The sequence below is a fragment of the Dermochelys coriacea genome, chromosome 1 (genome assembly GCF_009764565.3).
Source record: "Dermochelys coriacea isolate rDerCor1 chromosome 1, rDerCor1.pri.v4, whole genome shotgun sequence".
NCBI classification, from domain to species: domain Eukaryota; kingdom Metazoa; phylum Chordata; order Testudines; family Dermochelyidae; genus Dermochelys; species Dermochelys coriacea.
Genome location: NC_050068.2, coordinates 236,147,194 through 236,219,282, shown reverse-complemented (window position 1 = coordinate 236,219,282; position 72,089 = coordinate 236,147,194). Strand labels below are relative to the sequence as shown.

The 72,089-nt window shown below is 43.7% G+C and overlaps 1 long non-coding RNA gene across 1 annotated transcript; it reads right to left on the bottom strand.

The window, feature by feature from the left end:
* Positions 1-15,902: 15,902 nt before the first annotated feature.
* On the bottom strand, positions 15,903-41,626 carry LOC122460705. The gene is made up of 3 exons (XR_006282164.1): positions 41,616-41,626; positions 36,583-36,591; positions 15,903-15,981 (listed from the first exon to the last, which is right to left on the bottom strand). It is a non-coding gene; the product is annotated as an uncharacterized LOC122460705 (long non-coding RNA).
* Positions 41,627-72,089: the final 30,463 nt, after the last annotated feature.

Sequence of the window (72,089 nt, the reverse complement as noted above, 5' to 3'; positions counted from 1 at the left end):
TAAGATCATAAAACTGCATAAGATGTCTTTTAGGCACTTAAACTGCCATCTTAACCAACTCACATGTCTGTAAATTCTGGCCCAAATGTTTCACAACACTGATAATTACCTCTGTGGAACTAATTCTCTATATCATTCAAAATATGGCAACAAACCTGGAATTCACTTATACTGACATTCCTAAGAGCAGCAGTGTGAACACCACTGTCATAGCAATGTCAACAAAAATGCATTATAAAATAATACAATTCATAGCCAAAAGGTTTCATGTTCTGGCCAAAAATGTAAACAGAAAAACCAGGAAATTCAATTATAATGTCCCATAGAAAAGATAACTGGGTTCTGTTCCACTTATGTTCTAAGGTATTTTTTATTGTTTGTGTGTTTTGTTAATTCAGACTTTAATATATGCAAACAATGTAGGGCTTTGTCATTGCTGTGGGACCAGTAAGCTTGAATTTCTTGATTTTTGTGCATTGGAATTCTCAGTCATAAACATATGTCGCAATAAGACAAGGATCAGCAAAGACCTGAAATGAAAGGGACACAAATTATTTATACAAGACTTAAACTGTGGCAGGGGTTCACTTCTTTAGTGTGAATAATGTTCCAAACTCTGTTCCAGAATACTTTATTTGTGATGTGAATAATTTTCAAAACTACAAGCAAGACGACACCAAATTTGTGGGACACACAGGTATGATCATAAGGGCTTCTGTGAAATTTTTTTGTATTACATTTCCTCTTTTCCTTAGAGGTTTTTAAAATAGAGAACAAAAAGATCTGAAAAAGTGAGTGATTTGTATATTATGCAATTTTAGATTCAGATAAATACAGCTTGGTATGTCATTAAAAATTGGTGGAAAGTTCATTCTTGAAAACAAGTTTTGGTATAATATGCTCCAGTTAGCCTGAAGATTGTCATCACCAAGCCAAAATCAACTCTCAGCTTCTGTTTCCAGGGCTCTCGGTGTTAGCTCAAAAGCTTGTCTTTCTCACCAATAGAAGCTGGTCCAATCAAAGATACTATCTCATTCACCTTGTCTCTCCAGTTTCCAGGGCTGACAGTTTGGGACTTTTTTAGAAAAACTAAACTCACTTTCATTTAACAAGAATAACAAAAAGTGCCAAATGACTAGTTCTGTATTCTGAGAAGCAAAAAGTCCCCAGAGAACAGAGAGAGTGTGAGAACCTAATGGCTTATCCTCATTTTGATGTGTACTGTACAGTAGTTTGTCTTCAAACTGAAATGGGAAGACATGCAGATTTATGATGAATTAATCTAAAATAGTTATACGTACATCTTATCAGATAAGTGTTGTATCATTCACATTCTAAGTGCCAGAACTGCTTTGCTGAGCAGTTCTAACACCTGAAATGGCAACAAGATAACACTTCTATCAGATAAGATGTACCAACATGCATTCATAGTATTGAATAAAAAGAGGAGTTCAGGTCTTTAGCGTAACTATATCACCTTCATATTTATAAATTTTACCCCTTCCTATCTAGCCTTTGAAAACATGGTCATATAATTCTGACAGGATCCAAAATAACATTTTCTTCCTCTTCACATAATTTATGGAAGGCCAGTGTTAATGTTTTCAGGTTGCATCACTCTCAATTGACAATTTAAATAAAGCAAGGATGTAAGAATCTACCAAGTCCTAAATTAAGTTAGACATGTCCATGAAATCCTCTCTGCTATGACATATGAGCAATGGAGTTTGTCACATTTTTTCCCCTTCATCACCCACAAAACACCAGAGATGACAGCTAGGCTGCATTCTGTATCAGACAGATATGGATTCAACTCAAAATCCTAGATCCATACACAGGGGCAAGGGGATTGTCTCCTCACTGTACCAGACATTAGCCCCAACCCAGGTTCCCTGGTTCCTTTAAGGGATACCTTCCTCCTAAGTCCACTTTCAGCTCTGGTATATCTGGGAACCAGATCCCCTATGGAATGAGTACTTGCACTGGACACCTGCCCCAAGGAGACTCCTGCAGTTAGCTCGGCTCCCTCACACCCAGCCAGGTTTCCAGATACTTAACAATTCCCACCCTAATGTCAGCCAAAAATAATCCACTGCTTGGTCAGACAGGTCTACCCCCTTGTCCCTGAATGAGGGTGTGAGGCAGCGCCCTCTCATGCCTTCTGCTGTAGCATTTCAGACCAGTTTACAGTCACCTGCTGGAAAAGGTCCTGGTTCTGCCCTACATCTCTCTATGCCCTCATGATTAAATCAACCCCGTTACAAAATCCAACAGTTTTCACCCAGGTGTACAATAATCATTTCAGGTGGCTGGTTCCTGGCTGCCAAAGAGCACGAGAGAAGCATTAGCTGACTTGAGAGCACACACCTGTTTCCATGCCGTTCACCTCACCACTGAGGCCTAGCTGTGAACCACCAGAGGAACTATCTGCTTGCCTTTGGGCCCAGTACTTACATATCCAAGCTCTGGTCTCATGATCCATTCTCTTGTTCCCCTCCATCCATGTCAAGTCAAAACTGCCTCACCACTGAGTTCCAGCAGTGCATTCCCAGGGGAACTGGCTGGGTGCCTGTGGGCCTAATGCACAATATTTTGTCCACACATCCAGTCACCCACTTCAGTGATCCTCTTTTGTGATCCTGAAGTAGGGGATATAGACCTCTGAATTATCCTCCCCAACAGAGTGTGTATGTGTTCAGAAGCCATCATTGATAGGCATAACCCTCTGGGCTCTTATTCCAAGCTGTGGTGTGGATGTAACCAATCTAATCCCAAATAAATAGGATCCCACTTCACAAGGGAATCCTGAACAATAAGCACTCACTCAAGTGAAATTTCCTTTTCCAGAATAACTCTTCCTCATGAAGAAAGAGTGGACCAGCACCAACAGCCTCAGCACTAAACAAATCTGCATTGCTTTGACTGGGAAATCCCAGCATCCCCACAGTATTATGACTCACCTTGTCACCCCTAATTGGTTTGTACCCTCTGTGGGAGTCAGAGGATCAGATTTCTCCCTTCCTGTCTGCAGATCCCTAAATTCCAGAGCCCTATCTGAACACCTTGTTAAACCTGATAGAGAATGCCCCTCCCATAGCTGTGACACCACTGACTGTTATGTCAAATTTGTAGGTGGCTCGCCCCTGTCCACACATGGGAACAAAATCCTTCATCCCCTCAATAGTCACCTGAATGTTCCAGGTGTCAACTGTTTTGCAATAAAACAAAACTGGTTGAGGACAAAGGTTCCAGATATCTAGCTGAATGCCTGAATAGGCTGCTTGCTGGCTCCCAGCACCAACTCTCAAATTCTACCTACCTCATACTTTGAGGGATTTGAAGACCTGTCAGTTACCACTCTGGACTACTGCCTGATTTTTCACTTCAGACTTGTCTCTTGCTCTTGACTTCATTCTTGCTAGTAGTCACTTCCACTAAGACAAGAAAGAGCTCCTACTGGGTTATACCCCTTTCTCCTCCCAGAGCCAATGAGCACCCCGGCCCTGCTGGACACACAAGATCCAATGCTGTAACTCCTGGTTTCAGTCACCCAGTGTCAGGTGGGAAAGGGATTCATGGCATACCCTCTACAGGGGTCTGTGTCTACCCTGGGGCTGTGTCTACATGAGTAAACCATCTTCCTTCTTTGGGATAACCGTATGTTCCTTCCCAAGAGACCAATTCCTTTCCCTGCCCGGCCTTTATGTGGGCTGCAAATTAGGGTCACTTGACTGAAGTTTCTTCCATTATCCATGGCTACCCTCTGAAAAGGAGTCCATTATAGGGAGCCACCTCATCACTGCTGTACATATACTTTGGACTTTTCCTAACCTGAGTAGGAATCACATATTCTGCAATACTCCTTAATTGCTTCTGTTCCCCCACTTTCAGCGGGGGTCTTGGCCACAGCAAAAAAAAAATGAGCTGTGCCTCAGTTTCCTCAATCTTGGTTCCCCAGTTTCAGCTGGGATCTTACCTGCAGTCGCACAGAATGGTGCCTCCAGTTGAAACTACAGGGAGATCTTTGGGCAGCGCAGGACATCAAAGATGGTGTTAGGGTGGCAGTTTTAGCCTGGTGTATTTTTAGGAAAAGTCACCAAGTTCTTGTAGAGAGAGGGTCATGAGGCATCTAAAAATAAATATAACAATGTCTGACACATGACTTTATATATATGAGGTGTCAGAGACACCTCATATATATACTGTATTTGTACAGTGTGTATATATATATAATGTATATTGTACTCCAAGTAAGCTACTCCCATCCCCCTTTTAATGCAAAAAAATGTGTGGTGAGCTTGGGTAGCTCTGAACCCGGCAGTTGCCTTAGAACCAAACTTGTCAAACCTAGCCTAGGTCATCAATTGTTTTTTTGTTTTGTTTTTTTAAATGTAGTCTTAGGAGAAACCTAGTCACATTTAGTGACACTAAAACTCTGAGGGCCTGCTCCTGCTCCTGTTCCTGCTCCTGTTGAACTCAAAATGGCCATTGACTTCAATGGGTATATAATCTGACCCTTCTGCACAGCGGCTTATTTTTATATGTTTCACTGTATTTTTTTCCCTGAGTTCCTGCTCCCTCAGAGACTCCTGTGCAACGCCAAGGTTTAACTTGACAGCCATCAAAGATCTAATTGAAAATGGTTTAGCTATTTAACTACACGCCCCACGTGCAGGGAAAAATCTCAGCAGGTCAAAAGCCAGGGATATTTTAAAACAAAACAAAATAAAGAGCTAGGAACTATAACATCCATGGCTTAAAAAAATCCAGCCTTATACATAATTGTAGTTTTGGTGAACTTCTAGCTTGTGAGGAGTGGGAAGATGCAGTAAGAGCTGCATGATTATGAGTTTGCTGGTGCTTCTGTGCCACCAAAGACCCAGTGAGATTTCACTATGGAGTGATTTCTGACCAGGATGTGGTCAATTTTCTTCCACTGTTTGAAATTTTCTTCCACTGTTTCTGTCCACTGTTTGAAATCCAGGTCCAGCAATCATTGCTAAGGTGCCTAAATCAGGAGCCCATAACAGATGAGTCCTTGGTGCCATACGTCAAAAGCCGAGTGCTGATGTCATTTGGGGAACCCAAACCAAAGGGACCTATCATGGTTTCATATCCAGTTCGGTCATAGCCAGTCATGGCACTGAAATCTCTGAGCACTAGCAATGTGTCACAGGGCAGACTTGACTGCATTTTTAATGCTAACTCATAGTAGAATGCATCCCTTCCCACAGATGAGGCCTCTTCTGTTGGGATGTAAGTGAAAACAACAAATAAGTGTCCATGATGATGTTGGAGCTGAGCACAGGGTAAGCATGTAGAGATGGGGTTCAACGTGGTTAAAGTCTCTGCTAGAGGTTTTCTGATAACATGTGACACACCTTGAGTTTGGTGTGACCATCAGAAAGCGTCTTCCACAATCCCTTGTTTGGTGAGTGGCAGGCGGGCCTTTGTAAAGGATGAGTTCTTTGATGAGAGGTATCTTGTACTCAGTGCCATCCAGTGTTAACAGATTCCATCTGGATACACGGAATGTAACTCAGAAGTCTCGTTTGGACCTCCAGGAAGCTATGGTCATTGGACCTATACTTTCCTTAAGTGGTGTTTGAGTCGTGGCTGTCCTAAGTGTGAAGAACACCTGGAGTTGGTAATAGCAGGGGCTTTAACTCGGGTGCTCTTGTCATGGTTTGTCATGGCTGGTCCCCCTTTGTTTCACTCTTCCCCCTGAGGAGTGGGGAGATGTAGAGAGGTTTTATTTTTGGGGATACCCTCTCCCTTCCCAGGAACTGTTCCACCAGATGCCATTGGTTCCTGATGGTTTGGATGAGTGCTATGAAGATCTAGCTCTTCTTCCTCCCTGTGTGGTCCATGCATCCACAGTCACGGTTTCCTTCAATTGTTCATTATAGCCAAAAGCTGCATTGCACCTTTTGGTCATATCTCTGGGATGGACAAAAACACCCCTGGCACACCATGCTCAGATGCATGCTCTGGCCCTACCTGACACAACCCATGGGCTGTCCCAGTCATTCATGGATTGCAGGATTGATCCAGTTCTGGGAACTTCACTACACAATGCCTGGTGCAACGCCACCATCCATGGTCACCCTGACATGTGCAGTAGTCCCCAGTAGACGACCTGTGTTTGATGATGCTTATGCATAATCATTATTACAAACAGTGTACAGGATTAATGTTTGACTAAAAATTCTAACAAAGAGGGAGAGAGCAGGTATATTATGTTGCTCAGAGTTGCATGCTGTACATTATGTCAGCTTACTTAAAGATGGGTTTGAAAGTTTCATTTAATTAAGTAAAAGGGCCATAAGAGACACTATGCTATAACAGAACTGAGGCAAATTGTGATTAGCAAGTTTGAATTTGGGCAAAATTTGGGAATTTCAGATTTGGATACGCTTTTACAAATAAGAAAATAAAAAGAGTCAATCAAAACAGCATAATCTCTATTAGGGTTCCTATTAGAGGAATACAGTTAAGACCTACCTAAATTTTGGATGTATCTGAAATTCAGATACCACAGGCACAATAAAATAATTTAAAATTCTAAAATGTTATCCAAAGTGTAGTTCTAGTCCATTCTTCACCTGCCTCTTAAATGCCTAAGTACTCTCATTTTGTATGTGGCATGACAATTTTGTAATCTTATATGTCAGGAAACCTTGTTACTGCTGTTCAAATGATATTCAGACCAACAAAAGTGACTTTGGTTTTCAAATTCAGAGACAATAGGATTAAAACACCAAGAGGTTCCACAGGATAAAAGGCAGAAACAAAGGAAACACATCAGAGATTCTCAAAAGGCTGGAGCTAATGTAACTGTCAAACCACAGCCTGAGCGCAAAACTAAGTTATATGTCTTTCGATGCTCTTGTTTCTGTAAGAGTCTTTAACTGTCTTCAGTTGCTTCTGGGTTCCAGCCAGTTGAGATGCACATTTCAGTTAGCTGAAAGACATTGTTCCTTTTCTGAGATGTACCTTCATAGCTTTTTTTTAATGGACTCTTTTAGGGGCGTGAAGGTAGAAATCTCAAGAGATGTTGAGAAAATTAATACTTGAGAAAGGGCTGCAAATATACCAAACAAAACTTTATGGAGGGAAAAAAAACATAAAAGGAGCCATAAATGGGAGAAGTGGTTAATACGACCAGCCACAGAAATGGTGACAGTAACACTTAGCAATGAGGAAAAAAAACTGATACATTTGACCACATGTCTGCAGAAAATGGCGTTTATAAAACATGGTGCAAGCAGGATTAGTCATTTTTACAACTATAGCAGAATGTGTTGTTTTAGGAAGAAGGCAGAAAGATTCCCCTGTTTGATTTGGGAAATTGTTACTGTTAGAGATGGAATGCTTCCTCAAGTTGTACTTTGGGTGAGAAGGAGAGAGAGCCATCTAGTGAGGATGGTTTTGCTGTAAAGGAACTGAGTTGGGACTTATGAGATCTGGGCCCAGTTCCCAGCTCTGCAATAGACTTCCTGGGTGACTTTGGACAATTTGCTTTCTCTTGGTTCTCCATTTATAAATTGAGGATAATACTTCCTTGCTTCATAGAGGTGTTGAAATGATAAATTAATGTTTGTAAGGTGCTCAGATATGATGATTCAGGCTGATAATTAGATAGATAGATAGAAGCTGGTCCACAGAGAGAAGCCACTTCTAGTGCCCACAATAAGAGTTCTCCTTTAGCTCAAGTAATTGGTGGAAACCTGTGGTTTTGGATGTCATAATGGGGGTTTTAGTCACTTTGTGTATATGATTTATTTGATAATTGTGTTGGTATGGAGCACATGTGATATCGCCATAATCGTAGAGCTGAAGGACAAATGGGAGCTACAGCCTTCTGGGTCAATTGCTTTGAGCATTTCCCAAGGGAATTTTTCTTACCTTCCAGTTGTCATGGTTGCTACAGAAAGACATTGCCAAGAGGAGCAATGTTGTGCAAGTGTTGGAGGAAAATTGGGAAGGAAGCATAGAAATCATTGAAATGTAGGACAGGAAGGTATCTCAATAGTTCATCTACACCAATTCCCTGCACTGAGGCAGGACTGAGTATTATCTAGACCATCCCTGACAGGTGTTTGTCTAACCTGCTCTTAAAAACCTCCAATGACAGAGATTCAACAACCTCCCTAGGTAATTGTTCCAGTGTTTAAGTACCCGGACAGTTAGGAAGATTTTCCTAATGCTTATCCTAAATCTCCCTTGCTGCAATTTAAGTCCATTGCTTCTTGTCTTTTCCTCAGTAATTAAGGGGAACAATTTGTCACCCTCCTCTTTATAACAACTGTGATGGGGCCAGGCTATAGAAAAGTAGTGGGAGATAGATATATTAGCTCCAGGGTAAACAAATCCCTGGTACCAGGTTAAGTGAAATGGAAGCTGCTCCAGGTCAATTAAGACACCTGGGGCCAATTAAGACACCTGGGGCCCAGCCAGGGGAGCAGCTGGAGCAGCAGGGAGAGCTTAGGGCCTAGCAGCAGGAGTAGCAGCTTCCCACCTCCCTCCAAGCTAGAAGGCGATGGGAGAGCAGTGGGAGAGAGAGAGAGAGAGAGATTTGCTCCAGGCTAAACAAATCCCTGGTACCAGGATAAGTGAAATGGAAGCTGCTCCAGGTCAATTAAGACACCTGGGGCCAATTAAGAACTTTCCAGAAGGCAGGGAGAATGCCATGTTGATTGGGACACCTGAAGCCAATCAGGGGCTGGCTGAAACTAGTTAAAAGCCTCCCAGTCAGTCAGGTGGGTGAGCATGTCAGGAGCTGTGGGAAGAAGTTGCGCTGTTGGAGAGGCTGAGTAGTACACACCATATCAGGTACAAGGAAGGAGGCCCTGAGGTAAAGGTGAAGTGGATCTTGAGGAAGTGAGGGCTGCTGTGGGGGAATTAGCCCAGGGAATTGTACATGTTTCTAAAAGGTCAGCTACCATAGCTGATACTGTTAGGGTCCCTGGGCTGGAGCCCGGAGTAGAGGGTGGGCCCGGGATCCCCCTCACCTTTGCCCCCTACTTATTCACTGAGACTGAGAGACAACAGAGACTGTGCAAGGAAGGACAACTTCTCCTCACCTCCCTTGCTGGCTTATGATGAAAATGGCTTAGTAGACTGTGACCCTTAACTCTAGAGAAAGAAGGGTTACATGGAGGGTCACAGTGAGCCTCTGAGGCTAGCGAAATCCACCAGGAAATGCGGGACCCATGGAGGCAAGGACAGAGCTTTGTCATACAGCATTTTATATACTTGGATGACCGCCCCCATCCCCCCAGTCTTCTCTTCTCCATATTAAACAAACCCAATTTTTTTTCAATCTTACCTTGTAGGTCATGTTTTCTAGATCTTTAAACAATTCTGTTGCTCTCCTCTAGACTTTCTCCAATTTGTCCATATCTTTCCCAAAGTGTGATGTCCAGAACTGGACATGAACTCCAGCTTAAGCTTTATCAGGGCTGAGTAGAGTGGAAGAATTATTTCTCATGTCTTGCTTACAACACTCCAGCTAATACATCCCAGAATGATGTTCACTTTGTTTGCAACAACATTACATTGTTGACTCTCATTTAGTTTGTGATCCACCATAACCTCTAGATCCTTTTCTGCAGTACATCTACCTAGGCAGTCATTTCCCATTTTGTATTTGTGCAATTGATTTTTCCTTACTAAGTATTGTACTCTGCATTTGTCCTTATTGAATTTTATCCCAATTATTTCAGACCATTTCTCCAGTTTATCAAGTTCATTTTGAATTCTAATCCTGTCCTCCAAAGCACTTGCAACTCTTTCCAGCTTGGTATTAGCTGCAAACATTATAAGGGTACTCTCTATGCCATTATATGAACCATTTATGATGATATTGAACAGAACCAGAACCAGGACAGATCCTTGTGGGACCCCATTTGATAAGCCCTTCCAGCTTGACTATGAACCATTGATAACTACCCTCTGAGTACAGTTTGCTAACCAGTTGTTCACCCACTTTATAGTATGTTTATGTAGGCTATATTTCCATGGATTGCTTATAAGACAGTCATCTGAGACAGTAACAAACTAACAAAAGTCGAGATACATCACATCTACTATCCCACATCTATCCTATCTACAAGGCTTGTTACCCAGTCAAAGAAGACTATTAGGTTAGTTTGACATTATTTGTTCTTGCCAAGTCCTTGTTGTTTACTTATCACCCTCTTATCTTGTAGGTGCCTACAAATTGATGTTTGATTATTTGCTCCATTATCTTTCTGGATACCAAAGTTAAGCTGACTGGTCTATATTTCCCTGGGTTTTCCTTATTCCCCTTTTTTATAGATAGGTTTTATATTTGCTCTTTTCCAGTTCTTTCGTATCTCTCCAATACTCCACAAGGTCTCAAAGATCATTGCAAATGGCTCAAAGATTTCTTCAGCCAGTTCCTTAAGTATTCGTGGGTATATTTTGTCAGGCCCTGCCAACTTCAAGACATCTAACTTGTCTGAGTAATTCTTAGTTTCTTCTTTCCCTATTCTGTCCTCATATCCTACCTCACTTTCACTGGTATTCACTGTGTTAGTTGCCCAGTCACTGCTAACCTTTTTGGTGAAAACTGAAATTTAAAAAAAGGCACTTAACACTTCAGCCATTCCTGCATTTTCTGTTATTTTCTTCCAACTCCTCATTGAGTAATGGGCCTACCCTGTCCTTGGTGTTCCTCTTGATTCTATTGTATTTGTAAAAATTTTACTTCTTACCCTTTAGATCCCTAGCTAGTTTAATCTTGTTTTGTGCCTTGGCCTTTCTAATTTTGTCCCTACAAGTTTGTGGGTTTTTTTAAATAACATGAAACAACTCAGTCAAAAGTGCCACCTCTAAAATGGACTATTTGTGTTTCTTAAAGTTCTTCTCTTTGTTTTATGTATTTTATTGTTGCTGGAGAAAATGAAGGTAGGAGAGAACAGTGGGCGCGTGTAGAGAACACAAAGACACTGGAATCTCAACTTTTCTTCAGTGATTTTTACTTAGGTTCAGTGTGAAACAAAGTGTATACGGGCAGGTGTTTTCCCCTACTGTATCACTTAGCACTTCCCTAGACACAGAACAAGCTTTCCCCAGGTATTTCTGACTGCAGCCTCTCCCCAAATCTTGCATTTTGTACAGTGCTAAACTTATTCTCAATGTGGAACAAATTAATTTGCAATAAAGCTCGTCTCAAAAGCCTCAAATTCTTTTTCACAGCTCCTTTCTTCTGTGTTGTTGTTGGGTGTTCTTTCCTCTTATTCCCTTTCTCTGTTTCCCTCTGCCAGTATCTGGGATTTCTTTCCCCACTGCTTTACCTCACACCTCCTTTCTTTTCTTCCCACCACACAGGATGAATGCTTGTGGGAGGAGCAGGTTCCAAGAGTCTGGTTCCCTTCCCCTGTAACAACAATTCACTTCCAAAGCAAGCAAGAAAAAGGCAGCTATATTTTACCAATTGCTACTAAGGGCATTACTTAGATCAGAGGTGCTGTGGGGAAGGTCCTTGCCATGGCAACACTGCTTTCCACTAACACCACCCCTCTGCCCTGCTGTTCTTTGCATTATTCTGTAGCATGTTCTTATGGTTTGCAGACAGGAGTGGGACCAAATCTCCTCCTGTGTTCTAGTCCCAGCTCAAACACTTGCTCTACAGTGACCTTGTACAAATCACCCATCCTCGTACCTCAGTTTCCTCCATGTGTAAAAATAGGGGAATGTGTTAATTAATAAAAAATATTTAAAGATTAAAATGTAAAGTATTAATTACATATTTTCATTGCAGAGTAAATCCTCCTCTTGCCCACAAATGTAAAACATATTAGCTGGGAGAAACTGGTCAGTCAGGTTTGGCTGTACGTAATCCAATACAGAGCAGACGTCAGCTGGGAATATTGCCTGTTGAATTCACAGCAATGCTTTGACCCTTCTCAGACAGCCGCCTCTTGTTTGTAGATTCAAAGCTCACAGCTAATCTAACAAGATTTTCCTGTTACCTTTATAGGAGTTTTGTCTGCTAATGATATTTTTGTCACAGAGGCAGAGCAAGAATTACCTGTTTACAGATTGAATGACAGTGGCTTAATAAAAAGTAATAATAATCAACATCCGCATGACAGGTTTCAGAGTAGCAGCCGTGTTAGTCTGAATTCGCAAAAAGAAAAGGAGTACTTGTGGCATCTTAGAGACTAACAAATTTATTTGAGCATAAGCTTTCGTTACTGGTAACTTTATAGAAAGCAAAGGAAGACTCATCACAGCTGGTTACAACAGAATGAGTGAGAGCCAATAACTTAATTTTTAAAAAATCTCCAGTGGGAGGAAGCAGGGCTGCAGAGGTGACAGGGACTAATCAAGAAAAGGCCTTTGGAACACGTCGGTAAGTAGTGCTAATGGGGAGTGAGAGGAGGAAAGAAGATGTGGCATAGGCAGGCAGCATAAAAGGAAAATCAACGTCATTAGAGTGGAATTTATTCTCCTTAGATCAAAAGGTCAGTAGCATTGCAGTATACTGTTTGTGTAAAAAGACGCACAAAGAGAAAGGAGGACAGTTCAGTATGCATACATAAGAACATCTGCTTGATCGACCCACTTGAACGATAATCATAAAGCAATGTGAGAAAACCCTAGGTACAATTCTAGAAGGGCAGAACCAGGGATATATTGGGACAAGGAGGAATTCAGAAATTTAAGCAAGACCAGGAACTGATCAGGAACTGGCCTTCCACTGAAAAGTTTAACTTCTATCACTACAGCCCTATTCATAGTGGCCAAGATTTTCAGAAATGACTAGTGATTTTGGATGCCTCAGTTACAGGAGTAATCAACTTGAGACAACTTAAATGGAGACCTGATTTTCAGAAAGGGCTGAGAACCGACCCACCTTTTAAAAATCAGGCCCATTCTATGTGTCTCAAGGTCAGCACCCAAAACACTAGGCACTTCTGAAAATCTTGGTCACTAACCCTCTATAAAACTAAAGAGATGAAGGGGAGGTAAAGAAACCCATAGATTTCCCCATTAGATACCTTCACAAAGTTTTATTTACCATCTCACAAAGGTTCCTACTAACTACACTGACCACTGGATTGGACCTAACAGTATTTTCCTTGAATTAACCTAACCTAACCAAACCAAACCAGAACACACACATTAAAAAACAAACAAACAAAAAAAAACAAAACACCCCACCACCCCCACAACAGCACACACTTCTGTGCACATTTCCATTACCCTACACCAAACTACAAAAGATATCATACATGCTGTATCTGATCTGTTCAATGAAATATTTCGTACCTCTGTGTTCCCCTGAAAGCCCTGGATCTGAAAGCTTATGAGTAAAACATAATCATGCCTCTGGCATAAGTACTATATGTAAAAAAATGAAGACTGTAGCAAAATTTAATGAAGAAACTGAAACAACTATTCCTTCCAGAAAGTAAATTAACTGAAAGCCTCTGCAAAAAATATGAACTGATATTCGGTTTACTTGTTAAATATTAATTGGATAATAGAAAGTGGCAATACAATAATTATTTTTAATAACATGAGCAATGCAAGTCCCATAATGAGAGGCTTATATATTTCAAGCAGCTGGTTTCCTCTTCTCTCTTCCATATTTACAGGGTTCATTGTCCTACCATGTTACCTGTAATCTAGAGATTTATGGCAGAATAAACTAATTAATCCTAACAGCTCAGTTTTCATTTGAAGGCTGAAGAGACTGTCAATAAACATCAAAAGAAGGAGTTGTTCTTCAGATGACACCTGTTTAAAACAGAAGAGGGGCTATTTGACATTACACAGAGTCTGTGTGTTATAAACTTTTTATTATGCATGTTTGTGCTGACTGCATTACACCACTTGTGAGCCAAATACAGGTTTTCTCAAACCAAGGTGAGTTAAGGACTTCATACTATGCCACCATATACTTTGTTTATGCTACAAAGTTTTCCTTTCTGTGTGCTTTTAAATATGGTCTTCTTTATCCCAGCTGGAAGTATTTTAGGGCCTGGTTTTACAACTCTTACTAAGTCAGATATATATATATATATATACACACACACACTCTAAGTTATATAAGCGGACCCACTGAAGTCAGTGAATGTGTCTTACTCATTATGGACCTAACCCAGTGCAGTCTTTCCATTGACTTCTGCAGGCATTGCACCAGGCACTATGGGTCAGATTATGACACAGCTACTTACATTGTGTGGTACTTTTACCTCATGAGTAATCCCAGAGAATTAGAATTCAATGGACTATTCATAATGTAAGGTACTAATTAACATGAGTAAGAATGGCAGAAACTGGTCCTCTAGGAACAATGGTAACATGCCAGTATAGGCAGAGTTTAATGCAAAATTATATTTACTTCAGGGTTTTAATTTTATTCCATGGTGGGTGAAATGTGGTGATTACCCTGCCCACATACAAGATGTGGGATACATTGTTATGCACTAGGAGAAATTAGCACATACTGGTTTGAGGATTAAAAGGTGTGTGTCATTTAAAATGTAAATAGCTATGTGCAGGGAAGAATACCAATAATATTGACAATTTTAAAATGAAGATTTTTAAAAAATAGATACTTCCATAATTAGACATCTAAATGAGTGACCTGAGTTTCAGAAACATTCAGCAACCAGACCTGACCTGATGGGAGCTGCTGGATTCTCAGTCCTTTTGGTAATAAGGCCCAGGGCCGGCGGACAACATTTTGGCACCTGAGGTGGGGAGCTCAAATGATGCTCCCATGCCTCCTCGCTTGGGCCAAAACTTTGAAAGGTCTCAATTCTGCCTTCTTCCTGTTCTTCTCCTCTCATGGTATTGCTCTGCTACCTACTCCAATAAAGGAGAACTAACAAATTAAAATGCCTTGTTCAAAAATTTTGAGTAACACTTAACTTTCAAATGCCTGAACAGCAAATGTAACTTTTCTTGTCTGCATAGTAAACACTGGCATTTTTATCTGTTTGAATAATCAAAGTGGTGCTTTCCGTACCTTCTTGGTTGCAAAGATTTGAATTGCTTCCTGGAGGTCCATAGTCTGGGCCAGCTCATGCTCTATTGAGACCAGCCTCTCCTGTGTCATTGTGGAGCGTAGATGTGTTTTTATTAACTTCAGCTTGGAGAAGCTGCTTTCTTCACTGGCAACTCTTACAGGAAGTGTTAGAAGTATGCACAGAGCAACAAAAGCATTTGGAAAGAGGATGATCATCTTATCTGTGCACATATATTCCAGAACAGCCTTTGGAGTTGATCCTGCTGAAATGCATCTTGAAAGGGCTTTCAGTACATCACCTAAATCACTCACATCAATATCGTGCATGTCATCATGTGTCAACACTGTCTCTAGTGCCCTGCTGTAACGATGTTGGTTCTGGTAGAACCCAACTGAGAGTGCCAATTCAGGACAAATTGCTTAAAGCAAGGCTGGGGGTTTTCCACCTCTAAGGCAAACCAAACCAGACAGAGAGAACTTTGGTTTTACCCCCCTGGCTAACCATAAGTCACACAAGCAATTCCCTTAGACACTTCTGTTTCCTAGTATCACCACTAGTGCCACTCATTATGGGGACAAATGGTTATGAAACCAATACCCCAGTAAAAGAAAAAAGGTTCTCTTGATCCCAAAGGACCAAGCCCCAGACCCAGGTCAATATACAAATCAGATCTTACCCACAAATCATGCTGTTGCCAATCCTTTAGAATCTAAAATCTAAAGTTTTATCCATAAAAGGAAAAAGATATAGATGAGATCTAGAATTGGTTAAATGGAATCAATTACATACAGTAATGGCAAAGTTCTTGGTTCAGGCTTGTAGTAATACTGGAATAAACTGCAGGTTCAAATCAAGTCTCTGGAGTATATCCGCAGCTGGGATGGGTCTTTCAGTCATTGGTTCAAAGCTTCAATGTAGCAAAGTTCCTCCACAGGTATAAAACAGGATTGAAGACGAGATGGAGGAGCTGCAGCAGCTTTTTCGTTTCTTGCCATGTGGTCTCTGCTTTCTTTGTCCCAAGGACAAACTATCCATCACACAGCATGGCAAAACCTCAGAGTTCTGTCCATAGGCATGTCCCTGCATACCTTGCTGAGTCGCAAGGTATGTCTGCCTTCTCTCAATGGGTCAGTTGTATAGCTGATCGTCTTTAAAGGGCCATCAAGCAGGCTAGGCAGAGCTGACACCAACTTGTCTGGGGTGTCACCCAGAAGCATAGCATAAGTTGGAAATACAGACAGTATGGTGCCAATATTCATAACTTCAACTACAAAAATGATACACACATATAGACAGCATAATCATAACTAGCAAACCATAACCTCTCCATAGACCCCTTACACAACAACATTTATACAATATTTGCTGCAAATATATAACAGTGGTTGCAACAGCGATCTATATGGTTACAGATTCTGTCAATAACGTCACACCTGCATTGCTAGTGTAGATCTTCTTCAGGAATAGTGAGGAGTTTTCGAATATCATACATCCCAAATATAATGCTGTGTTCCTTGAGCTGCATGAAATGTTCTTCAACTGGCTGTATTGCACAATCTAGCACCTGATTTAAAAAATTCAACTTTGAATTGTTGTTTGGGGTCTCTTAGGGGAGTATCCCGTGCCTCGTAATCAAAATGTCATCTTCTTCGGTGACTCTTATATTCTTGAATGGGGTGGGAAAATAGCTTCAATGTGAAGTTCCTCTGCCAACTTCTGTGCACTCTTCAAAACATTTTGAAATCCCTCATCTGAACGGTAAGACTGTAGGTATGACTTTGGTTTGTCCAGTTGTTCCATTGCTCCAGATATATCAAGGTCAACACCTTGGAGTCTCTTGCTTACAACATTTATTTCAAACAGTATGTCATGCCACAACACTAAGCCTCACAAAAATTTGAAGTTATGTATGTATCTGGTGATTCCATGTCCCCCCTGCCACTGTTCTCCCACGAACAGTTCCTGTCATAGCATTATCCTCCATAATGGCAACTATGACATCATCTATCTTTCCAATTTGGTGTTTGATAGGCTTTATCACCTCCACTCGAGTTTCCCATCGTGTGGCACTCAGTGGTTTCAGTGTTAGAGAGGATGTTCCCAGATGTTGCTTCAAAATTTGCCATTGATGAGTTGATGCAGAGAAGAACACATAGATGCTTTGACTTACATTAAAAAATTCAGCAGCCTTGCTAGAAGCTGATGCTGCATCACTGACCACCAAGCTTAGTGAATGAGAACTGCAAGGGACAAAAAAAAGCTCGAGGGTTTAACTCTCGGATCCGTGTCTGCACTTCTCTGTTCTTTGCTCTTATGTTGGCACCATTATCGTAACCCTGACCTCTCATGTCAGCTATCGCAATTCCCATATCATCCAGCTTTTTAAGAAGCACATTTATCATACCAGCTCCTGTAGTATCATCAATGTCAATAAATTCTAGAAAATGCTCTCTGACAGTCACCATTACAGGGACATTTTCACTAGGTTCTGCTGTTGTTACAAAATGCACCATTAAAGTCATTTGTTCCGTATGGCTGATGTCAGGTGTGCAGTCCAGAATAACAGAGTAAAATCAGAGGTCAAGAATTATAACATTCAAAAACCAGTCGGAGAACACTTCAATCTCTTTGGTCACTCAATTACAGACCTAAAAGTGGCAATTCTTCAACAAAAAAAACTTCAAAAACAGACTCCAATGAGAGACTGCTGAATTGGAATTAATTTGCAAACTGGATACAATTAACTTAGGCTTGAATAAAGACTGGGAGTGGATGGGTCATTACACAAAGTAAAACTATTTCCCCATGTTTATTCCCCCACCACCACCACCGTTCCTCAGACATTCTTGTCAACTGCTAGAAATGGCCCACCTTGATTATCACTACAAAAGGTTCCCCCCCACCCAGCTCTCCTGCTGGTAATAGCTCACCTTACCTGATCACTCTTGTTACAGTGTGTATGGTAACACCCATTGTTTCATGTTCTCTGTCCACATAAATCTCCCCACTGTATTTTCCACTGCATGCATCCGATGAAGTGAGCTATAGCTCACGAAAGTTTATGCTCAAATAAATTTGTTAGTCTCTAAGGTGCCACAAGTACTCCTTTTTTTAGAGTAATATCTTGCTGACTTCAGATCTGCCACAATCTTCTGTTTGACTTTTGTTTCCAGTAACTTTATGATCTCATTTTGAATTGTTTTTCCAAGGTAGCGGTGTGTGCACATTTCTTGGGCGGTGACTCTTCTTAGATGCTCCTGGAGTACAGCATCAAACTCACCCATTAGCTCCACAATTTTAAGGAAGTTTCCATTGTTTGGCACATACAAGTGATCTGAAGTGCAACGCAGAGCTAGGTTTTGGGTAGCAAGCATTCTCACAATGGCAATGAGCCTTTTCAGAACATTTTGCCAGTAAAGAGACACTGATGCAATCTTCTCTTGATGCTGATCATCTGTGGTGGCCTTTAACCTTAGTCTCATCTCAAGCTTTTTCCAACTATGGAATGGTCTCTGGTGATTTGCTGCCTTCTCATGCCATGACAGATTTCTAGCCAGATTTTTCCAGTCCTTTGTTCCTGTAGAACCCAATGTGTCTGGAACATTAGACTGGAAGAGTTTGCAACAAAAACAGTATGCAGCATTCTGGGTTTTTGAGTACATAAGCCATGGCCTCTCCACTTTGTCACCTTTGGGGATTTCATGTCAGTAATGTGTTGGATGGAAACTTCTATTTCATTGTCTTTGGGGAACATGAAGTTTTTCACTTGCAGTGGCCCATGCAGTACAAGGAAGTCCCTTGGACTACTGCTCAAGTGGGTCCACAGTCCTGGATCATCTAAACTTAAGGAACTAAACTTAGCAGCAGCTGTTTCTTGCACCTTCTCTGATCTACACTTTTCTTCAGGAATGTGCATAGTTACATCCATTTGAGATAGAGATATGGATGCTGCAATTGCTGCCAGGTCACCTGCACTCTGACTAACTGGAAGATCAGGCATCTTCTCGCCACTCGCATTCTCACTGGTGCCGGAAGGCTCACCGTGAACATTAGTGTCTATGTATCTCAGGAGAGCTCCTTCCTGCTTAAATAGGAAAGTTCCTTTGCTTTCTTTCTTTTTCTGAATGCTGCCCCAGAGGGGCATTTTTTTCTTTCACTCATGACTGCTGTTCTGTGCCAGCTATAGTGGCTCTCAACACTCAATTGAAGGGGACAAATAAGCAGGCTGGTAGCAGGGCCTGAGTGAGAGAAGATATCAGCCTCTTAAGGGCCTAACTGGCTCCTATACTTCAGTTGACTGCCTGTTCTCCTCAAGTGGGTTCAGGGAAGCAGCAGGAAACAGGAAGCTCCCTGAGAAGCTGGTGTTAATCAGTCCAGGCTTCTGGGGGTGCTAGAGAGGTACATAAGAGGCTCCTCCTCCTCTCTCTCCCTGAAGCTCCTGCTGCTTTCTGTTATTCCCTCTCATCTTTTCTCCTGCCAGCCTGTTATGTCTCTTGTGCCCTCCTTCCTCCAGCACAGCACTCCACCATCTCTATGCATCTAGAGCAGAGAGAATCCATATGCACCAGCAGCAGACACAATTTTCTACATTCTGGGTCCTAGTGGCACACCTCTGCCCCACCCTCCCCACACACATAGTGTGGCACCTGAGGCGGCCGCCTCAGTTCATCTCATGGTAACGCCAGCCCTATTCAGGCCACTTATTTAGGTGCTTAACTTTATGGACTTTTTAAAAAAAAACATCTTGGCCTTTATCCATAAAGCCAAAGCATTTTGGCAAGGGAAGAAATGTGACTTGCCTGGTCATGCTTCACTTATGCCAGTGGTGTCTAAGGGCCAAACTGTACTCCCATTGAAACTTAATTTGTCCTCCTCCATTTTGTGCAGGAACCAGCCTGAAGTGTGCCAGGAAGATTGCAGATATTTTGGCAAATGAACACCCATGTATATCTGAAGCCAATAAAGATATTTTTAAAATCTTTATTGGCTAATTGTGATGTTTATAAATAAACCTCTTAATACATCACCACAAATAAACCTTTTAATACAACATCACAAATGTATTGATTCAAGCCAGAATGTTTCACATACCCTCAATGTTGTCCAAGTGAAGTGTGTCCCCCTTACATTTACATATTCAGCCTGCTGAATAACAGCCCTCTACATGCACAATATTACACAGCTTCTCAAGCTCTATAATTCATTGCCCACATAATGGGCTCACTCCTGCAGCCCTTACTCATAGCATGGAATTTGATGATTTTGGATTAAGGAAAGCCTTCAGTACAGGATCTCACCCAATAAAAATATTTGATGTTCACCAACAGTTCCATTTCTGGTTATAATTACAATTTGAAGTGAAAGCAAAACGTATCTACTGTTCTCGGAAAACTCTTCCCAGAAACTGCTGTTTCATTAGTCTTCCTCAGCTTTTTCTCAGTTTGTTTTTTGGGAATGCATTTGGTTTGTGCTTCATGAATTTTCCAGGAATTTTTGCTAATAGCACAATTTACCTGGTACCAAGTCTCATGCAAAATGCCAATTTTCAGAATTTTATTACCAGCTGAGAAAAGTTGTTTGGGGAATGTGGCATTTTAGTACCTACGTTCCCAGCTTTGCGAGTGATTGGCTGTGAGTACCTGGATAGGCCTCTCTACCTTTCTGCATTTCAGTTTCTCAGTCTATAAAGTAGGGATAAGAATGCTTACCTACCGTGGCAAAATACTTTTGGACCTACAGATGAAAAAGTGATATATAGGTGCTAATTGATATTACTATTATTGGGCCAAATCCTGGTTTCCTTTAGTACATTTTTACTCTGTTCTTATTTAAACTTCCAATGACATGAAGAGGTTTTTGCTGAGTCATAGCTCTACTTCTAAAGATCCCAACAAGGAGTAGAGGACAGCATCCATGTCTCATTATTGAGTGTGGTAGGGTTTTGTTGTTTGGTTTTAGGGATTTTGGAATCAGGGTTTTAAAGATGTTGAAATGAGTTTTACTGAATGTTTCATTCTGTCTTTACTCAGGCAAACTTTAACTGTCATCAGTAGGATTTTGACTGAGTAAACACTGAGTAACATATCCTCAGGATGTGTGCCATTATTATTTTTATTAGAATCATTAGATGCTAGAGCCATCTCCAATTATAATTCTTTGAATTCAGCGGGAGCTGGATTGGGTTATGCAAGAAGATCATAAGGTCAAGCCAAAGCCCCGCTCTCTAGTACCTCTGAAGGTTAGGGAAATTTGCTTCCAGATGCAAAGTTTGCTGTTCAGGTCCATCTTTTCTTACAAGAAGCTGCTTTTGCTGCTTTCTATTTCATATATATCTGGACACCTCTAATATGATAAGAATTGTTCTCCTATTATGCAAGGCACTGAATTTAGCTGTATGGAGTGGAAATCTATCAACTTCTTGAAAAAACTCGTACAGATACAGACAGACATCATCTTCCTCTCCAAATGCAAACAGATGGACATCATACCAAAAGGACAGAAGGTAAAAAATCCATTACAATCTACATACCGCACAGACTATGCTGACAGCTTGTGCCACACACTCTCAAAGAAATTGCGGAACCACCTGATCAACATCCTCTACAGCAAATAGGGAAAGATTAAGAATGAGCTCTCAAAACTGGATACTCTCATAAAGAACCAACCTTCCACACAAACTTCCTCGTGGCTGGACTTTACAAAAACTAGACAAGCCATCTACAACACACACTTTGCTTCTCTACAAAAGAAAAAGGACACTAAACTCTCGAAACTACTATATGCCACAAGGGGCCACAACAGTGGTTCCCTTAACCCACACAGCAATATTGTTAATCTGTCCAACTATACTCTTAGCTCAGCAGAAGAATCTGTCCTGTCTCGGGGCCTCTCCTTTTGCCCCTCCACCCCCACAAACATGATACAGTTCTGTGGTGACCAAGAATCCTATTTTCGACGTCTCCGACTCAAGGAATATTTCCAACACACCTCTAACCAATGTATTAACTCACAGGGACCTTCCTACCAACACTACAAAAAGAAGGATTCTGGGTGGACTCCTCCTGAAGGTCAAAATAACAGACTGGACTTCTACATAGAGTGCTTCCGCCTACGTGCACGGGCTGAAATTGTGGAAAGGCAGCATCTCTTGCCCCATAACCTCAGCCGTGCAGAACACAATGCCGTCCACAGCCTCAGAAACATCTCTGACATCATAATCAAAAAGGCTGTCAAAGGAGGTGCTGTCGTCATCATGAATAGGTTGGAATATGAACAAGAGGCTACTAGGCAGCTCTCCAACACCACTTTCTACAAGCCATTACTCTTTGATCCCACTGAGGGTTACCAAAAGAAACTACAGCATTTGCTCAAGAAACTCCCTGAAAAAGCACAAGAACAAATCCGCACAGACACACCCCTGGAACCCCGACCTGCGGTATTCTATCTGCTACCCAAGATCCATAAACGTGGAAATCCTGGATGCCCCATCACCTCAGGCATTGGCACCCTGACAGCAGGATTGTCTGGCTATGTAGACTCCCTCCTCTGGCCCTACTCTACCAGCACTCCCAGCTATCTTCGAGACACCACTGACTTCCTGAGGAAACTACAATCCATCGGTGATCTTCCTAAAAACACCATCCTAGCCACTATGGATGTAGAAGGCTCTACACCAACATTCCACACAAAGATGGACTACAAGCCATCAGGAACAGTATCCCCGATAATATCACGGCTAACCTGGTGGCTGAACTTTGTGACTTTGTCCTCACCCATAACTATTTCACATTTGGGGACAATGTATACCTTCAAATCAGTGGCACTGCGATGGGTACCCGCATTGCCCCATAGAATGCCAACATTTTTATGGATGACTTAGAACAACGCTTCCTCAGCTCTCGTCCCCTAATGTCCCTACTCTACTTGCGCTACATTGATGATGTCTTCATCATCTGGACCCATGGAAAAGAAGCCCTTGAGGAATTCCACCAGGATTTCAACAATTTCCATCCCACCATCAACCTCAGCCTGGACCAGTCCACACAAGAGATCCACTTCCTGGACACTACGGTGCTAATAAGCAATGGTCTCATAAACACCACCCTATATCAGAAACCTACTGACCGCTATTCCTATATACATGCCTCTAGCTTTCATCCAGATCACACCACACGATCCATTGTCTACAGCCAAGCTCTACGATATAACCGCATTTGCTCCAACCCCTCAGACAGAGACAAACACCTACAAGATCTCTATCATGCATTCCTACAACTACAATACCCACCTGCTGAAGTGAAGAAACAGATTGACAGAGCCAGAAGAGTACCCAGAAGTCACCTACTACAGGACAGGCCCAACAAAGAAAATAACGGAACGCCACTAGAAATCAACTTCAGCCCCCAACTAAAACCTCTCCAATACATCATCAAGGATCTACAACCTATCCTGAAGGATGACCCATCACTCTCACAGATCTTGGGAGACAGGCCAGTCCTTGCTTACAGACAGCCCCCCAACCTGAAGCAAATACTCTCCAGCAACCACACAACAGAACCACTAACCCAGAAACCTATCCTTGCAACAAAACCCGTTGCCAACTGTGTCCACATATCTATTCAGGGGACACCATCATAGGGCCTAATCACATCAGCCACACTATCAGAGGCTCGTTCACCTGCTCATCTATCAATGTGATATATGCCAACATGTGTCAGCAATGTCCCTCTGCCATGTACATTGGTTAAACTGGACAGTCTCTACGTAAAAGAATAAATGGACACAAATCAGACGTCAAGAATTACAACATTCAAAAACCAGCCGGAGAACACTTCAGTCTCTCCAGTCACATGATTACAGACCTGAGAGTGGCTATCCTTCAACAAAAAAAACAGACTCCAACGAGAGACTGCTGAATTGGAATTAATTTGCAAACTGGATACAATTAATTTAGGCTTGAATAGAGACTGGGAGTGGATGAGTCATTACACAAATTAAAACTATTTCCCCATGTTATTTCTCTCCCCACCCCACCCCCCAATGTTCCTCAGACGTTCTTGATAACTGCTGGAAATGGCCCACCTTGATTATCACCACAAAAGGTTTTCCTCCTTTTCCCCCTCCTTCCTGCTGGTAATAGCTCATTTTAAGTGATCACTCTCCTTACAGTGTGTATGATAAAACCCATTGTTTCATGTTCTCTGTGTGTATATATAAATCTCCCCACTGTATTTTCCACCGAATGCATCCGATGAAGTGAGCTGTAGCTCACGAAAGTTTATGCTCAAATAAATTTGTTAGTCTCTAAGTTGCCACAAGTACTCCTTTTCTTTTTTGCGAATACAGACTAACACGGCTGCTACTCTGAAACCTTCTCCTACACTAATACAGTATCAAAAAATCACCTTATCCACCATGTCAGTGCTGTCTTTCTTCTTTTTATAAATATCTCATAGTTTTCCTTGTTTCCTGATGTACCATTTTTCTGGTACTAGTGGAAGATCATGGAATACATTATGAGTTTAGTTTAAGTGTACAATTTAGCACAATTACAACATAGCTGATGTTTTGAGAATGGAGGGGAATTGGTGTGACGCTCACAATGATTTGATAGATCTGTTATCCTACCTCTTGTCAACAGCACACTTGCCTTGTTAAGGGAATATTATGTAAGAAATTAATTGAAGCTGTTTGTTTGTTTTTGTTTGTTTGTTTGTTTTTTAAAGAAAATCAGAGAACAAAATGTTTCATTTAGAGATGGGCCCAGGCGAACATCTGGTCCAGAACACATCACCCTCTGGGGAAGTTCAGAGCCTCCTTGGCATCCAAACGCCATCGATATTTATCAACTGGATCCTATATGAAACAGTGGGTCTGGAATCCCTTGAAGATGTTTGGGTCCAGATCCAAATTTTGCATTTCAGGTCCATCCCTAGTGTTATGTAATGTGACGTTGAAGGGTTTGGGGAGATGTTGTGGAACTTGAAGGTAGCTCATGGCATCTCCTAAGGCACTGCAGATGCAGGTGATAGAACATATTTTAAAATTTGCTTTACTGAATGATAGGCATCTCAGTGCCTGCCATCAAGCCATACAGGTATCTTTCAAGTTTAGAGCAGGTCCCGAGACTGAACAGGTACACTGTGTGCTGTGACTCACTGCGTGCTAGAAGGAGCATTTAACTGTTGGGACAGACTGAATAATTTGAAAGGCTGCAGTCTTAAACTGATACCTTTCCTCCCTGATGTTACTAATAACAAGAAAAATATGAGCATTTCAGGGTGATCATAAAGACTTTCTGGTCTTTACTGAATGCATTCTGAGTATCTTTAAAACAGGTTATTTGATTACTTTCCCTGTCTATAAAAATTTTACTGCTGTAAAATGTGCATGTATTTACACTTCTATTTTATTACAATCCTGCTGCAATTCTTACTAGGCCCATCATTGTTACAGATTGGGAATAAGAGTGAACTTTTTTTTGTTTTTTACTACCCTGGGCTATATAGTATTAAGGAACAGTACATTTAGGTGGGAAGGAAGCTAACATGGTAGCCCTTCTATAACATGCTACTGTTACATACATAGAGAGAAAGCAGGAAAAGAATCCTTGGAACATTATACAAACAAAACTAAGGGCATGGATGTAATCTAGAAGTAACCTCTTGCTACTGCAAGTTTTGGAAGAGGGCCACAGGCAATAATATTTTCTTATAAAGCATCTCCCATCCTGATGGATCCCCAAAACACTTTATAAAACATACATGTAGCATAACCGATGCAGCAAGGTTTGGGTTATGGGGTAGCAGATAACCAGGGCCCAACATACAGAGAGATGTTTTTTTTCTTTACTTGGAAAACAGACAACCCTCCACCACCACTCTTGTTAAGAGTCTTCAATATCCATGAATCACAGACATAACCACCATTGTTATGGTCTCAGATTAAGTTCTATAGAACAATCTAAGCTAGACAGACAGCCTGATTTCCCACTGCATTACAGCAGTTTTACTCTGGTGAAATGCCAAACAAAACAATGGAGTAAAACTGGAATAATGCAGAGGTGAATCAAGACTTTTTACTACACTGATTTTTTTAATTAAGTTTCACCTGTGCAAAACTGGAATAATGCACTGAATTAGGCCTGTAGAGCTAAGGGAATTGGCCCTTAATGGCCACCACTCTACCATCACATGTTAAATAAAATCATGAATAAAAATATTGAAGACTGACTAATATTTCACTGGAAGTGAAGGCCGGTGCCATATTTTTTTTATATTGTGGAATTCTTGGAACAAGACCATTAGGTGCCTCATGAAATAGAAGTGATTCCAATTTACAAGAAGAGAATGCCACTCGACTTACTGGCAGTGCTTTGTTTTTGTGTTTGTTTTTTATGCTACAATTGGTAAGTTTAGGGTCAAAATAGCCTTCATGTAGATCCACGCTGATAATTTTCTAGCTGGGCTATTGGATGCATTCACTCAGAATTCCATGTTTTGTGAAACAGCAAAAACAACTTGCCTGTTTCTATATTTTCCTCCTTCATAATTCAATTGTATTGTCTTTCTGGAAAATGTGCTCTTGTAATTCAATATTATAATACAGAAAAATGAACAATATTCTCTTTTTAATCTGATGTCACATCTCTTTTTAAGAACCCCCTAAAAATACTGCATGCTAATTCTTTTTGGCCCCCATGATATATATAGGACAGAGCAAAGTTGATCTGCAGCAGGTATCCTGCTACTGATCTCTGCCAATAAAGTGCTCCATAAAAGCATATGCTTCTCTTTTAGGCTAATGGAGCTCTTGTAGACCATTTTCCTTCCCAAGAGAAAATATCAGAACATTTGGAGGCTGGAGAACTCCATGCCAGAACAGAAGCAAAGTGCCAGCAGCAGCAGTTTAATAATAAAAATACCATGGATGGAACAGCAGTTGTCCTTTTTTTTTTTTTAAAGCTTGTTCTCAAAAACACATTTTTCTTCCTTCAGGAAGCCCTCTCTTATTTGGAATCACTTTTTGTTGTAGCAGTTTACTTCCAGGTAATGGGACAGACCAGGAATCTTCTTCTATAGCGGTGCCAGTATTGGTCAAGAGATAAAAACGTAGAATGTAGATTAATGTACAGTGTTTATCAATAAAATTCAGCCTTTACTTACAGTTACCACACAGTTGGTAACTGACATACTGTAGCTATATCCTTCTCTAGTAAAGCTTTATAATCAGGTAGACCTGATTGTGATCTCACATAGTGTAAGTCAGGAGTAATTTCACTGAAGTTAATAGTGTTACACTGGTGTAAAAGGAGTGTATGTGAAAAAAGAATAAGGCCCATTGTAGCAAACAGATTTGGGATTCCATAGGGCTTGAATGACAACTGGAATGTGACTAATTCCTGGAAACTTCTTCTATTCTCTTGGGATTTGCACACCGGGTTTTGGTCCATGTGTTGATGGTGAGGATCACATGTTAAATACTAACGAGTGCCAGGGTTTTATATTTTGTATAAACTTGACCGTAACCTAGGAAAGTTTCACTGAGCCAAGTTTCACTGAGCTGGGCTGCAGAGAGGGGAAAGTCTGCTCCCTCCTACTCCCCTTGCAGGGTTCCTAGAGCAGCAGTAAAGAAATCAATCTGGGGCTGTTACTCAGAATTCCAGGTGTTAGCATAAGGAAATTTATGAGACTAGATTGTAAACTCTTCAGGGAAGAAATAGCTTGTACTGGGTTTGAACAGCAGCAAGTATAATAGAGCCTAGATTCTGATCAATTCCTCTGAGCACTACTGTATAACAAATAAGTTATAATATTACCCTGGGCATTTTGTTCAGTTTCACTTTTATTTATTTAACTCCTAGGAGAATTCTGTGCCAAAAAATTAAAAATTCTGTGCACAATATTTTAAAATTCTGCATATTTCATTTGTCTAAATAAAGTAATGTAATCACACTGGTTTCAATTATTTTGGTAATTTATTTAAACTACAATACAATGGATGAAGAATGGGAGTGTGGAGCATTGGAGGAAATCCCCAAACCCCCTTTGTCTAATAGTAATGTAGCTAGGTTTATTTCTAGTTATTATTCAACGAATATATGCAGCCATATGCTCAGTGTTACATCATAGGCAACTGAAGAGAAAGTGAGTGCTGGGGCATCAAACAAACAATTTAGATTGGCTATTGATCATCTCCAGAAAGGTAACAAACAGTTCATGGAGCAATTTTGATAAGAATTTTTTTCAGTCCAAAAATTTAGACCAGTTCTAGTCACTAAAGCACCATAAGCATTTACAAGTCCTTTGCACCAGTCTGGCAATGTAAAGGAGGCTTTTTTCACCTCTTTTATACTCCTGGGGGAATTCACAAAGACAATGGGAACAATTCACTAAGCAAGCAGGCTGCTACATTTTGCTCTAAGGGGACAGATCCTGCCCCACACCTACCTCCTCAGAAACCATCCAAAGGCCTGCGCCTCCATGCCAAGTGTGCCATAATAGCAAACAAGAGGGATAGAGTATCTTTCTCTCTTTCATATGCACGACTTCTCAGCCCCTCTCTGTGGTGATTTACATCTCTACTGGCTGCTCTAGGCACCTGAACCAACCTGCCTGAGCTGCTGTGGAGGAGCACAAGACTGCTCTTGTGGCTTCCCTTTGCTTCCCCATCAGAAATCATTTTTCTGTGGGGAAGCAAAAAATATGCAGGGGACATGAATTCTGTGCATGCACTGTGATGCAGAATACTCCCTGGAGTATTATATAGCAGCACGGCATCCAGGAAGAGCGAGTTCTGCTTTCTTCCCTACATCTCCCACCCCATACCTGAACTGTCCTAAACAGTAACAGGCATGCTGGTTATTGCCATTATTCGCTGGCTACCTTGACTTTTTAAAATAATTCTTAGTGATATTTCTGCTGATCCTGTTGTGAGGAGGGGGACAGGAAATAAAAAGACGTTTCCATTCTAATCCAGTTGAAAGGACATGGCAAAACAAAAGTAGCTCTCACGTTTCCTTGCTGGGGCAGAAACATTTGGCTTTTAAATAATATCTTCTTGAGATTATTTACATAGTCTATTTGGCATTATTCATATCAGTTCATGCCCTTTGTGTGTTTTAGATAACATTGTTGTGTTTCCTTTGACTTAGCATTTAGTCCTCTGTGAACTTGCCAATAGTCAGAGCAGCACAGGGCCTTCTCCATGTGATTCCTTACAAAAGCTGTTTATTAAGTAGTTATTCATTATTTCATATTGTAAATTCATCTTTCACAATGAAAGCCTGAGAAGCTACTTTGGCAGATTCTCTCTGCTTTTGCCTCCAGTACAGTAAGTTCATCTCTACTGTTTATAAACTAGTGGTTCTGAAACTTTTGTACTGGTGACCCCTTTCACACGGCAAGCCTCTGAGTGCAACCCCCCCACCCCTTATAAATTAAAACTTTTTTTATATTTAGCATTATTATCACTGCTGGAGGCAAAGTGGGATTTGGGGGTGGAGGCTAACAGCTCGCAAACCCCATGTAATAACCTCGCGACCCCCTGAGGGGTCATGACCAGTTTGAGAACTTATGGTTTACACCTGTTGGCACTTATACAGCAAGAGTTTTCACAAATCATAAGAGGAAACGGACACAAAGGTCAGTGATATTTCTGGCTGATGTGGAGACAGATTTTCTTAGAGTCTGTGCCTGAAAAGCTGAGATTATTGGCAAAGTCCATCTCCAGATCTGAATTTCCCTGGATGTTGTAGTTTGGGGTTTTGGTTTGGCTCATTATATAAATCCAGCCCCCTCTCCCCCCACATAAATTCAAGATCCAAACATCTCTGCCTCATATGTTTGGATCCAGCCAATTTCCATCCAAGACCCATGAATGCCCTATTCACAGCAGCATTTTGTGTAAGTAATACTGGGAAAAAGTGATGATGGCACATGGAGGACAAACTGAATCAAGGAAATACATATCCAAAAGAGCTCAAGACATAGAATCATAGAATATCAGGGTTGGAAGGGACCTCAGGAGGTCATCTAGTCCAACTCCCTGCTGAAAGCAGGACCAATCCCCAACTAAATCATCCCAGCCAGGGCTTTGTCAAGCCTGACCTTAAAAACCTCTAAGGAAGGAGATTCCACCACCTCCCTAGGTAACGCACTCCAGTGCTTCACCACTCTCCTAGTGAAAAAGTTTTTTCTGATATCCAACCTAAACCTCCCCCACTGCAACTTGAGACCATTACTCCTTGTTCTGTCATCTGCTACCACTGAACTGTCTAGATCCATCATCTTTGGACCCCCTTTCAGGTAGTTGAAAGCAGCTATTAAATCCCCCCTCATTCTTCTCTTCCGCAGACTAAACAATCCCAGTTCCTTCAGCCTCTCCTCATAAGTCATGTGTTCCAGTCCCCTAATCATTTTTGTTGCCCTCCGCTGGACGCTTTCCAATTTTTTCACATCCTTCTTGTAGTGTGGGGCCCAAAACGGAACACAGTACTCCAGATGAGGCCTCACCAATGTCGAATAGAGGGGAACGATCATGTCCCTTGATATTCTGGCAATGTCCCTACTTATACATCCCAAAATGCCATTGGCCTTCTTGGCAACAAGGGCACACTGTTGACTCATATCTAGTTTCTCGTCCAATGTAACCCCTGGGTCTTTTTCTGCAGAACTACTGCCTAGCTGTTCGATCCCTAGTCTGTAGTGGTGCATAGGATTCTTCCATCCTAAGTGCAGGACTCTGCACTTGTCCTTGTTGAACCTCATCAGATTTCTTTTAGCCCAATTCTCTAATTTGTCTAGGTCCCTCTATATCCTATCCCTACTCTCCAGCGTATCTATCTCTTCTCCCAGTTTAGTGTCATCTGCAAACTTGCTGAGGGTGCAATCCACACCATCCTCCAGCTCATTAATGAAGATATTGAACAAAACCAGCCCCAGGACCAACCCTTGGGGCACTCCGCTTGATACTGGCTGTCAACTAGACATGGAGCCATTGATCAATACCCATTGAGCCTGACTATCTAGCCAGCTTTCTATCCTCCTTATAGTCCATTCATCCAGCCCATACTTCTTTAACTTGCTGGCAAGAATACAGTGGGAGACCGTGTCAAAAACTTTGATAAAGTCAAGGAACAACACATCCACTGCTTTCCCCTTATCCACAGAGACAGTTATCTCATCATAGAAGGCAATTAGATTAGTCAGGCATGACTTGCCCTTGGTGAATCCATGCTGACTGTTCCTGATCTCTTTCCTCTCCTCAAAGTGCTTCCGAATTGATTCCTTGAGGACCTGCTCCATGATTTTTCCAGGGACTGGGGTGAGGCTGACTGGCCTGGATCCTCCTCCTTCCCTTTTTTAAAGATGGGCACTACATTAGCCTTTTTCCAGTCATCCGGGACCTCCCCCTATCACCTTGAGTTTTCAGAGATAATGGCCAGTGGCTCTGCAATCACATCCGCCAACTCCTTTAGTACTCTTGGATGCAGCGGTCCGGCCCCATGGACTTGTGCTTGTCCAGCTTTTCTAAATAGTCCCGAACCACTTCTTTCTCCACAGAGGGCTGGTCACCTCCTCCCCATGCTGTGCTGCCCAGTGCAGTAGTCTGGGAGCTTACCTTGTTCATGAAGACAGAGGCAAAAAAAGCATTGAGTACATTAGCTTTTTCCACATCCTCTGTCACTAGGTTGCCTCCCTCATTCTGTAAGGGGCCCACACTTTCCTTGACTTTCTTCTTGTTGCTAACATACCTGAAGAAACCCTTCTTGTTACTCTTAGCATCTCTTGCTAGCTGCTACTCCATGTGTGATTTGGCCTTCCTGATTTCACTCCTGCATGCCCGAGCAATATTTTTATGCTCTTCCCTGGTCATTTGTCCAATCTTCCACTTCTTGTAAGCTTCTTTTTTGTGTTTAAGATCAGCAAGGATTTCACTGTTAAGCCAAACTGGTCTCCTGCCATACTTACTATTCTTTCTACACATCGGGATGGTTTGTCCCTGTAACCTCAATAAGGATTCTTTAAAATACAGCCAGCTCTCCTGGACTTCTTTCCCCCTCATGTTATTCTCCCAGGGGATCCTGCCCATCAGTTCCCTGAGGGAGTCAAAGTCTGCTTTTCTGAAGTCCAGGGTCCGTATTCTGCTGCTCTCCTTTCTTCCTTGTGTCAGGATCTTGAACTCGACCATCTCATGGTCACTGCCTCCCAGCTTCCCATCCATTTTTGCTTCCCCTACTAATTCTTCCCGGTTTGTGAGCAGCAGGTCAAGAAGAGCTTTGCCCCTAGTTGGTTCCTCCAGCACTTGCACCAGGAAATTGTCCCCTACACTTTCCAAAAACTTCCTGGATTGTTTGTGCACCGCTGTATTGCTCTCCCAGCAGATATCAGGGTGATTGAAGTCTCCCATGAGAACCAGACCTGCGATCTAGTAACTTCCGTGAGTTGCCGGAAGAAAGCCTCGTCCACCTCATCCCTCTGGTCCAGTGGTCTATAGCAGACTCCCACCACGACATCACCCTTGTTGCTCACACTTCTAAACTTAATCCAGAAACTCTCAGGTTTTTCTGCAGTTTCCTACCAGAGCTCTGAGCAGTCATACTGCTCTCTTACATACAATGCAACTCCCCCACCTTTTCTGCCCTGCCTGTCCTTCCTGAACAACTTTCTATCCATCCAAGACAGTACTCCAGTCATGTGAGTTATCCCACCAAGTCTTTTATTCCAATCATATCATAATTCCTTGACTATGCCAGGACTTCCAGTTCTTCCTGCTTGTTTCCCAGGCTTCTTGCATGTGTGTATAGGCACTTAAGATAACTCGCTGATCATCCCTCTTTCTCAGTATGAGGCAGGAGCCCTCCCCTCTCATGCTCTCCTGCTTGTACTTCCTCCCAGTATCCCACTTCCCCACTTACCTCAGGGCTTTGGTCTCCTTCCCCTGGTGAACCTAGTTTAAAGCCCTCCTCACTAGTCAGCCTGCTTGCGAAGATGCATCTCATGCCTTCCAATCGGCGGAGTCTCCTTCTGTTCCCTTCCCTCAGATATATCATCTAGTCCACTCTCACCATTAGTACCAGTGGCGAGACCAGGAAAAGGGTTGCTTACCTGTATCTGCATTGCTGGTTCATGGATGCTCCCCTTTCTTCTTCTGGAGGTCACATGCTGCCAAATTTCTTCACCATCCTTCTGTCCCCACTACGCAGCCTGCTCTGAATCTTCAGAATGTTGTGTTTGTGGAAGCATATCCTGACGTCTGTCCAGGAAATCTTCAGTTTCTCTTATGCAACGCAGGGTGGATACTTGTTTCTCCAGACCTTGAACCTTCTCTTCCAATATGGAGACCAGCTTGCACGTTGTACTTTGTTTACCAGCTGCAAGCACCAGCCACAAACGAATCTGAACACTGAGCCATTTGCTAGTAACATGAAATTCAAAAGGAATTGAACAAATGCCAAGGAAGCAGAGGAAAGATATTTTCAGGCTCAGAACCCCAAAACTTGCAACTGAAGAAAGAGAATTCTGATTGCTTGGGTCTAGGTAAGCCATAAGAGTATTGTAATTATATCCAGTTTAGAGGTAGCTAAGAACATTATGAGGCTGTGCCAGGAAACAACTGTTTCCAGATTGCAAGCATGCATGAGCCATCATAAATGTCTTTTCCTTCATCTCCTCTGTTCTCTTATCGCCAAATAGCACAATCCTTCAGGAGCAGAGAAGATTAGGAAATCTGTAGTTATACCTTTTCCTTCTATCAAGTGAACCTCACTTGGTCAGGTAGACCAGTAGATCTCAATCAGGGGTACTCATACCCCTGGGGTTAAGAAGCGATCTTTCAGGGGGTACGTCTGCTCATCTAGATATTTGCCTAGTTTTACAACAGGCAACATAAAAACCACTAGTGAAGTCAGTACAAACTAAAATTTCATATAGACAATGACTTGTTTATACTGCTGTATGTACTATTTTATATGGTAATGTAACATGTATATATGCACTGTATTAGAGATGTGTTTTATGTCATTTACTGATGCCTGCAAGCACGTTAATGAGGTTGAAGTTGTCATGTGGTTTATGCAGTTGTGGTGTAAAAATGGATAGATTTGTAAAATGTGGAGCTGGAAGTGGCGGCAGTGAAAATTGTAAGAAATTGAAAATGACTGAAAAAAAGCCCCATTGACAGTTCTGCAAGGAATGTATTGCTTTTGGATTCACATCTACAAATAGCAATCCATCTCAAGCTTCGTTTCCTTTACAGAGAAACTCTATCAAATAATAGTTTGAAGCTGGCACATCTGCAACAACATTTGAAGACAAAACAGCCTGTGCATGCGGGTAAGCCAGTAAAATTTTTTCAAAGAAAGCTTTGTGTGTTCTGGGCTTGCCAGCTTCAAAAGCTTTTGTAAGCACTATACCATCTGCAAGTAGTGCAAATAGTTTTTAAGTGAGATGAAATTTGGGGGGACAAATCAGACACCTGAAAGGGGTACAGTAGTCTGGAAAGATTGAGAACTACTGAGGTAGACCAATCCAGATCATAAGGAATTGAGGTTTTTACTGATGCCTGATAGCCTAACATGATATTTATTTCAGTTTAATTAATTTTTAAAATATGTATCCAAGGCTCTATTCACCCTGTTAATCTTACATGACAAACCCATCAGGATTAAAACAATCATTCAGATAGGAACATGGCTAGCCAGAGAACTACAAAAGTGTTTCTTCCCCCATCATCATTCCAGAATGCATATCCTCAGCCCTCTCGAAAAACTCTATTGAACATAAGCCTTTGGCAGTGTGCTCAGAGAGTTTCTAGTGTCAGGTTATGTTGCACCAGGCAGAGGGCCAGGTGGGAGGAACAAGTTCCAGCGTCTCAGAGCCTTCACAGACAATGGCCTGCCAGCCACCCCCTCTCTTCTATAATGAAAGGAAATCAGGTAGGCTTCTTGTACTGCCCACAGCTGTGGCAGTATGGCATGGGGAGCAAGGCCATCCTTCAGGTGGCTTGGTTCCAAGCTATATAAGTCATAATCAACACCTTAAACTCCATGTAGAGTATAACTTCACTGTAGGGGTAGTCTAGGCTCTTACTCAGATATTGCCCATAACCCCACTCCTGTCCACACACAAAAACATCTCCCTTGAGTTAAGTGGCACTTTCAACCCAGGCTAGCTGGCACAGGTGGGGGTGGGGGGCTTAGAGCTTGGGTTCCACTTTCACATAGGCTGCTAACCTCTCCACTTCGCAGTGAGAATGCAGGATAAATCACTTGAGTGCCGATAGTTCTCCAAAGCCTTCCCACATTTCTTTACATGTGCCCAGAAATCCAAACAAGTTCTTCCATAATTCACTGCAAAAGAATCCTAGAATGGCTTGGCTTACCATAGCGCAGAATAGGATGTGCCTCGAGAATCCTAGTGACGCTCATGGAGGAGCACAACACTAATAAGGACACAGTAATCCGGGCAGAGCTCCAGTAACCTGTGGCTGCTCACACCCAGGCTAAGCTAACCCACATGCACAGACCTAGGTACTGATCACCCGGACTAACTCGGCAATGAAGATGTCCCATCCCACCCCCATCCCCCCAAAGGCCAAGAGACAGCCACTGTAGAGCCTGGAGCACCAATGGCATGTGCTGCCAGCAAGATGCCCCACTCAATAAGCAAACCACTAAGGTGTAGCACCATGTAGAGCACATTTCGGTTATCTAACAGAGCACAATGCAGCACAGGAGCAGGCACCCACATATTCTTCACAGACTAACTTACTTTTTCTGATCATATTGATTTGCCTTATACTATTGGACAATTTTCAGAAAAGAACCCTTCTCTTTCTGGGAAACAGCACAAAACTGGTTTCTGCTTGACCCTCCAATGATTCCTTTTGAAATGTGCAAGATCAAACATAGTCTATTAAACAATGACTAGGCCATATCTCTTCTTGACCTTTATAGCCTCCTTTACTTCCCCAGTATCTTACCTTACACAAACATCTCTCTGAGCTATAGGACATGATATAGTTTAATTTATCTTCCTCCCCCACCATTGTCCACAGCTCCTCATTCAAAGCCCTGCCTCTAATTCCCTCTGTGTTTTTCCACTGAATTTTGTTCTATGTCCTCACGGTCAAGGCTCTTCACAGTTCCTCCTTGGCCTAAATCTCTGCTGTCGTTTCAACCCGCTCCCTTGTGGATTAATAATCAGGTGTTTGCAGTCTAACTTTAGAAACACTCATTTAATTTAGAAATGTCTGTCTTCTTTAAAATTTAGCTCCTAGAATGGAGACTGCCCTTTAAATGGGTTAGTAGTAACCTGAATATGCTAGCATGTACACTCTTTTCTTCTTGAATCTATCTGCAGCATTTTAATATTGCTGACTGTTAGCTTTTCTTAAATTGGTTAAACTTCTGCATTGCTGTATCTGGCATGGATGTCTTATGGCTTAAAGCTTGCCATTGTTAATAAATGTAGACCATTGTGCGAGGACCCCAGCAGTGATGCCAAATTGATTTGGGGGGGCCCTGAGCTGTTTAATTTGGCCCATGATATGTTTTGCCTTTAGATACTTTCTGTGGCTGATTTTTCTTCTTGCCTCCACCGTGAAATATAGGGTGATAGTATCCAGATATTTTGTCAGTTGCCTGCAGATCCTGTGATACTTCTTGCTAGGTTGACATAAGCGTGTGTTAAAAATCACAACTCTGGCATGCATCCCTGTAATACTTACGTGATCCCTTTTCCTATAAATATTCATGTTTCATTGATGGTGAAATGTTCTCTCCTGTTTACATGTGTGCTGGTAGGCAACAGAGTTCTGCCCCAGTGTTGCCCCAGGTTTTTTTAAAATCTGCTTTATTGAATTTAAAAATATATTCTAACCACTGCATCTAATTACAAGCAGACTAAATCATGTAACTAAGCATTAGTCTGTGCTCTTTCATGTACCATGATATTAATGTAGTAAATAAAACTATTATGGGGTTTTGTTCACTGTTGTCTGAAACATCTGGTTCTGGCCACTATCAGAAGACCGAATATCAGACAAGATGAAACACATGTCCAGTCTAGTATTACATATCTTATGTTTCTATGCAAATATAATCAGTTTTGACCTAAGGTCTAATTCTCTGCACTGATAGAGTGCCATCAATTTCAGTCGGGATGCTCCTGATTTACACCAGTGTAAGTGAAAAATTAATCAGGCCCAATAAGTTCAGAATGGGCCAGATCTTGGCCCAGATCAGATCTCCTTTGTCGCACTCTGGTGGTACAAATCAAAGCAGCCATAAAGCTGACCAAATTGGGCAGCTGAGGAATCCCCCAGCATGGGGATTCCTCAGCTGATATGCCTGGGAATAGTGGGAGTGGCTGAAGTGCTGTGGCACGGTCTCCAGTCAGGATAACTCACTAGCCATGTATGATGCTAGGGGACAGACAGGATCCCAGGGACACAGAAAACAGAGACAGTAGCTCTCCTACCCCTCTAGTGCTGATCTAAGCACAACTTGGCAAGACCCAAGAATATGAGCTATCAAGCCTACTTCTTTCACATTTCTTGTTAAGGGATCTGTCAAGGCTGATTCCCCACTATGGCACTTGGAGTGCAGAATGTACAGCCCGCAAGGATTCTAAAAATTAATACTGGCCACTCCAGGCTTGTATTAAACTTCCAAGGTTACAGCTTTTCTCTGACCTTGGATGGGTAGATGCTGTCACCACCCAAATGCAAAAATCCCCTTTTTGGAACCCAGGAAGGCGCACTTGGGAATTCCTTTCTGTGGAGTTCCAAAGCCCTTTCACCCCACACCAGAGAAGAGCTGAGAAAGAAAACAAGCAAAATTAGATGTTGCCCCCAGCTAATTAAACAACATGTGCACAAACCTCTTAGGACACCAAAAATCCAATCCTGTTCTTTAAAAGGTAAATTTTATTAAAAACAAAAAGAAAGAAAATACATCTGGAACTTCAGCTTTTGCTAGATTTAAAAAAAAACACTTACAAAAATTAAACATCAAGAACAACCTTTTTGAGATCCAGCTTAAAAGTTACAAGCAAAACAAAAAGCATTTGGGGTTAGCACAGAGGCGTTCACAAGCCAATAAGAAATAAACAGAAATAAACCTAATCGTGTCTTTCTAAACATTCCTGATCTACTTACATATCTGGGTTGTTAAATAAGTAGTTCTAGATATGATGTGATGATTTTCATATCTAGCCTACAGCATAACTGCTTCTGTGCCCCTCTTTCCTGGAGAACAACAACAGCACACAAAGGGAAAGCTTTTTTTCCAATTTTAAAAAGTTCTAGCCTTCCTATTGGCTCATTTGGTCAGGTGCCCACTCCCTTCTTTTTACCTGGACTTTTAAAACCCTTTACAGGTAAGGTAAGTAGAGAACAACTACCAAGAGGGACTTTATAGCTAACTGGCTGGCTGGGTGTCCCTAAAAGGGAGGTACTCTCCTCCTTCATTTATCACAGGATGTGTAAATGGATTTGGATTGACTGAAAAGAAGTAGTTTTTACTCCATAGTTGCATAGGAAATTTCCCTCCACCAGCTGTCCTGTCAACATAATTTATCTTACCTTGAAGTAAATTTAGAAAGAAACAGTAAAAGGCAAGGTATCTGACTGTATTTTGTTTATATCTGACCTGTTAAACCTCACCACTGGGACACCCCCTTTTTCACCTGTGTGTGCGCCCTTTCCTTTCTGATGAGACTTTTTCTGGACAGCAAAAATGCTCATCAAGGAAGAAATTCATTGCTCATTGAAACAGATCCAAGTTGAATGAGCTGCAGAACACGATCTGTTGTTGCAGCAAGTGATTTTCCCAGAGACTCAGAGTCCAGTTTTTTATTTTCCTTGGGGGAAGAGGAAAGGGTTTTTTCAGACTTTTCAAGGAAAGTCTGGGAGATGTCAATATCCTAGACAAACCTTACTGAATTAAGTTTAAGTAGTTTAGTAATTCATTGAATTAAAACTTCAAATGTTTAGGTATTATTATGAGATTGTATGTAACGTCTCAGTGGGGGGGGGGGAGTGATAACATTTAAATCCTGGGAAGTGTTCTGAACGTCAAAGTAGTATTTGAAACAATGGGCCAGACAAAAATGAATTTTTGAAGTTAAGTGGGTTTCCCAGGAAATCCCTAGGGGAAGGGGTATGCAGACACAGACTGTTGAATCTTTGCCCTGTGGAGGGGACCTTTGTCTGCTGATCACCTGCCACATGGGAACAAGATCAGAGGCCCACACTGCATAAAGGACTGACTTTCAGGTTCATGAGTATTCTTATTCTGAGCCTAGGCGATTATGAACCTGTTACCACAGAAAAACTCCTGCATGGGATTTGAAAGACTGACTCCTACCAGAGTGCTTGTTGGAGTTAGAGTGGTTTCTGGTAAGCTTAATAGCATACATGTAGATTCTTTTTAATGTGTTTTCTCTGCAATGCTTTAACTTTACAAATAATTGTTTTTGCTTAGGAAAAGTTGTGTGGTACCTTATAATGGTGGGCAGTTACGCTGTTTACAACCTCTAAGGAGAATAGCAAAGCAAACCTGCTTAGGCAGGCTAACTTGCTGGGGAATTTGCAGTGTACTGTGCATCCCAGAAAAAAAGCCAGTCAGGAGTGAGAGAGATGCAAGTGTCCACCTCCAAGAGTTGGACCCAGAGGCAATGTGGCTTAGTGGATAGGGCACTGGACAGGTGTCAAGGTTCTGTTCCTAGCTCTGTCCTGCTGTGTAATCTTTGGAAAGTCACTTCACCTCTCTGTGCCTTTATTTTTTCTTGTCTGTGTTTTCTATTTAGACTGTAAATTCTTTGGGGGCAGGGACTGTCTCTTATGATGTATTTATACAGTGCCTAGCATTGTGGAACCCTCATTTTCAATGGGCTTATCTAGGTGCTACAGTAGTACAAATAACGCTACTTGTTTTTTGCAGCTTAGTTCTCACAGTCCTGTTCCTCTTTAAAACAATGGACAATGAAAGAATACATACAAATATGTGTGTGCCCAAAGGTATCCAGAAACTAGGCTGAAAACTGTAGTTGAACTTACTGTATGTATAATTACTGATTTACACTATTTTTTAAAGTTTTTTTAATTAACACTGTAATATATAACTCCAATTTTATACTCGCTATACTAACACTTCTGATATTTGATGGTAAAAAAAAGAAAATTCTCAATAATGGCATCACAACTGTAGGATCAGCATGTTCTTAGGTGCTACCAGAATGCAAATAAATAATAATTATAACTAGGGAGGGAAGGAGAAGGCTTAGACACTAGCAGCTGCTAGAAGGAGCTATGGGTCTGTTCAGCTTTTGCCTTGTCAAATGGCTGCAAGGCTGATCAATCCTGGGCTCCAAGAATTGCTAAAAAAAAATGTCTTGGTGTACAAAGTATACATGAAAATATAACTTCTTCCGTGTTAGCTAATATTGGATGGAGTACAGCCTGAATGTTTGATAGGCAACAGGTTAATTCCTTAATTACAAGGTTACTTTCCCACTTCCTTTGGGGGGAGGTGTACCAGAACACTCTCACTGAATAGAGTTTGAAATTTCAAGGGTCTACTGATTTAACAGTTAAGAATGTAATGGGATAATTAAGGGATAATTTTCCAACTAGCTATTGATCAACAGGTGTGCTGAACCATATGAAAGGAAAGCCAGGGAAAGTAACCAAACTTTTAAAACCTTGGGATATTGTGCCGGAGATTATCCTAGCCCTGTTCAAATCAATGACAAACTCAATTTGACTTCATTGCGTCCAAGACTTTACCCTGTGTATGTTTGCTTTCCCCAGGAACTGTTGGAATGGGCAGGAATTAACAAAAGCAAAAGTGGTTGTGACTTGTTCATTAAGAAAAAAAACTTTTTGGGGGAAGGAAAGGAGTGGTCATTCTTAAATGGATAGACCAATTGAAGCAGCTAGCACCTGTTGAAGCGGCTCTTGTCTTTACCTGGCATTGGCTAAATTGAGTTGATAAAAGCGTGTTCTTTATCCACACACAGTAGTTGTGCCTATATAACTGGGGTGTTTTCTACTTATTTGCTTTCTAGAGAGATTTTTTTGAAGGGGATTTTATATGGAATTTTCGATCAAGACTCCAGTCCTGCTACTATTTATAACCCTAAAGAACAGGTTATGGATTGACCTACCGTCAGTCATCTTGTGTTTTCTTCTTTGTTCTGACAACTCCTTCTGTGTGTTGCAGTGTCTGTGTGATTCTCCATGATTGTTACTGCAGAGCAACTATGTGGCTGCAGGAACATATACGTGGCTCTGGGCTGTGTGGAGAGGTTGGTTACATAGGGTGTTTATTTCTGAATGTGGATACACCTCAATATCTGTACATAGTGCAGGAACAGGTTCTGGGGCTGGAACATATGTAAAGTGTCTCCAGGCAAAGCAGTTTTCATCTGCTCTGCTAAGAGATAGGTATTTTTATTATCCATCTTCTGGGGCTCTTACTCCTGGTTCTGATGTGGACTCACTTTGCGAGCTTGGGGAAGCAGTGTGTACTTCTAGTGCCTCAGCAGTGAAATGGGGTTTATGAGGAGATATAGGGGATGGATTCTGATCTCACACCATTTTATATCAGTGCAATTCTATTGATTTCAACAGAGATTATTATTATTTACACTGAAGTAGCAACTTGAGGCTGAGACCCCTGGTGCTAGCCACTGTGCAACCATATAACAAAAAGACAATCCTTGCCCAGAAGAACAATATGCAATAGATGGATATGACAATTGCGGGGGTGAAGAGGGAAGCAGAAGGGAATAGTGACAGCATGAACACTGGAGTAAGCACAGGTCATAGCATGCCAGCTCTCCTAACCAGGGTCTTGTATACATCATGGCATAGGTGGGTTTAAAGGAGGATAATATACTTGGTATATGGAGTGAGATGGGAGAATGCCCAATAGTGCTTGTTGGAAAATTTGAGAAATTGGCAATCAAGGGCATTTTTAGTAGTGGACAGAGTCAGGAGTCGACAGCTTGATAATATTTAAGAAATGATGGATAGGGTGGGGAGAGGCCATGAAGTACTTTAAAAGTGAAGACTAGTAGGTTGTCACTAGTGCAGTGCAGAAGGGGAGGGGAGCGGGAGGGCAGAGGAGAGGGAAGAGTGAACACTGGGATACAAAAAGCCAGGTGAAATAGTCAAAGCAAGGAGCCAAGAAGATATTGGCAGCAGCATTTTAGTGGATTTAAGTGGAGAAAGACAGGATTTGTTAAGAGAGAAGGACATTGCAGCAGTCAAGCTATGAGATATTGAGTAGAGCTGGTCAGGAATATTCTGACTAAACGTCTTATATTGGAAAATGTAGATTCATTGGAACTGTTTGCAGGAAAGGGTCTGTGTTGACAAATCTCCTGATTTGAAACATTCATGAGGACAAGTTTCAAAATTATCAGAATGGCGCCTTTCAGCATTTTCTAAAAGGAAAAAAATATTTTCTGCTTCAAAACAACTTTTTGTTTCAAAATTATAGTTAATTTATGTTGAAAGGGGTTAAAAATTAAAAGGTCAGCACAAAAAGTTTTGAAATAATCAAAGCAAAATATTTTGATTGAGCCAATCTGAACTTTTTTAGAGTATGGGTTTGAGTAATGCTTAAGATTGACTTTTCATTCCAATTTGGAACAAGAAAAAATGTCAAATACCTTGCAAACTCTCACAGGATAGGAAAACCCTTCCCACACAATGAGGGCCTGAACAAGAGTGATTCCTGAGTTATACTGGGTATGAGAACTGAATCAGGCCCACTGAGGTGAATATCAAGCTTTATTGTCTTGATTTTGCTGTAGTTAATATTTACTTTGAGTAATAATAAATCCTGGTACTCACTAAAACAAGATGTCAGTGTATGTGATTGAAGGTGACTGAGGTAATATCTTTTATTTATATACATTCACTGTAAACATCATTCAGCATGAATTCAATCCAAATATATAAATTGAAAGCAACACTTTTCCTTCTAAGCCAGCTTTATAAAAACGTTAATGATGCAAAAGGAAAAGCTATTACTTATGCCTTAGAAGGCAATTTTATTGAGGTTTTTCTACCTTATAGTAGAAGAACACTCTGTGGTATTTGGTTTGGAAATACCAATTTTCTCACTTAGCTAAACCTGGTGAGACTACAAGATTGGAATGAAAATCTTTTTCCTTGTGAGATTTTTAGAACTTCTGCTAGAAGCACTAGTAAAACTCCCATCAAAGGAGAAATACTAGTGAAACTTAAGATATTTTAGCATTTCCCATTGCAATTCTGCTCCTGACCAGAACCCAGCCATAGAAAGGCTTGTAAAAATTGGATATAAACAATTGAATAGAATATTTTAGAACAATAGCAAAAGTTCAGTTCAAGTTTGGTTGTAGATATGGTTGAAGATTTGGGAAGCGGGGGAGGGTTCTTATTTTTTTCCTCACTGGTTCACCCATTCTAGACCTTGTCTTTTCTTATGCGGGATTCTGGCTCCACTGAAAATACAATCTTTCTAATTAATGATGGGCCAAAAGTGTATGTCTATACTGGAATAAAAGACCTGTGGCCCAGCCATGGCTGGCCTGGGTCAGCTGAATTGGGCTTGGGCTACAGGGCTAAAAATTGCTGTGTAGACATTCGGGCTCCAGCTGGAGGCTCTGGGACACGCCCCACAATGGAGTTCCAGAGATCAGACTGCAGCCTGAGCCCAAACTTGTACACTGCAATTTTACAGATCCACAGCCCAAGCCTCAGGAGCCCGAGTTAGATGATTCAGGCCAGCCACAGGTGTTTAATTGTTGTGTAGATGTACCCAAAGTGACCACCTGAATCCGAGACACTCAAACTTTGTGAGTGTTCAAAATCTAAACCTGGGTCCAAATTCTGAGCCCATCTCTGCTGTTAATTAAACATAACATGGAACTCTGACAGGTTCTAGAAGTTCGGCTTGTTTTTTGAGAAGTGAGTTCCCTGCTTAGAGCTCAGAAAGATGTGGAATGCTGAATAATGAGACTGGGTGGGGGCTGACAGACCAACCGAGTTCCCATGTGGAATACAGCAAAGAGTCGATAATAATAACAAATCAAATTTGGAAATCAGAGGAAGGGGGATCCTTTTGGAAGTTAGAGCCCCACTCAGATGGGTCCCAGGACTTGGGAGGCTTACTTCATTGTGATGTGAAACCATTTATTTCTGAGTATTACATATATATATTGTGACAAAGCTCTGTCCTTGCCTCCATGGGTCCTGCGTTTCCTGGTGGATTTCGCTAGCCTCAGAGGCTCACTGTGACCCTCCACATAACCCTTCTTTCTCTAGGGAAAAGGGTCACAGTCTACTAAGCCATTTTCATCATAAGCCAGCAAAGGAGGTGAGGAGAAGTTATCCTTCCTTGCACAGTCTCTGTTGTCTCCCAGTCTCAGTAATTAATAAGGGGCAAAGGGGAGGGGGAAGCCCGGGCCCTCCCTCTACTCCGGGCTGCAGCCCAGGGACCCTAATAGTATCAGCTATGGTAGCTGACCTTTTAGAAACATGACATGTACAATTCCCTGGGCTACTTCCCCCACAGCAGTCCTCACTTCCTCAAGCTCCACTTCACCCTTACCTCAGGGCCTCCTTCCTTGTACCTGATATGGTGTGTACTACTCAGCCTCTCCAACAGCGCAACTTCCTCCCACAGCTCCTGACATGCACACCCACCTGACTGACTGGGAGGCTTTTAAGTAGTTTCAGCCAGCCCCTGATTGGCTTCAGGTGTCCCAATCAACATAGCATTCTCCCTGCCTTCTGGAAAGTTCTTAATTGGCCCCAGGTGTCTTAATTGACCTGGAGCAGCTTCCATTTCACTTATCCTGGTACCAGGGATTTGTTTAGCCTGGAGCAAATCTCTCTCTCTCTCTCTCCCACTGCTCTCCCATCGCCTTCTAGCTTGGAGGGAGGTGGGAAGCTGCTACTCCTGCTGCTAGGCCCTAAGCTCTCCCTGCTGCTCCAGCTGCTCCCCTGGCTGGGCCCCAGGTGTCTTAATTGGCCCCATGTGTCTTAATTGACCTGGAACAGCTGCCATTTCACTTATCCTGGTACCAGGGATTTGTTTAGCCTGGAGCAAATCTCTCTCTCTCCCAGTGCTCTTCCACAGCCTTCTAGCTTGGAGGAAGGTGGGAAGCTGCTACTCCTGCTGCTACTAGGCCCTAAGCTCTCCCTGCTGCTCCAGCTGCTCCCCTGGCTGGGCCAGACATCCCCCCTTTCTCTGCTACCTGGTTGCTGGACCCCCCTCTCTCGGGTGCTGCTACTGCTCCAACTGCAGCCCCGGGGCATAAGGGGGGCTGCTAGCCCACTCCCCAGAGAGGAGAAGTAAGGGACCCCAGCCACTGCTGTTGTGGACACCACCACCACCACCTGAGAGGGGTCCTTTCTACGAGGGGCTCATAGTCAACCTCGTCAACATCTATGCCCCGGCACCAAGCCTGGAGCGGCTGCAATTCTAACAACAGGCGTCCACCTTCCTCGGCACCTTGGATCCTCATGAGTGCCTGGTCCTGGGAGGGGACTTTAACATCACTCTTGAGGAGCGGGACCGCTCAGGAGCCGAGCAGAGCCCAACCGTCGCCGCCGTCCTCCAGGAGATAGTCCAACACCACTCCCTGGTGGACGTCTGGCACGACCACCACCCGGATGACACTTCCACATCACCTTTGTCCGGGTGGAGGCCCATCAGTCGCGTCACTCCCGGTTGGACTGCATTTATTTATCACGCTTTCATCTTTCACGAGCCCACTTCTCCAGCATCCGGTCGGCCCCATTTTCTGACCATCATTTAGCCACCGTGACAGCCTCCCTCTACGCAGAGAGTCCGGGGCCAGCCTATTGGCATTTTAACAACAGCTTGCTGGAGGATGCGGGCTTCGTGACATCCTTCCGGGAGTTCTGGCTGGCCTGGCGAGGGCAGCGGTGTGCCTTTCCCTCGGCGCGGTGGTGGTGGGACCTAGGGAAGGTGCGCGCCTAGCTCTTCTGCCGTGACTACACCCAGGGCGCCAGCCGACAGAGGGATGCAGCGATAGAACAGTTGGAATGGGAGGTCTTAGAGCTGGAGAGGCATCTGGCCGCCAGCCCCGAGGATCCACCCCTCTGCGGAGCGTGCTGGGAGAAACGGGAGGAATTCCGGGCCCTCAAGGACCATCGGGCCCGGGGTGCCTTTGTTCGATCCCGCATCCGTCTCCTTCAGGAGATGGATCACGGCTCCTGCTTCTTCTACGCCCTGGAGAAAAAGAGGGGGGCTAAAAAACATGTCATCTGCCTACTGGCAGAAGATGGCACCCCCCTCACAGATCCAGTGGAGATGTGCGGGAGAGCGAGAACCTTCTACGCAAGCCTTTTCTCCCCGGATCTGACCAATCCTAACGCTTGCAGAGTGCTCTGGGAGGAGACCCCAAGGGTCAGCACGGGCGACTGAGACCGGCTAGAGCTGCCTCTCACTCTGGCCGAGTTCTCGGAAGCCCTCCGTCACATGCCCACCAATAAATCTCCAGGCATGGACGGGCTGACCGTGGAGTTCTATCGCGTGTTCTGGGACATCCTGGGCCCAGACCTAGTCACCGTCTGGGCCGAGTCTTTGCAGAGCGGGGTCCTCCCTCTTTCGTGCAGGCGAGCCATGCTGGCCTTATTGCCGAAGAAGGGGAACCTCCACGATTTACGAAATTGGCGTCCCGTCTCGCTCCTCAGCACGGACTACAAAGTCGTGGCAAAAGCCATCTCGCTGTGGCTAGGGTCCGTGCTGGCGGACGTGGTCCACCCAGACCAGACCTACACCGTCCCGGGCCGCAACATCTTCGACAACCTATATCTGGTCCGGGACCTCCTGGAACTTGGGTGTAGGGATGGTCTGTCATTCGCCCTCCTGTCCTTAGATCAGGAGAAGGCATTCGACAGGGTGGATCACAGGTATCTCCTGAGCACTCTGCAAGTATTTGGCTTTGGACCCCAGTTTGTGGGTTTTCTCCAGGCGCCGTACGCCTCTGCAGAGTGTTTGGTCAGGCTCAACTGGACCCTGACCGAACTGGTCAGCTTCGAGCGAGGAGTACGGCAGGAGTGCCGCCTCTCGGGCTAGCAGTACGCTCTGGCGATCGAGCCCTTCCTCTGTCTCCTCCGAAGCAGATTGACAGGGTTGGTGCTGTGGGAGCCGGAGCTGCGGCTGGTCCTGTCGGCATACGCTGATGACGTGCTCCTCATGGTCCAGGACCCGGGCGACTTGGCGCGGGCGGAGGCTTGCCAGGCCATCTATTTGGCAGCCGCCTCCGCATGAGTCAACTGGGTCAAGAGCTCTGGCTTGGTGGTAGGGGACTAGTGGCAGGCGAGCTCCCTCCCACCCGCGCTTCAGGCCATCCAGTGGAGCACGGGTCCGCTGCTCTATCTCGGCATTTACCTTTCTGCCACGCATCCCTCTCCACTGGAGAGCTGGCAGAATTTAGAGGGCGGGGTGATAGAGCGGCTCCAGAAATGGACAGGACTACTCCGGTGCCTCTCCCTTCGAGGGAGAACGCTGGTGCTTAATCAACTAGTCATGTCCATGCTCTGGCACTGGCTCAACACCCTGATCCCGGCCCCAGGTTTCCTGGCCAACCTCCGGACATCGATTCTGGAGTTCTTTTGGTCAGAACTGCACTGGGTCCCTGCAGGGGTTCTCCATCTACCTCTGGAGGAGGAAGGGCAGGGCCTAAAATGTCTGCTCTTTCAGGTCCATGTCCTCCAGACCCAGCAGAGGCTCCTTTATGGTGCAGGTAGTCCGGCGTGGAGCATACTGGCGCACGCCTTCCTGCGCCGCTTCCGAGGGCTCTGATACGACTGGCAGCTCCTTTATCTCCATCCGAGAGGTCTTCCGCGAGACCTCTCCGGGCTGCCGGTCTTCTACCAGGATCTCCTCCGGACCTGGATATTCTTTTCAACAACCAGGTCCATGGCGGCCACTGAGGGGACAGATCTCCTCTCGGAGCTCCTGCTACACAATCCCCAGCTCCGTGTGCAGGTGGCAGAGTCCCGTTCGGTGTGCCAGAGGTTGGTCCTGGCAGAGGTCACAAGAGTCAGAGACCTCCTGGACTATGACCGGGGAGACTGGCTGGATCCCCTGACGTTCGCTCAGCACATGGGGCTTTCCAGACCTTGTATTCCCCGGCGCATACTTCAGGAGGTGAAGGCCGCTTTACCGCCCGCTGCTCGGGTTTATCTCGACCGGGTCCTGCATGAGGGTACGCCCCGCCCACCCGCTACTCCAGGCTCGCCGGACCTTTTAATTGGACCCCTGCCCCGTGGACCCAACCGACCCCTTCACCCCTTCACTGGAAGCTGGCTGCACGAGATGCAGCCGGTCTGCTTTCAAACCGCGCCAAGAAAACATCTATACACACTCGTGCTCCACACCCTTCATGCCCTCACCCTCGAGTCCCACCCCGACACAAAATGGTGGGACCTTCTGCCACCTTTGGAGGGTGAGGATCACTGGTGGGCCAGCCTATATTCCACCTTAGTTCCAAAGCCCGCCGGGGATGTCAGTTGGCGGCTCCTTCACGGAGCCGTGAGCATGGGTGTGTACTTGGCATGGTTCACCTCAATCCCAGACACCTGCCCATTTTGCGGCATGAGGAAAACCCTGGCACATATATACTTGAAGTGTGCCAGGCTGCAGCCCCTATTCCGGCTCCTCACCAATATTTTATTACGCTTTTGGTTGCACTTTTCCCTTCACCTTCTTATCTATGCACTCCCTATCTGTGGCCGCACAAAGTCACAGAATCTCCTGGTCAACCTCCTCCTGGCCCTAGCTAAAATGGCCATCTATAAAACCAGAATGAGGAGGTTGGCCGATGGAGTCTCCTGTGACTGTGGGGCCTATTTCCGATCCTCGGTCCGTTCACGTGTCCGAGCAGAGTTCCTCTGGGCGGCGTCCTCTCACTCCCTTGACGCCTTTGAGGAGCAGAGGGCGCTGTCCGGGGTTCTCTGCTGAGTGTCCCCATCTGGTTCCCTTGGTTTGACCCTTTGACCACACTCCAGTCCCTGTTATTTCATTAGTTGGTCCCCGGAATTTTTTGGGTATCTAGGTCCTGTGGATCCCCCTTTTAGGCTGGTGGGGATGCTTTAGCAGTGGACAGGCTTCGCCCGCCCACTTCCCAGATCCCAGTAAGACTGCTCTCCCATAGCCTTCTAGCTTGGAGGGAGATGGGCAGCTGCTACTGCTGCTGCTAGGCCCTCAGCTCTCCCTGCTGCTCCAGCTGCTCCCCTGGATCGGCCAGACACCCCCTCCCCCTGTTCTCTGCTACCTGGTTGCTGGACCCCCCACTCTCGGGTGCTGCTACTCTCCAACTGCAGCCCCGAAGGGGGGGACTGCTAGCCCAATCTCCAGAGAGGAGGAGTGAGGGACCCCAACCACTGCTGTTGTGGATACCACCACCAACTGAGAGGGGTCCTTTCTGCCTGCCTGGACCACCACCTGGAGTTCCTGGAGTTGCTGCTGCTGCTGTGGAGTCTGCTGCCTGGAGCTGCTGAATCCCCGAGGAGGAGAAGAGGAGGACCATCCACCAGTGGGGGAGCACCTAGAGACTTTGCAGACTACCGTGGAGGGGGCCCTAAGACTGAGTAATTTTCAAACTGTGCTCTTGTGGTGGGGGTCCTGACTGTGTTTCCAGGGACACAGGGGGTGTGGTGTGGAGCTGCCCCCTGATCCATCTGTGTGTCCCCCCCAACCCCCACCACTACTACCACCACCACTGCCCCCTCCACCACCCCCACTGGCTGTATACCATCTGCCTCAGCAACTGCCTCTGGACTCAACTGCTTGCTTGGCTTGCCACGCCCTATTTCCACCCTCTGGGCCAGAAGCAGCAGCCAGCCTAAAAAGACTTGTGCAAGCTCACGTGGATGCACGTGCCCGCCCCCCGAACTGCCCACCCCACAGCTTTGCCCTTTACTACCTACCCCATTTGCCCTTTGCAGCTTTTGCCCCCCTTATGCCCCAGTCCCTGCTTACTACCTTCAGTTTGTTTGCCTGCACTGCCCATTTCCTCCTGCAGCCTCTGTGTGTTTGCCCTGCCCCAGCCTCTAAGGCTAGCCCCTTGGTTTCCCTGCCCTACCTCCTCCCATGTGCTTGTGCCCATGCCTCCTCCCATGCGCTTGTGCAACTCCCCATTTTAGTTTCAACCCTTTTCACTGCACCCCCGAATGTTGTTCTATCCCCCTCTCCCTTAGTGCACCAAGAGGAGCCAGAATTCCACCTTGTGTCGGTGACTGACCCCAGCCCCTGATTGCCCCCTATCCAGCCCACCCCTTTGGTGCCCTCCTCCCCTCCCTGCAGCCTAGCGGGGAGGAGTGGTTGACCTGCTTCCCCTCTCCCCTCCTCATTCTCGTGTCTCCCCTTCCCTCCCTGCTCACGATGCTGGGGGACGAGATGGATGGGGGCCCTCCAGCAACCCAAGCTGCCCCTCCCCCGCCTGCCCCTCCATCACCCCCCCAAGCTTCTACCTCCGCTGCCGAACCATCTGCCACCGCCCCCGTTGGGGGACCAGCAGTGACGGGCACCGGGGTGACCTCCACTGCTTCCACGTCTCTCACCCCCTCAGATTCGGGGGGAGCCCCCTCAGCCGGTGGGAAGGGCCAGGGGAAGAAGAAGGGGAAGGGCTCCACTAAAAAGACCAGGTCCTCCATGGCAGGGGCTGCCCCCAAGCTGAGGCCCCACCGCCGGCTGGGGCGTCCCTCCCCGCTGTTCCCTCCACCAGCTCTGCAGGTGTCCCTCCCCAGGCCCCCAGAGCATACGCCCAGGTGGCGGCAGCCCCCGTGCCTGCTGCTACATCATATCTCCTGCCCACCGCCTCCACCACCATCTATAGCGGCCGGGGCCCCTTTCCCACCATGAGCAGCAAGCACGGCATCCGTTTCCTCCTGGTGCCCGCCGCACCCACGTGAAGACCTATTTGCGGGCGCTGGCGAGGGTGGTGGGGCCAATGGCCATTGTGGCGGCCTCCAAAATGTATGGCAAGGTCGTCTTCTTTTTAACATCGGAGGCCGCCACCCAGGAGGCGGTGGAGAAGGGCCTGGCAGTAGGGCCGTGTTTGTCCCCTTGGAGCCGCTAGAGGACCTGGGCGTCCGCCTGGTCCTGACCTCCGTCCCTCCCTTTCTTCCCAATGCCGTCCTGTTACCTGCCCTCTCTACCCTGGGGAAATCCATCTCTATCATCAGCGCTCTCCCGCTGGGCTGCTGTACGCTCTGGTGATCGAGCTATTCCTCTGTCTCCTCCGAAGAAGGTTGACTGGGTTGGTGATGCGGGAGCCGGAGCTGCGGCTGGTCCTGTCGGCGTACGCTGATGACGTGCTCCTCATGGTCCAGGACCCGGGCAACTTGGCGCGGGTGGACACTTGCCAGGCCATCTGTTCGGCAGCCTCCTCCGCATGAGTCAACTGGGTCAAGAGCTCTGGCTTGGTGGTAGGGGACTGGTGGCAGGCGAGCTCCCTCCCACCCGTGCTTCAGGCCATCCGGTGGAGCACGGGTCTGCTGCTCTATCTCAGCGTTTACCTTTCTGCCACGCATCCCTCTCTGCCGGAGAACTGGCAGAATTTAGAGGGCGGGATGATAGAGCAGCTCCGGAAATGGACAGGACTACTCCGGTGCCTCTCCCTTCGAGGGAGAGCGCTGGTGCTTAATCAACTAGTCCTGTCCATGCTCTGGTACCGGCTCAAAACCCTGGTCCCAGCCCCAGGTTTCCTGGCCAACCTCTGGACATCGATTCTGGAGTTCTTTTGGTCAGGACTGCACTGGGTCCCTGCAGGGGTTCTCCACCTATCTCTGGAGGAGAGAGGGCAGGGCCTGAAATGTCTGCTCACTCAGTCCATGTTTTCTGCCTCCAGGCCCTGCAGAGGCTCCTTTATGGTGCAGGTAGTCCGGCGTGGAGCATACTGGTGCACGCCTTCCTGCGCCGCTTCCGAGGGCTCCAATACAACCGGCAGCTCCTTTATCTCCATCCGAGAGGTCTTCCGCGAGACCTCTCCAGGCTGCTGGTCTTCTACCAGGACCTCCTCCAAACCTGGAAACTCTTTTCAACGAGCAGGTCCGTGGTGGCCACTGAAGGGTCAGATCTCCTCGCGGAGCCCCTGCTACACAACCCCCAGCTCCGTGTCCAGGTGGCGGAGTCCCACTCGGTGCGCCAGAGGTTGGTCCTGGCAGAGGTCACAAGAGTCGGAGACCTCCTGGACTATGACCGGGAGACTGGCTAGATCCCCTGATGCTCGCTCAGCGCATGGGGCTCTCTATAAAACCAGAGTGAGGAGGTTGGCTGATGGAGTCTCCTGTGACTGTGGGGCCTATTTCCGATCCTCAGTCCGTTCACGTATCCAGGCAGAGTTCCTCTGGGTGGCGTCCTCTGACTCCCTTGACGCCTTTGAGGAGCAGTGGGCGCTGTCCGGGGTTCTCTGCTTGGTGTCCCCATCTGGTTCCCTTGGTTTGACCCTTTGACCACACTCCTGTCCCTGTTATTTCATTAGTTGGCCCCCGGAATTTTTTGGGTATCTAGGTCCTGTGGATCCCCCTTTTAGGCTGGGGGGGATCCTTTAGCGGTGGACGGGCTTTGCCCGCCCACTTCCCGGATCCCAATAAGACTACTCTTCCATAGCCAGCTGGCCTTGCCCCGTCACACTATATAAAGAGCCTGAATAATGAAACCTTGGAGAAATTACTTGACAGAAATTTTGTTTTTTCACTGCTGAATCAGTAAATTCACTCTACCTGTTTACACGGACACTTGGTGTTTGGTTTACTTTCTCATGGCTCCTCTATAGGGAGAAATCTTCAGTGCATCCACAGTTGAAATGGCAACTCGCAACCCCCAACAGTCACGTGTCTGAACTGTAACCAGTTTCTCCCATTGATAACTTATCTAAGGGCTTGTCTTCACTACAGGAGTAAGTCAACCTAGGTTATGCTACTCCAGCTACATGAATAATGTAGCTGGAGTTGGTGTAGCTTGGGTCGTATTACCCCAGTGTCTTCACTGTGCTGCATTGATGGGATACACTCTCCAGTCAACTTCCCTAACTCTTCTCAGAGAGCTGGAGTTCCATGGTCAATCGTAGAGCGCTCTGCTATCGATTTAACAGGTCTTTTCTAGACCTGCTAAATTGATCCCTGCTGCATTGATTTCAGCAGTGTTGATCTCCCCATTGTGAAGACCAGTCCTAAGAGAGGAAAGCTTACAGCTGTGGAATTCTTGTCAAAGAGTGGCTTTTTGTCGGTTTTGAATAACCATTTACATTTCAATCCAATGGAACTGTCTTTGAAGTCAGTACCTGTTATAGTATAGTTCTGATTTTCAATGTATATGATGATCTTTCCATAGCTTAAACAAACCAAACTTACCAAAATATTGAATTATTAGGAGGACTACCTAGTAAATATATCAACTGTCCTAAACCGTGCTATATCCACAGAAGCATGAGTTATATTGCATTTTTATTTTATATTATTTGAATAAACATTCTCAATACTGACCTAAATGCAGAGTTTTCAAAAAGAGTTTTCTTCCTAGGGCTAACGTATGTAAGTACAAGTACATAAGCAATGGTGAAAAATGTATTAAGCTGTGTAGTATGTATAACTCGTGCACTGGGGAGACACTTTTCCCTCATTGCAGGAAACACAAACTAACATGGAAGTAAACTAATGGAATTACTGAGAAATAATGGGATCACATTGCTAGCAGTAGACAGTAGAGAAAGTCACTAGTGTATACACAATCTCTTACAAATGCCAATGTAGAAAGCACACTATCTTGACACTAGAACAGTTAGAATAAAGCTAAAAAGACCAGCTAATAAGAAAAGAAAGAGAAGGTATTTGGTGTGATTGTCTTACCTGGGAATCACAACAGACTTTAAAATCCAGCACTCAAATGGATTCCAAGAGTGGAGAATGATTTTCTAGAAAAATTATGGGCCCAATTTAGAGATGTCTGCTGGGAAGCTTCCACAGCTTCACATGGACCAAGCAAATCAAGGAAAGAAGAATGGATACAGGCACGGATGTGGACATTGACTGAAGAAACAGAAGTTTTAAAAAAGAGGCAAGCACGCGTGGCATGACAAGGAGAAGAACACACACTACAACAGGAAGATAAAGAAATTGTGCTGGAAAGATGAGAGAAAATGACTTTAAAAAAGTAAGAGATGCCAAGGAAGCATCAGTCACGGGTGACTCAAAGAAACTGTTCCAGGTGTGTAAGCAACTATCACCACAGTTCCAGAGTCACAGTGGTGTCATAAAAGTGAAAGATGGAAGACTATTAACCAAAGAAGCAGAACTAAAAGGAACAATGGTGAGAACATTTTAATTAAGTACTCAACCAACCGGAAGCAACAATTCCAATTGATGGATGTGAAGAAGATGAAGAATTAAATACCTCACTGCTAGAATTTTCAGAAGTAGAAGCAGAGGAAACAATTAAGCAGCTAAAAAATGGCAAAACACCGGGTCAAGATAAAAATCACTCCTGAAATGCTTAAAGCAATGTTTAAAAGGGAGGAGGTGATAGTAAATGAAATACATGAACTTTGTAATATAGTTTGGGAAACAGAATTCTGCCCAGAGGAGTGGAAGAAATGTTGATCTTTACACTACAAAGGCAGACTATAGAGAGACTGATTCAAGAAAGAAGGATGAAGTCGTTTGGACATGTTGTACAGATGTCAAAAAATTGTATTCCTAGACAAGCCTTTGATTGGATACCACCTGGTAGAGGACAACAGATAAATAGGTAAACCGTTGAGAAAGATATGGCTGTCATGGAAACAGGTCAAGAAACATGTCATTAGACAGACAGAGGTGGAAAGACTGGGTTGCTTCATGTGTCACAAGGTATGAGAGCATCTTCTAATAATATATGAGGTCTTTGTAACTTTTACATTCATTTACAGTAAAACAAATTGTAAAAACATTGGTTATGTATTTTATAAACACACATTAAGTAAATACGAATAGTAATATTCACTTATTGCCAATACACCCAACATACAGAGATCCGGAGGTTAGTCTAGTGCTTAAAGTCGGGGACAGGAAGTTAGAGCTTCCTGGGTTCTGCCATTGGCTTGCTGCTTGATCTTAAGAAAACACCTATCTACTCTGTGACTCCTTTCACTCATCTGTAAATTGGGTCTAACAATAGTTACATATCTTGTCAAAGTCTTCTAAAAATAGTGTGCATGTTTGTGAAACACATTGTAGTTCTCAGATGAAACGGGTGATATAAGTGCAGTTATTAATATATCCCATAAACCAAAAATATATAGTATAGTTGATGGAAAAGTTGTTCACCTGTCCAGTTTTCTGGATTTTCCTGGCAGGAGTTTGGTTCAGTTCCAGAGCTTACTTTGTCCACACTCTTTCATTTATCCCTAGTTAAAAATGCAGAGCCTGGGCCTATGAGGCTTAGCTCCCTCATCTTCCATTAAAAGTCAAGAATGCTAATTGTCTTGCAGGGTCAAGATCCTTAATGGTTCAGGGTTCATTTCTGATGTAAATAGAGTTCAGTGGAGTTGCATCAGAAATGAATTTGAACTGTTTAGGACCAGTCTCTGTATTTATAACTATGGATAAGTGAAAGAGTTTGGACAAAATAAGAACTGGAACTGAACCATACTTCTCCCTCCACCCAGTTATTTTCAAAGTAAGAAACAATTAATGAAGTTGAAAACAATATTTGTGTTTGAGAAAGTCAGATATAATGGATTTTTCTCACCTCTTGTATACTGTCTTATGAATTATAGTAAAACAGACTAGTGATGCACATTGTAAAATGATTTGCTTGAAAGCCTGCTTGTATGAGAGAAACATACTATTTATAGGCCATGCTTGAAGACAATCAAGAGTACTTCTGGTAGAAATACAAATCAAACTGATGGATCTATAAGCCTCTAGGATATTCTTGTTATATTGCTTAAAAACAGAGATGTGATTGTATTTCTCTTTCAAAGATCAGTATAATTACCTGTTTCTAACGGATGAGCATTGGCTTCAAAGACTGAATACAGAATTGGAATCTTCCCAAACTCTGGTGGTATTTGGCTTCAGGTTCTGGTTTGGTCCCATTTGAAAGAATGAGAGCCACAGAATTTGGATACTGATTTAGATCCAAATCTTCCCAAAGTTCAGATGGGTTTGGAGCTGGGATTCTGTTTTAGGCCTGTCCAAGTCTATTGTAGTATGTGTGAAAGGTTTAGTCAGGGCAAGAGACCACTAATCCATTTTTCAGTATGCACTGCTGCTGGATTCATATCCACTTTAGTTAATCTCAGTTTTATTAAATCTCTTACTAACTCAGTAAAAACAAGGCAAGATGTTGTAGTATCTTTCTTGACTTTGTGGAGTTCTAACTTCCTCCTGTACTACTTTATTAGTATGCATATTAAGATAGCCATCTGGTTTGTTATAAGGAGCCATTTTATGATAATCCTATTCATGCAGAATAATATATGGCTCTCTGAATAGTTTCATTCAAATCAATCAAAATATTTGTGAAGGAAGGTTCTATCAATCCTGAGTGAGGAGATTAGAATCTGGCCTAAAGTAAATGGCAATAATATTCCCAGTGAAATCCAGTAGCACTACTACAAGTAGTTATGAACGCCTCTGGAGGAGATTGTAGCCGTCCCCCCACCCGTAGCCTTGGAGAGAGGCCACCTTCCCCGACCGCACCTCTATCAAGACTGGGATATTAGTCTCTGAGGCCCTGTCCTTCTAGGAAGTGCCAAGCAGCAAATAGTCCGGGGTTCTGACAGCAACAACACAGTCTAAAGGCTCAAGCTCTCAGGCAGGGCAGAGTGACAGTCTAGGGCCTGTTTCAGAGTAGCAGCCGTGTTAGTCTGTATTCGCAAAAAGAAAAGGAGTACTTGTGGCACCTTAGAGACTAAAATTTATTTGAGCATAAACTTTCGTGAGCTACAGCTCACTTCATCGGATGCATTCAGTCTAGGGCCTGTGGCCTGGCTCTGGCAGACGTCAGACAAGGAGACTGCCATGCCAGGGGTGGGGTTGGCATCAGGGGTTAGGGACACCCCAGGCCCACCCTACCCCTCTGGGACCCAGCCCAGCACCCTAACACTGGCGGATGGTTCTGCCACTGGGTCAGCAGAGATCTGGCCAAAATACGCTGACCAGAATTCTGGCCACACAACCAGACTACTGTCTGATGTCCCTGGGCAACTTCCTACGACCCCCTCACTACGTACCTTTATCTTGTGGAGCTCCTCCATCTCCCTCAGGTAATGGCCAGCAGCAGTCCCAGCAGCTCTTTGGCATCTTTGTTGGTGACGGACCTAGAAGTCCCTCTGAGTCCTCAGTGTCACAGAGGTCCTCTTTGGGCTCCTGCTCCAGGAGGAGGTGGGAGGTATCTGTCTCCTTCACTGGCTCCAGCCAACTGAGTTGCTGGGCCTGGTTTGTGGATGTGGCTTCCCTGGCTCTCCCCACCATTGGTGGGTGGAGGTTCCTCCCCATCATTCTTTGAGGCAGGCCATACCCCCTCACTACAGCCACCCATTACCAATCTTCAAAATGTTATTCCATCTTTCTCTTTGATAGCAAAATATAATTTCTTACACATAGCATGAATGTTGGATTCTTTTTAAACATGGGCACGGAGCTGGACCACGTGCAGCGGCTGGTACATTCATGCACAAGCTGCACCCACGCGGACGTAGTCCACCTGACATTTGGGCAGTGTTGCACCTGCACTGGCTGGTGCCCAGCAAGCTGCTGCCGGCTGTGCTGTTTATGCCCAGCGAGCTGCTGGCCGCGCTGCTGGGCTCACTCTTCCGGCACGGCCAGGGCTTCCACATGCCAGTCTGGCTGCCTTCACCACTGACAGTACCACCCTGCATGCGCCAAGGAGCCCTGCAGCCCACCTGGGCAGTTGCCCTCTTTGCCCCGCCCTCCATCAATGAGCCTACCCAAAGCTCCAGGCTTGTGGGCCTTCTGTTTAACTCTCCAAGGACACAACACAGTTGAAACACACAAGACACAGACTTTGCTAAGGTCTCCCATGTTTAAGAAGGATGAATTCAAACTGGAATAGGTCCAGAGAAGGGCTACTAGGATGATCCGAGGAATGGAAAACCTGTCTTATGAAAGGAGACTCAAGGAGCTTGGCTTGTTTGACCTAACCAAAAGAAGGTTGAGGGGAGATATGATTGCTCTCCTTGAATATATCAGAGGGATAAATACCAGAGAGCGAGAGGAATTATTTAAGCTCAGTACCAAGGTGGACACAAGAACAAATGGATATAAACTGGCCATCGGGAAGTTTAGACTTGAAATTAAATGAAGGTTTCTAATCATCAGAGGAGTGAAGTTCTGGAATAGCCTTCCAAGGAAAGCAGTGGGGGAAAAAGACCTATCTGACTTCAAGATTAAACTCAATAAGTTTATGGAGGAGATGATGTGATGGGATAACATGATTTGGGCAATTAATTGATCTTTAACTATTCATGGTAAATAGGCCCAATGGCCTGTGATGGGATATTAGATGGGGTGGAATCTGAGTTACTACAGAGAATTCTTTCCTGGGTATCTGGCTGGTGAATCCTGCCCACATGCTCAGGGTTCAGCTGATCGCCATATTTGGGGTTGGAAAGGAATTTTCCTCCAGGGCAGATTGGAAGAAGCCCTGGGGGTTTTTCGCCTTCCTCTGTAGCATGGAGCACGGGTCACTTGCTGGAGGATTCTCTGCACTTGAAGTCTTTAAACCATGATTTGAGGACTTCAATAGCTCAGACATAGGTGAGAGGTTTATTGCAGGAGTGGGTGGGTGAGATTCTGTGTCCTACATCGTGCAGGAGGTCAGACTAGATGATCATAATGGTCCCTTCTGACCTTAATATCTATGAGTTACTAATACAATCACTCTTTACTTTAGCTAACACAAGAAATGTACAGATGTAGACAAAACTATAAAATGCCTGTATGCATTTCCCTGCTCAGTTTCCTCACCTCTCTTGAGTGTTCTTTGGGCTTTTGTCAGAGTACTGTAAGAAGTCCAGGATCCTTCCTTTGCCACTTCCCTCCTGCACATGGAGTCTCCTCTCACTTCTGCAACCAGCTTTCTGCTTCTCCTCTCTTCTCCCTCTCTACAATGGCCTCTCTTCTCCCGCCCTCAGTAAGAGACCCTTTCTTTTATAACTTCCAGTCCCCTCTGTCAGATGACCCCCACCAGGTGATCCATTGCTTCCATTAGTTACTTCCCTCCTGGTGTTCACACTTGAAAACTGGTAGCCATCTTTTTATCCAAGGCTGCTCCATTTGAAAGGATGATCATGGTTTAATGACACTCCATTATTAGCCCTGTGCCAAGTGCAAGAATTTCTGCTGTCACCGCCTGTGGGTTTTAGGTTAATATGGAGGCAAAAGATAACACAGAAGGCAAACACGCCCTATAATAAAAATGGAGTTTGCAGTGTAAACAGAGTTTACAGCAGATGCACAGAGATTCCCCAATATTAAACAGAATTTATAACCTGTACATAGACAAATTTCTCCCCACTCATCAGTCAAGTATTCAGCTCTCAACAAAAGATAATATAGCTTTTGCTTGAGAGGAAGATGAAAATATATTGGTATCAGGCATCCTTTAAAAGCTGTTCTAATGTGTTAGATTTCAGTAATGTGCTTAGGAAATTTAGTGTATAATGTATTACACTGATTTACAGCAAATGGTGCAAATTATATCTTAGAAAATAATTTTGGATTTCAGGATGTACATTTGCATATACAGTATGTAATGAAGGTTGGACTTCAACTTTTAGCACTAAATCATGTAGAAAAAGTTGCACCATATTTATCACTGGAAAAGTCACTTTCACTGGACTTGCAGTGAGGATTCAGACTTGATTTGTAACCAATTCCTAATACGTCCACAAAAACTGTTTGTTTTGGCAAAGGTATTTGCCAAAAAAGTTGACATAATTCCAGCACAACTTTTTTCTCACCCTTAAAATGTCTGTTAAAATTTCACAGCCTAATCTCTATGATTAACTTGCAAGTGAATGTGGATAGTTTTGATCCAACCTAGATCAGTTTAGAGTTTGATGGGAAACCAGCAAAAAAAAAATCATAATATTTAATGCAGGAATTACATGTTGACTTAAACTAATAGTCTAGATGCTGTAGTCCAATGTATCCCGACAATGGCAATGCTTCAGAGAAAGTTGCAAGAAACCCTGAACCATGAGTGTTTATATCTCCCTAAAAAATCGTATTCCTTCTAATGTAACTGTGGATGCTCTCAATATTCATATAAATGTCTAATCCTTTTGTGCGTCTTATTTAAATGTTGACCTTATTTAAATGACATCTTATAGCAACAAGTTTCAATTTCAGTTTTTCAGTTCATATTATCTGGAATCTCAAAGCAATGCTCAGGATATGACTTGTGTATTAGTGAGGGGTGTGGCTGCAGAGACAAAAGATCATCTTCCATTTTGGAAGCTGGGTCTCTGGACTGCAGGGACAGATCAAGGAACTGTAGACTCCAGCTTGTGAAAGGCTGTGGTTACTGTGTCCTATTGTGTTTAAATAAAAATGTCATTGTTATATACAAGCTCTCTGTGCCTTACAGAGAAGAGCATACATGAACTTAGGTGAATATAAAACAAAGAAAATATTTGCATGAACCCTGGTAATGTACAAGCACCGAGTTCCACACAGCTGCACTTAGAACCCCTCCAGCCCCTGTGTCCTGCCTAAGAACATGAATTACTCAAGGAATTTATATTCATACTATATCTGCGTTGGTTATGTCAGTTTGCTAATTGCAAGTAACCTCCTCAGCAGGTAATATCTTGTAAGATTTCTCAGAGGTAGCCTTTTTTGTTTAAAAGGTGTCCTTTTAAAAACTTCAATACAATGGTATTTGCACATTGCTCCACATGCTTTTATGTTTCAAGAGGTTAACCTGACATAACTCAGTGCAAAGCAATATAAATCTTAGGGTGCCACAAAGTTTGAAGTAATACTCTGTAAATACATACCAGCTGCCACAGGTATCAATAAAACAAATTAAAATGTATACAGCCTGAACTACTGTAGTTATGGGTCAGTGGTATTAAATATCTTTTGCAGTACACAGTTATCAGAGCAAGGCTGGGCCAGCTTTGGATTCTACTTTGCAATTCTAGCTTCACTGCCAGCTCTGGGACAGTGTATTCAGTCACTTAAAGCTTGGCCATCCACATATGGAGCCGTGCAATTGCTGTTACTTCAAATTAAAGCCTAAATTCACTGGTAGTAATTCATAGAATATCAAGCTAGATTAGCACCATTAACAAGTCATCCAATCTGCCCTCCTATCGTAGAATGTTACCACTAGCTCCTGCAGTGAAATTGAGCCCAATAACTTGTGGTTGCAATTAACAAATCTACCTTGCCTACCCTCGGAGAAGAAGTACTGTCATCTTCATTTTACAGATGGAGAATTGAGGCAGAAAGATTGAGCGCCCAAGGTCACAAAGAAGGAAGTCTGTGGCAGAGTCAAGAATTGAACTGAGGTCTCTTGAGCCCCACCATATCATGCTTCCTCTCAGGATCATTTCTGTAAACTCATATATAGATATACTATTGAATATAGATTTTGTTTCAAACGTGAGGACCTGATGCTACAGTCCTGCCATCTACATTTTTAATCCTGGATTGCAAGGCTTCACATTTCTCCTGGAGCTGAAGATCACTGAATCAGTAATTCTACCACTCCTGGCAAGAAACTACTTAACATTTCTTTTAATGAACTGTACCCCTCCAGAGGATTCTCAGCACATCCATGGTGGTCAAAGCTGGAATTGGGCAGAGTATGCAGTTGGATGCCACAATCTGGAAATTGACTAGATTTCAAGTTAAGCTCCATTCAAAATTGCAAGAAACAAATCATAATGTAGCTCACATAATGGTGCCTATCTACTGCAGTCAGATTACTTTCTGAGAGCATGCATATGATAGTAGTTTCCACTGTGTATAATATTCCCAGACAAAAACTTCATGCGATTTAAGGCTGAAAGTATGTTTTAATGCAGGCTGAAAAAAAAAGTGAAAAATATCTGTACATGAAAAGTGAATGAATCCAGCCAGTTCCTTACTGCCATATAATCCTTAATCATTTGCTATCCCCCACCAGATCCACACTGCCCACTCAGCCTTCATCTCTCTCTCAGTTTCATGCCTTATTTAAGGCTGCCCATAGTAGCCTTCAAACCTGAACCATTCTCTCCCAGCTCACCTTTTAAGTTACTTCCACCCAGTTTTGCCCAGACTAGCAGCAAACTTGAAATTAAATCTCACTACCAAAATATCCCTTTCTCCTTAGGTGTTCCTGGTGTGAGCTTTTCCCAACACTCCTCCACAGTTTTAGAGGCAGACCAAACAATTCCGGCTCATTCTGCCTGGCCTGAGAAGTTAGCAGGGAGTCCTCCTCCAACCAGTGTCCTCTGCACCTTTTGTTATCAGGGAAGAAGCAGATTATGTTCTGCCCTCCTTTCCAGAACTTGTCCTGGTTGATGAAGGGAATGAATGCAACTCTGCCTCATCCCACATTACAAGGCTCACCTTGGCAAAGTCTTAAAAGAGAACAATAGCCTGGTTTGGTTTGACACCAACTGTCATCCTGGGACCCTTCCTTTCTCTTAACAGCTGTCTCTGTTGTTCTCTGGGTTTCTCTGTTGTTGAGAGAGACAAGCTTTGAGTTTACACAGAGCTCTTCTTCAGGTCTGGCAAACTTACTTATGCCTTGTTTACACTGCCACTTTACAGCACTGCAACTTTCTCACTCAGGGGTGTGAAAAAAACACCCCCCCTGTGTGCAGCAAGTTGCAGCACTGTAAAGTGGCAGTGTAGACAGTGCACCTGCGCTGGGAGCTACTCCCCTTGTGGGGGTAGTTTTTTACAGCGCTGGGAGAGCTCTCTCACAGCGCTGTTGCCGCAATTACACAGCCATGTTAAAGCTCTGCCAGGGCATACCCTCAGAGTGTCACAACTAAATACAAGGTGGAACAGATTGTTTAGCACAAGTTGTTAACACATATTTCAAGGGGCCATTCAAAGTGAAGTGGCTCATTAACACTCCTTCAGTCATAGGGAGAAAAGGAAAGGAGCCTTGGGGAAAAGGCAGCTGGTGGGGGGGGGGGAGAAGTGGAAGGAGGGGAACTCCTGCAGTGGGGTAGACTGCCCTTCCCCCTGCACACCAAGGCTTCCCCCTCTAGCCTTAAAGGGCTAGTATACCCCCATTTCAGTGGCCCCCATTCTGTTCGGCACAGGCAGACCCTCAAGTCCACACATTGGAATTTAACTTCAATTGGGCTCTGCGTGGATGCAGGGATCATTCTGCGCAGAGCAGCTTGCAGGTCTGAGAGCTTTGTTTGGCACATATCCCTCACTACTTGTTTAACTCGAATCCTCTCTCTCTCTCTCCCAAAATCCACCTCTCCCATGAATTCTTCCATTGATCTAGCCTCACTCGCACATTCTATTGCCGTGTGCATTTCTTATACATGATCACGCTGTAATCATACTGAATCAGCGTGCAAGTACCTTCCTAATGTGCACAGGATGTCAGAGCCAAGAGTTGAACCCAGATCTCTTGTGTTCCAGGATAGCGTCTTAAGCACAAGACAACACTTCTTTTCTAGCTGCCTTTATGCTCCACTGTTTTCTAGGGGACCATCTTTCCAAAACTGTATGTGCCTGTTAATTTTCACACGATGCCATTAACCATCTTATGTACTGCACAAAGATGCAAAAAGTACAGTATTTTTCATTCCCCCCTCTCCAACTCATTATACATCAAGAATCAAACTATTCTGTTTCATTTGCACTGGAATCCAAAGAGTAGCATGGTATCTGAACATGTCGAGCTGTTACATGATTTCAGTTACCTGGGTCCTTTCGTTTTGTAAACCCTTTCATTTGTATTTTGTTTTGAAATAACCAACTACCTTTTAAAACATTGTGAAGTTTTTATGTTTCTGCCCAGCATGAGTTGGCTCCCACTATTTTAAATCAGACCTTTAGACCATTCATGATTTATTTTACTCTCAATAAGCCAACAGATGAGGTTCCTTCTTGATCTTGCAGCTGATCATGAAACTGTCAGAAGAGATTTATGTACTTAAGTAAGGCATAAATCACATAGTTAATTATAATTAAGGTTGCGGAAGTTAGACAGAAATCAGTTAAAGGCAGAAAACCCATCCAGCAGCCATTGCAGCTGCCCTTTGCACAAATTTTGAACAAGATAAGCATTCAGTGAAAAACAAATACCTTTTGCTTAAACATACAAAATTTCCATATTGAAGAGCTACACTGAGATCCTTAAATAATTTAACTTACTTATCCAGAACATGAATTAGAGCTCAAGATTCGATTTTTTAAAAAATGTATTTATGAAAATCCCTCTCTTGCCTCAACGCCCACTGTAAAAGCGGCAAAGAGTCCTGTGGCACCTTATAGACTAACAGACGTATTGGAGCATAAGCTTTTGTGGGTGAATACCCACTTCGTCGGATGCATGTCCAACGCCCACTGGTGTCCTCCACAAGGCTCTGGGGGAAGCATATGTTGCTTGTTTATAAAACTGTCGCTGCTGGGTGTGCTTCTACTCAGCTGCCTGAGCTATTCAGCTCGCATCTCCTGTGTGCGGCGGAATGAAGTGGGGAACCTCCACTTAGCCACTACACACACTTAAGTATCTTAGAAATACTGGAGAGAGAAAAATACTGCTCTGCACTCCACCCACTCACACGATCGTCACAGGGGAATGTTATACTCTAGCTTTAATTCATCCGTGCTCCCACAGAACTCTGTTCATAGGTGAAACTGCTGGCTGCCTAAAGATATACTGCAAATGAAACAATATGCATGGCCTCGGTGCATAGATGCTACCAAAATATGCATGAGTAACCCATTTCTCTGGTATCCCGATAAGTATAATTTGGGTGTTTCATTCTCACACATAGTTACCAGAAAGGGTGCTGTCTTGGGTTTGTTCTAAGTATGCTCTCATTAGATGTTTGTATCTCTGCATTAAAGGCAGAGCTGAACAAGCAGGAAATAAAACAACTGAAAAGTGTGTGTTATATAAATGGATCAATGAAATCATCAAGGAAATAGAATCACATTTACAGCAATTGGCAAGGATTGCCAAATAATTTGATGCATACAAGACTTTTGCTTTCAGGCACCTTATGAAAGCCAAAAAAAAATCCCAAAGCCTACGCTGCCAAAAATGGCTAAATGAGGCTTTTTGTGTCCCTGCCCCCATAACTGACTCCTTAGGGTTCTGTGAACCCAGGTGAGTGGGGGAGGAGGTGGAAGGGGCAACACAGAGATGGTCAAGAGCCTGATCACACATCTGACACTTTCAAAAGGGCTCAGAGATACCAGTTGTAAAATCTTAATGATGAGCACACCCATGTCATGATAAACTCTTTATGACCAGAACTATGTGGAGAAATGAAGTACAGTAATAAAACATCCTACTCAGTGTAGCTGCAGCCTGCAACTGCCCTGTTCTGGGCTTCTTTGTTTTTGCCCCAGCAGGATGGAAGTGATCCCAGAAACCAAAGACTACATCTAGAGTGTACAGAAGTATGGCATCTCTACATGTATTGGAGGACTTAGTCCATAGCACATCTTCCCTTTTATAAATTTCTTGACTGAACTAAAGTGTTATTAAATTAAAAAACTATCAAACTTTTACAAATACAAGAACTGACTTAACTCCTCAAGTTTCTTAAACGCCACCCTAATGCGTCTTGATCAATCTCTTAGGGCATTTCAACAATCTTCCTGATTTTGCTGTATTACAAACCCTCTTTAGTCAAATCCTTGTCTGGTACAGACTGTTCAGTCTCATGGTCAATAACAGGGTCAGTTTGTGAATTTTCTTCAACTTGTATATCTGCTATCACATCTCTTGGCCAAGTTGGCAGGTATCTTGAGAAGATGCTTAGATTTTTACCTTCCTCTGTGATCACTGAATATGAGCAAGGCGAGTCTTCTCTGACTTTGATTACTCATTGTCCATCTTACCATATTCTCACCATTTTTTTTAATCTGTGAAATAAGTCTGACTACTTTATTGTAATATTTGGTTTGATTGCATTTTCCCAGTCTTTTCCTCCCTGTCCCCTCCTATTTCTGGGACATTGGTAAAGTCATCCACTCTAATCAGGTGATTGTGTCTTCCCAGATTGAACATCTCAGTTCTGACTTTGTCCCATGGAATTGCAAGCTGTTCATGTGGTATCATTGGTTCTTTCTACTGGGAATCTGTACTTCTGACATCTTCCACACTTGCTCATCATTTCTTTGATGTCACTATTCATCTGTTGCCAGAATACAAATTCTCCAGTTCTTCTTTTTGATGAGGTCATTTCCAGGTGCCCTGTGTATATTTGTTTCAATATTTTCCTTTTCATCACTGTGGGAACCATGATCTGTGTTCCCTTCAAGAGCACTCCTAAGATCACTGATAGTTCATTTTTATAATGGGAATAAGCTAGTAGAAAGTGTTGATTCCCCCCTGCCCCACCTTCTTTACCTTTCACTTGTATCAGTGCTTGCAGCATTTCATCTTTACCTGTTTCTGTCTTCAATTCATCCCATATGCCTAGAGATATACAGCACATGACATTTTTATCTTGCTCACATGTATGTTTACTGCTTGTTTCAGATCATCGGGCTGTGTATTGTCAGATGGAGCATATGGTCTTGAGAGTGTGTTGACCATTATTAAGTGGCATCCAGGTTGGAACTACAGGGTCACGTAATACTTCTGTATTTTCAAAAGTAGTTTCTGTATCCTGGGTGGTGCTTCTCCAAGTCCCTTTCTGTGTATTGCAGTGATTTGTGTTCTGCTTTGAATCTATGACCATAGAGAAAAATTGTATATCCATATGCCAGACCTTGGTCTCATTTTCAATTTGTGCATATATCGTCTCTGTAGCTATCCTAGCCCTAGATGCATACAAGACCGGCAATGTTGGGTCAAAAAATAGCACCACTAGAGAGGATGTCAGAATGTCCTTGAACTCATTGAACTCTCTTTTATGCTCTAGCATCCATGCCCATTCAGTGACCTCATGGAGGAGATGTCTTAAGTGACTTAATTTGCTGATGTAATTCAACTTGACTAGAAGCCTTTGAATTCCCTTTTTATCTTCAGGTCTTTGATTCATTGTGCAAGATTTCCTTGGAGGTCATTCTCTCTCCCAAGTATGTAATTTCCATGATTTGAAAATTACATTTGGCCTTATTCAGTTTAAGGTTATTCACTCTCACAATTTCCAGTACTTTCCTCAGTTGCTCCTTATGTTCAGTAACAGCACTGCCCCAAATTATGATGTCATCAATGTACACTTTCACACCTACTAGACCCCCTAGCATCTGGCTCATTGTAAATGGCTCAGTGAAATTTCTGGAGCTGAACATATTCCAAAAGACAATCTAAGGAAGCACGTATCTGCCAAATGGTGTTTTGAAAGTGCAGATCTGGGAGGTCTCACTGTTCGAAGAGATCTGCCAAAATCCAATCAATGCATCTAATTTGTTGAAGAATTTGGCTCCTTACATTTCAGACAACAGTTCTCTTCTTGCAGGCAAGTGGCAGTATTCCGTTTTTGTTTTTCTCTAGCTCGTTAGGGTCCATATACAGCTATTGTCCCCCTTCTTTTTTCTCTATGATTAATAAGGAGTGAAGCCAATCTGTTGGTTCTTCTATTCTCCGAATGATACTATTTGCTGTCATGTTTTTCAGCTCTTCTTCTAGCCTCTTTCTTAAGACTCGTGGAACTTCTTTTGTCACATATACCACAGGTTGGCATCTTCTTTTAACTGTATCTTCTGTTTCTGGAAGGCAGCCATTTCTTGTGAATATGTCTTCATGTGATGTTGTTAATACTTTCATATCTTGTTCTATGTTGTCTTTCTGTCTCTCTATGGCATACATCCTCTTAACAAGACCAAGCACTTCACATGTGTGTAGGCACAAGACTGGTTGCTTCGTTCTGTGTACCACCACAAACTTTTGTTTTATCATTTTCCCTTTGTATTTAAGTGTCGGTGTGCATTCTCCCAACACTGCAATTATTCCTCCATTATAGTCTTTCATGGGCACTTTTATATGCTCCTTACATCTCTCTTTTTCAGTTTCTGTTCAGTTACATCGCTCTATTTCAGTTTCACTTGTGCCCCTGTGTCTGTCTTGTATGTCACATATCTCCCATTTGTGCATGTTTTAATTAGGCCATCTTTCGAATTTTCAGCCACCTCCATTATTATGCTTAAGAACAGCTATTTCTTTTCACTGGAGGAATTCCTTTCTTCACTTAATACATGCACTTTTCTGCTGTCTCTGCAATTTTAGTGTAATGGTTGGGTTTATTAGTTTCTACAGATTTGTCCGAATGCTGGGTGTGACCAGTGGTGCCTGGGGCAGCCCTCACTGGAAATGCAAAGGTCAGGGCAGCCTGCAAAAGGGAGAGCAGATCTCCCAAAAATGGTGGGTAACATTGACGTTAAACTCCCAACTAGTCACAAACTGTGCTTCTGATCCCCCACACCGGTTATTAAGAAGCAAAAAAAAAAAAAAAAGAAAGAAATCACACAGTCCCCTTTATTGCATTCCAGTTCTCTGACTCCCAATCAGCACCTACGTCCAGTACAGTAAGAAGTTATTCAGACAACTCTGCTCACTTATACAAAATGTTCTTCTGATGTCAAAGGGTCAGCCACATTACCAGGTCAATATAGGTTTGGATCTCACTCAAAATACTGTGCTGCCAGCCAATCCTTTAGTGTCTAAAACTAAAGGTTTATTAGAAAGAACAAGAAGAGAGATGTTAAATGGTAAAACAGTCACATACATACAAAGATTTCAAAGTCCATATATCAGAGTTCCTAGCAGAATTGGTGAGTTTGCTGGCTTGAAAGTCCCTCTGGAACACATCCACAGCTGGGATGGGTCATTCAGTCCTTTGATCAGAGCTTCAGTTGTAGCACAGTCCCTCCAGAGGTCAGAAGCAGGAGTGAAGACAAAATGAAGAGAGGCAGCTGCCTTTTACAGTCTTTTGCCATGGGGCCTGTGCTTCCTTTTTTTCCCCCAAACACAAGCTGCCCAGCACAGGGCTTGAAAGCCTCAGAGTTCTGTCCATTGGCAGGCTCCTGCAGGCCTAGCTGAGTCACAAGGTGCATCCCTTGCCTGCTCTCAATGGATCACTTGTATAGCTGATGGTCCTTAATGGGCCATCAAGCAGGCTAGGCAGTGCTGATGTCAAACTGTTTGGGGGTGTAACCCAGAAGCATAGCACAAGTTTGAAATACAAACATACTTACATATCTATAACGCGTGATACAAACACATACATGAAATTATCATATCTGGCAAATTATAACATTTTTTGCAGATACCTTACATGGCCTATCTGGCCTAACTCATTACAATTTTACAATATTGATATTCATAATAGCCTTAAGTGTCCCCCAGATTTCATATAGCATCACACCAGGCATTTCCTATATTCATGCTGGTTGCCAGATCACTGGCATGGTGTCCTGTTTTTCCATGTTTCTGTCCTTGGCCAATTTAATTTCTGTGAACTTTTCCATTGATGGTTCAGCTATAGTATTCAGAGTCATGTGCTCTGTGCCTTTATCTTGGCTTTTTATTTGTGTTCCTGTTTGTTCTGCTGCTTGTCACATACATATTACCCTTTCAGGTGTCAGATCCATCTCCCTTAATAACTGTTCTTGGACTTTTTTGATTTGTACACCCCAGGACATTCTGGTCTTTAACAAGAGAGTCTTCAAGTATGCCATATTCACAGGACTGCCTTTTTAGTTTTAAGTCTGTGACAAAGTCCTCTCTTTTCCCTTCATTCTGTGTTCTCCTGAATGTGTATCTTTCATAAGTAACATTTTTTCTAGGGACACAATAATCCTCAAACATTTTCATTATTTCTGTAAAGCTTTCCTCTCTTTCCCCTCCATCATCCATATGGAATGTAGTGTAGACATCTAGGGCTTCTGTGCCACTATTAGGAGCAGAGTAATCTTTTGCTCATTCTCCAGTTTATTTGCCCATGTGGCTTTCATGTACAGTTCAAATTGTTTTTCAAACATTTTCCAGGAATATTCAGCATTTCCTCTGGTTCTCAGGGCTGGTAGAGAAGTTACTTGTAGCTGCACAGGCTCTATAGCAACCATTGCAATGTTTCCTCTCTCATCCAGTATGCTGTACCTTCTATTTCTGGTACCATAGAATCATAGAATCATAGAATATCAGGGTTGGAAGGGACCCCAGAAGGTCATCTAGTCCAACCCCCTGCTCAAAGCAGGACCAAGTCCCAGTTAAATCATCCCAGCCAGGGCTTTGTCAAGCCTGACCTTAAAAACCTCTAAGGAAGGAGATTCTACCACCTCCCTAGGTAACGCATTCCAGTGTTTCACCACCCTCTTAGTGAAAAAGTTTTTCCTAATATCCAATCTAAACCTCCCCCATTGCAACTTGAGACCATTACTCCTCGTTCTGTCATCTGCTACCATTGAGAACAGTCTAGAGCCATCCTCTTTGAAACCCCCTTTCAGGTAGTTGAAAGCAGCTATCAAATCCCCCCTCATTCTTCTCTTCTGCAGACTAAACAATCCCAGCTCCCTCAGCCTCTCCTCATAAGTCATGTGCTCTAGACCCCTAATCATTTTCGTTGCCCTTCGTTGTACTCTTTCCAATTTATCCACATCCTTCCTGTAGTGTGGGGCCCAAAACTGGACACAGTACTCCAGATGAGGCCTCACCAGTGTCGAATAGAGGGGAACGATCACGTCCCTCGATCTGCTCGCTATGCCCCTACTTATACATCCCAAAATGCCATTGGCCTTCTTGGCAACAAGGGCACACTGCTGACTCATATCCAGCTTCTCGTCCACTGTCACCCCTAGGTCCTTTTCCGCAGAACTGCTGCCGAGCCATTCGGTCCCTAGTCTGTAGCGGTGCATTGGATTCTTCCATCCTAAGTGCAGGACCCTGCACTTATCCTTATTGAACCTCATTAGATTTCTTTTGGCCCAATCCTCCAATTTGTCTAGGTCCTTCTGTATCCTATCCCTCCCCTCCAGCGTATCTACCACTCCTCCCAGTTTAGTATCATCCGCAAATTTGCTGAGAGTGCAATCCACACCATCCTCCAGATCATTTATGAAGATATTGAACAAAACGGGTCCCAGGACCGACCCCTGGGGCACTCCACTTGACACCGGCTGCCAACTAGACATGGAGCCATTGATCACTACCCGTTGAGCCCGACAATCTAGCCAGCTTTCTACCCACCTTATAGTGCATTCATCCGGCCCATACTTCCTTAACTTGCTGACAAGAATGCTGTGGGAGACCGTGTCAAAAGCTTTGCTAAAGTCAAGAAACAATACATCCACTGCTTTCCCTTCATCCACAGAACCAGTAATCTCATCATAAAAGGCGATTAGATTAGTCAGGCATGACCTTCCCTTGGTGAATCCATGCTGACTGTTCCTGATCACTTTCCTCTCCTCTAAGTGCTTCAGGATTGATTCTTTGAGGACCTGCTCCATGATTTTTCCAGGGACTGAGGTGAGGCTGACCGGCCTGTAGTTCCCAGGATCCTCCTTCTTCCCTTTTTTAAAGATGGGCACTACATTAGCCTTTTTCCAGTCATCCGGGACTTCCCCCGTTCGCCACGAGTTTTCAAAGATAATGGCCAAGGGCTCTGCAATCACAGCCGCCAATTCCTTCAGCACTCTCGGATGCAATTCGTCTGGCCCCATGGACTTGTGCACGTCCAGCTTTTCTAAATAGTCCCTAACCACCTCTATCTCTACAGAGGGCTGGCCATCTCTTCCCCATTTTGTGTTGCCCAGCACAGCAGTCTGGGAGCTGACCTTGTTAGTGAAAACAGAGGCAAAAAAAGCATTGAGTACATTAGCTTTTTCCACATCCTCTGTCACTAGCTTGCCTCCCTCATTCAGTAAGGGGCCCACACT